Below are 72,089 nucleotides of genomic sequence, written 5' to 3' on the forward strand. Positions count from 1 at the left end.
TGTAAAGAAAATTTTAGAAGAAGTACTAAAGGGTGGAGATCGAATGAAGAGGCAATTCTTAAATGGTATAAGAAAGTGCTCCTAGAAGAATTTGACAAACTATATGGTAATTTAGAATATCTAACCCTTGTGGAAGCTGAATCCTCTAGAATGAATTTTGTTCGAACTGAGTTGAACAAGATTTGGCTCCAACAGGATGTCGAAGCCACACAAAGGTCTTGGGATAAGGACATTAAAGAAGTATACAAAAACACTTCCAATTTTCATGAAGTGGCAAACCAAAGAAGGAGAAAGACTACCATTCACTCCCTAGATGGCCCTAATGAGCTAGTCACAGATGAAAATGAGATGCTCGAAGTAGCTAGTAATTTCTACAACGACGTCTTTAAGTTTGAAGAGGTATTTTGTTTCCATCTGCAACCTACCTTATTCTCCGAAGATGAGAAGGTCTGGACTAAGTAAAATGAGATGCTGGAGGGCCCTTTTCATATGAGGAGATCAAAAAAGAAGCGTTTGGCTAATACTCTGATGGGGCCCCAAGGCCTGATGGCTTGCCTTTTTTCTTCTACGAACATTTTTGGGAGTTGATAAAAAAGGATGTGATTGCAATGTGTGCGAGGGTCTCGTAATATTTTTATACTTAATTTTGCCATGTTAAATTTGATTCCGAAGGAAGCTGATGCTAATGCCATGAAGAAATTCAGGCCCATCAACTTGCTAACTCTAGCTTTAAAATCTTCACTAAGGTGCTTACAAATAGACTTAATGTGAGTGCCGGCTTTTCTGGGATTTTAATTTCCCATCAAATGAACCTTGTGCATACCAGCCCCAGGAATACTGTTAGCTGGTATACAAATTGTTGATACAAATATCCAAGCAAGATTCAAATATGAGGTACAAGACCAAGATGGCCTATGGGGTACATCAAAAGGTTTCTATTGGTAGAAGGTGGAAGCGATACAATGATATCTAGCGTCTATGGGACTCCATTTCCCACAGGGACAGCTTACCTAGATAAATCCTATCTCACATGACTGTTGTCTTTGGTGCCAAGGTTTCGGGCCTATCATCCAGATCCACGTTTCCAAGCACGCAATCTGGCCAAGACAACAACCAGGGACAAGCCAGTGAGTGCTTTGAATGTACTCGCAAACATCATGAAAGCAGACATAAAACAACTAGGGCTGAATATGTTCTTGCAATAACACAACAATATTTCATCGATCATGAGTCAAATCCTCAAGTACTAGTAAACGTGTAATTTAACCATACTGAGAAATTAGTGGGCTATCAATGAGAGAAAAATTTATAGGCGAGATGTATGACATGCCTTAGTCGGGTGTCTGAGCAACACCACATAAATGGCTTATAATAACAAACATGCCACAGTCGGGCATCTGAGCAACACCACATCAGGGGCTTATAATAATGAACATGCCACAGTCGGGCGTCTTAGCGACACCACGTAAAGGGCTTATAATAATAAACATGCCATAGTCAGGCGTTTGAGCGACACCACAAAACGGGTTTATAATAATAAACATACCACAATCGGGCGTGTGAGCGACACCACAAAAAGGGATTATAATAATAAGCATGCCACAGTCGGGCATCTGAGAGACACCACATAAAGGGCTTATAATAATAAACATGCCATAGTCGAGCGTCTAAGCAACACCACAAAAATGGCTTATACTAATAAACAAGCCAAAGTCGGGCGTCTGAACGACACCACATAAAGGGCTTATAATAATAAACATGCCACCGTCGGGCATCTAAGCGACACCACATAAAGGGATTATAAGAAACAAATATAACAATGAATATCCATGAGGTAGGACCATCCAAGCGATATTCAACAATCATAAAGATGGGGGTTAGTCCATAGTAAAATAATAGTTATGATCATCCACCATATTTCATGCTTTCATTGACTTCCTCCAAAGAACGACACTTGACTAGTCAACCAGTCGTCCTTGACCATGGACGTGGCTACTCGAATAGTTTTGACTCTACAGAGGGTGTACTCTTTACCCACAGCCCACGGGTTCCAATAGTCACTCGTAGTAATCCCGTGTACAGTATTTTAGAGGTAAACACTCAGAACCAGCACACACTCATTTTTAACCCCGCGATTACCATTACCACCCGGACTATGCTGCCACGTCAAAAACATAAGACGGAGAGGCCAACACCCTCGAATAGCATGGGATCACATTTATACCGCGCCCTACAAGGGAAGAGCTCTTCCCTCTCGGTCCGGGACCGGAAACACCCATGCCACCTGACCAGATAACTCGATTTAGTCCAGGCCATGGACACCTTCATCTCGGCCCCTCTACTTGGTGTAAACCTGGTAATATGTTTACGACCTACTAAACCATATTTCCTTCCGGTAAGACCATGGTAGCACAAAAAAATAAGGTGACATACTGACAAGACTCGATCTACGGTCGACCTGGGAGGATTATATTGTTCCCTGCATAATTAGCTAAATAGAAATGTTTTAACATAGCAGATAGAGTGGCCACCTCTCGTACCCGAACATGCCATGCTCACTATTCTCGTCCAACGAGATGTCAGTCCCAAGCCGTATCTCCCCGAGACACGGACTTTCTTCAGATCCCATCCGGTAGGCATATATGGCAGAAAAGTGTGACAACTGTCTGATACATCTCAACATGCAACATATGAATGTACTCACGATGCATTCACATGCATGATTTCATCTTCACATAGAATATCATCACCTTTGTAACCTAACCACCATGTTTTCTAAAGCAAGAAAATAACACATAATCAATGTATATCCAAGTTCAGAATGCTTGCCTTCCAAGTGTGGAGAGGTAGGTTCCACTCCAAAACTTTTGAAGTTTTTGCACCTCTCTCCATAGCCTATTTTGAAAATATTCTAATTAACACACAATTTAATAATAATAAATAAAATTGTCTTAGAAATTTTTCAAATAAATACTAAAATAAACTAGATACAATTTGAAAGAAGTGAGAAAAAGAATTAGCTCATTTGGAGTTTTATTTTAGAAATTAGAGCTAGTGAAAGTTCTGTTTTTGAAATAAGTGAGAAAAAGAAAAATGGTTCGGCAGTAAATGCGTAAGCGCAAGGAGAAAACAGTTGACGAGGAGGGCCCGCTGGCAGGTTTGACTAGCGTCCAAACAGTCATCTCCCTCCTCTGGCCGAGGGGAGGTGATGCCTCTAGCGATGCCCGCCGACGATTGGGATCACCATTCGGGAACCCAAGGGCACCAACGTGCTCAGGGTCCCATGGTGACTCTAGGGAGGGGTGACTTGACCGCCGGGGAGCTTGGGAGCTCCGACGACTACAAAGCCGGTACACGGTGGTGCGGGCCAGCAAGGGGCTTCGCCCACAGTCTAACTTGAGCTAAAAAGAGAGAGTAAAAAGGGTCGCAACACTCGGGCTATTACATTCGGAGAAAGAACGGCGCCAGATAAGCTCGAGTGGCCGCGAATTTTGGTCGGAGGAGCGGCAGCCGAAGCTTGCTCGAGACGGGATGGACAGGGGCTACTGGCCAAATTGGACCAGGGGAGGATGGCTATGGCTTCATTGGGGCTCGTGGGCTACGATGTGGCTTCGGGTGGCAGTTGATGACTCCGGCGATAGTGGCAAGGGCGACGTGGCATCGATAATAGGGGACCGGGGACAAAACACACGAACATAATAGCCGTACTGGCGGCTAACTGGCGTGCTAGGCTGCCACGGGCGGCACTGCCATGGCGAAGGCCAACTGTGGCCAATGGCAAGCAGCCAAGGATGCACAGACGACACTGCTGTAGAGCTCCAGAAGGATGTCGCGTGACTCTGGTGTCACATCCCTAGATTCCATTTGGTGTTTAGCAAGATTGTGCTCATGTCTTATTCTTGCATGAAAATGAAATGAGGATTAAAGAAACCATAAGAAAAAGAGTGTGATTTCAATGAACCCAAAATGTCCTTCATAAAAGCCCATCCTTTTTTATAAATATTAGAAACAATATTTCAGGGGTGGAATTTGTTTTTAACATATTTTTGGCATTTTATTTTAACCACAAAAGCCACTGATAATATCCAAATAATGGGTTCTAAATATCTGACGATATTATAAAATGCTGAAACATTTTTGTGGACTTGGAAATAATTCGAATAACACCGACAATTATTTTCACTGTTTATAGGAATAGTTTGGAGCCAAAAATAAAGCAAACAAATGTCAGAAAGGTTAAACAGAAATCAGAAATGATTTTTTCTAGAAAAACTCTATCTAACACTGACGTGGCTGAGCCCATTACCCTCTCTGTCGTCTTCCTCCTCGCCAGTCGGCAGCAGGAGGTTGCCGCCGTCTCTCCTCGCCGCGGCACGCAGCTGTGTGGTTGTTTGCCTCCCGCGTCGCGCTGGGCGCGAGGAGATAACCCTCCTGAACCCATTCCGGCAGTGCTCATCTCCTCATTCCCCGTCCTTCTCTCCCTCCTCTCGGCCGCCATTGGAGCCGAGCTCGAGCTCGAGCTCGGTATCGTCTCCGGCCACAGCAAGCCTCACCGAGCTCTCCATCGTCTCCGCCTCATCAAGCATGTCCTCCACGCCAACGGAATCAAGCCCCCGAGCCCTACATCTCCCCATCGACGTTGTCTTCTTCCTCGAATTGCCGACGTTCGTCGTCGTCGTTCTCCCTCGCCAGGCCATCCGCAAGCCCACTCTCAACGCCTTTGCAACCCCCGTTAGCTCAGGGTGCCTTTCCCTCTCTTTTCCCCCTCTATCCCGAGTTCTAAGCCTCGATTTCACCGGAGCCCGACGAGATCCGCCGCGGAAGCTCATCGCCTGTGACGCTGCGATGATCGGTTGGTCATTCCGAGGCCACCATCGGCTCCGGCTCATCGAGTAGGAAGCGTAGATGCTCAGTCGCAGCTGTAGTTCGCCCTGCTTCAACGAGCTCAACGTTGCCCGAGCTCCGAGCCGCTGAGCTCGTCGCCGACGTCAACTCCGGTCACTTCAGCCCTTGAGACTAGCAAAAATAAACTCGCCGAAGGTTAGTTCCTCTGGTGCCTTCCGCCTTCCATTTGGTCGCCCGAGGAGCATTCTTGATGCCCTCCGTCGTCCCCGGAGCCACCAGCGGCTCATCGCCGGTGGGTTTTCCCCCAGCGCCGGTGGGTTGACTCCCCAGAGTCTATGACAAGTGGGGCCAGCCTCTGGTTAATTAGGATTAACCTAATCAGAACTAAAGAAATTATTAAATACTAAACAGTCACTGACATGTGGGCCAGCCACTGCTAACTAGCTAGTTAACTTAAAACTTAACTAAAAACTAACCAGAGTCACTCACCAGTGGGTCCCACTGGTCAGGTTTGACTTTCAACGGCCAAATTGACCTGTTGATGTCATGCTCATGCAGTAATTATATTTCTGAATTAAAACAATTCCAGAATAAGTTAAAAACATCAAAAGTTCATAGAAAATAATCTGTAAATCAAATTAAAATAATTTATCTTTGAAAAATTATCAGAAAATTCCAAAGAATCCAATGGTGCTATTTTCATGGATGACAAACTAAATTATGAAACAGCGTCATGTCAAATCAATTAAAGGAATTTAATAAATGTCCTACTTTAAATATTATTTGAACTTTGAATTCAAATCAGCAACAAACCAGGGTTTTGATAGCCACACTAGTTCATGCTACATTTCATTTCATGCCATGATCATGCATCATATTGTTGCATTTGTATGATATTGATTGTTGCTATTATTACAGTAGACTCTGCTCCACACGATACCCAGGAGTATCCGTCTAAAGGAGCGTATCCTTCGCTGATCGTCAAGGCAAGCACCATTTTTATCATCCCGATATAATCCCATGTTTCTGCCTCTGCTCTCACTTATTTCATTAGGACAAAATATTTCAAATGCTTCACTTCTGTAACTGAACCTATTCCTTTGCATGACCTGTCATTGTCACAGTATATATCTAAACCTTGCCACCTAGCATACCTGGTTGTTGCTTGAGCCATGATGTGTCTTATCCTGCTATGCTTGCTATGCCTAGAGTTGTGTCAGGTCTGTTTCATCTGGGTGATGAACAGGAATGGACGAATGTGTTCTAGTGAGAAAGAATAAGTGTGGAACCTCATTTGGTAAAGTTACCGATGAAAGGCTACGTAGGAGTACATGGTGGGTTGTTTCATTTCAGCCGTCCTTAGGAACCGAGTTCCATGTATGTAATCCAAGACTAGTTACTACCACATGCTGGGCCCTGAAATATGACCCCGCTCGACTTATTAATCGCCTAGTACTCGGTCCAGGAGTTGCAAGTAGTTTCTGGTGTTTATAGTCATGCTGGAGGCCGTGCATAGTGCTGACCTTAGAGGTGGGCTATGACGCGTTAGGCAGTGGCACGGTGTACCTAGTGGCACCCGGATGGTGGGCTTGGGAACCCTACGCACATCGTTTGGGGCCGTAGCGGAAACCTGGACCGGACTTCCGTGCGGGCTCGCTCTCAAATAGGCGATAAACATGGACTAGGTATTAGCGTGGTTAACGGTCGTGGCCGAATCCCTCACTGGCTTCCGCTTGAAGGTTGCCGAGGTGCATGACGTGCACATGGAGATATGTGGCGAGAGCGTGTGTGAAGAAGTACACCCCTGCAGGGTTATGATCTATTCTAATAGCTGTGTCCGCGGATATGGACTACTTGGAGACATATGTTGTTCATGGATAACTTTAATGGCTACTCATAAAAGTATCAAGATAAGTGTGAGTATCATGTATGGCATTTACGTAGGAAGACGGAAAGGAATCCATGATAGTGTATTGTTGTCGTGGTAGTGAACTCGTGTACGACTTATCAAAGTTGTTTAAAACTATTTAAAATTGTAGTATAGTCTAGCCAAGAGTCAAAGCTAGCTTGCTGCATGAAACCCCACAACCCCCTTTATTGATACATGTGCATGAGTACATAGACCTATTCTAAAGTCTTGCTGAGTACCTTTGTACTCATGTTTGTTTAATAAAAGTTGCAGAAGACACCCACGAGCAAACAGGTGGGTTCTACCTAGACCTCGATGATGACGAGTAGCTGGTGTCCCAGCTATGACCTGGCCCCTTTCAGAAGGGGTCTATAGATAGTCAGGTTTTATGTATTTTTCTTTCAACTGTTTGTACTCAGACAACTTTAATGCTTCCGCTTGGCTTGTATGACTTTGTTTGTATGACTTGAGTGTCGGGTCATGTGTCCCCTACCTGTATGCACTTATTATGAAAGACTCTTCCGATTCCTCTAAAGAAATGTTGTGATGTTGTATGGTTAAGTTGTGATGCCATTGTTGTATCTATTCATATCAAATATGTCATGCGTATGTGTGATGTACTGTGATATGTATGGGTTTCGACACCTAGTCGTATGCCCTTGGTAGCACTTTATACAGAGAAATGTCCCTTTGTGTTTCCACCGAGCCTTGGTAGTTCTCTACTGCTCCGGACACATTGGTTGACCGGCATGTATCCTTATTAGTTGTTGTGTCTGTCCCTACAGGGAAATGCTACGCGGTGTAATGGAGTCCTTGTAGCTTGCTACGACTCGTCTACACTGGCTGATGACCGACACCTTCTTTGCTGGGTTATGTATGCATGTCTCTGTACAATTGAGCCACTTGAGTTTACGACTAGTTATGTCGACCCAGGTTCTTTGACATTGGAATGCTAGCGACATAATTGCATACATGAGTCAATAGGCGCAAACGGGCCCGGCTAAGGTAAGGTGGCAGCCGTGGGGTTAACTGTGCGTGATACTGCAAAGGGATGCGATGTGTTACAGGATGTATTCCTATGGTTCAGGATTGAGGTCCCGACATCCGGTGAGCTGGAGGGGTCGGGGTGCGGCTTCTCGAGCGAGCAAGGGCCACAAGGGCGGGGTAGGTGTGATGCGGTAGCTCGGATGCGCAGGCTGCAATAGTCGCGCTGTAGAGCATGCTCTTGGCACGCCCGTGAGGTGCTCGGCGAAATTCCTTACCACTCGAGAGGGCTCCAAACTTGGTGCCACATAACAGGTTGGCTATAGTTTTTACTAGAGCTCTAATAGACATACTAGTTTGGTTCCTAGGGCAACTTCACAGTGCACCTTCAAAAGTATTCCAAAACTGAACAGGGACACCAGGTGTTTGATAGAATGGATTTTTATTAATGTGCCCCTCGTTTGTTAGATCTACTCATTCATCCCCACGCTCTTAACTTTTGCTCACTTTTCCCCACTCCCTGGCCGAAACCCTCAAAACTGGTCACAAATGGTGGATGCCGTCGGGTTAGTGCTCTGACCGTTAACTCTGACGAGTGGGGCCGCACTGACTTTGTCGCCCGTTGGACCTCATGAGTGTGGTCGCGGCGGATGGTGATGCGGTTAGCCCGTTAGGCCGTGGTTAGAATTGGGCCATGCGCGCGCCGCAACGACAAAAGCCTGTTATGCATGCACAACATGTCCACCTAGCCTACATGCATGCACGTAGCTAGCCTACCTGCATTCGCCGCCGCGTGCCGCCATGATACGCTGACCGGCATCTTTTTCACGCGAGCTGCCACGGACGCTGCCCGGCCTCTATTTCACGCGAGCCGCCACCGACGCTGACGAGGCCTCTTTTTCACGCGAGCCGCCACGGACGAAGGGACGGTTGCTACCGCTGGTTCGTATTATCTCCCACGCGTGTCTCCTCGATGTAGTGAGCATTGTTTCGCACTTTTCGATCCACTCGTATCTATTCAACGTGGAAATTAAAACATGTTGGCAATTAAAGTGGCATATGGATCGACGCGGCTCATTTCAACGTAGAAAATCCAAAGCGCGTCCGGTGCCACTCCCCTTCCCTTCCCCTTTCCCTATTTAAACCACCTCCCTCCACCTATTCTCCACACATCCATTTGCACCGCCCCCAAACCCAGAGCACTCTCAAAGCGAGGCGAGGATGCAGTACAATAGCCCCACCTTTGAGCTCCCACCGACCGTGCGGAGAGACTGTATTCGCCCGGCGTCGTCGTGGAGAGGACGCTCCGTGTGTGGTTGATCTCACGCTAGAGGGGTTCAATGGGGTTTGCCGAGTGGTTCCTCTGTGTGGGCTTCGCCCACCTCCCGACGGGCTCGCCGGTGATGTTTCGACTCGATGATGTGGGTCCAAACTCCAGGAGTCCGCCGATAGGGCTCACCGTCACCTTCACCAACAGTTTTGATGCGTCCTACCTCCTCGGCAAGATGTTTTGGTGTGTATGTGAATTCATTGCATTCACAACCCATAACATCTACATAAACTTCGACTGCATCTTCCACACCTGCGATGGTATGCATAGCCTCCCCTACTACATCGGCCAGGACAGCATGGAGAGGGAGCAGTGAAGAGAAGGTGTAGTGAAGATGGTGGTGAAGTCCCGGTCCCGGTCTTGCCCTAGGGTGTTAGGCCTCTTTATATTTTATATATTTTTAACTTAATTATGTCGTTGGTTGTATCATGAACTTGGTTATGCTTGCTATATATTTCTATCCCTATTTGATATGTCGTTGGTTATCAGTGTTTTTGCTTGCTATTTCTATCTTATTTAATGTGAGATAAATCGCTAGATGGATATGGTGTCGTACACGAGCCCTTCTGCATTCCTCAATGAAACCAGCAAGTTTTCGCCCATTTAGAGTAGGGTCAAGTTTTCGACCGCGTGGATAATGGAGTAGTTGAAGTGTCAAAAAGGAAACTAAAGCTAGAAAAATGAGCCATGTTGATGTTGAAAAGAAGAAGAAGAAAAGCTAATTTTTTTGAATTTTTGGTGGCCCTATTCTTTATATTGTATGAACAGAAACAAGCTAATTTTTGAATAGTTTAGGGTACCCTATGTTTTATGTAAGAAGTATGCTATGGTTGATACTTTTTATGTTATGGAGTATATGAGATATTGGTCGATGGATATGGTGCTGTAGCCGAGCCATAGCAAGCTCTCTAGATGGATATGGTGACATAGCCGAGCCTAGACATGCTCTCTAGATTGATATGCTGGCTAATGGTGCCACCGGACTTTATTTTACACGTGGTTTCAGAAGGATATGATGATCTACATAATTAAGTTTGACATGTTATTAATAAAAAAATAAAAAAAATCGTGTATACAATATTTTTCTTGCAACAAAAACTTGTTTATAATACCTGCAATCAAAAAATGAAAGAGTTGTGCCGTAGGAAATATACAGAAGGAAATTGCCATGATATGTGGAGTACAAATAAATTTGACATGTGCAAGTCCAAAAATAAGGCGATTTACCATCATGCACTATTTTTGGTCGGCATGGCAATAAATGGATTTACCATGGTAATAATCAAGCGAAAAAACAGAGCCAGCGCGTGGGCCTTCGACACTAAACGCAATGAGACGACCCAACCAGAGCTTAGTGTCAACGCAACGAGATGGCCCAACCAGACACAATGACACTCAACGCAATGAATTGAAGAAACTGAAAGTTTACAAAAGTGACGAAAGTGACGGGTACCCGAAACTGACATGATCCACAAATTAAGGAACATAGAGCATAGAGCACACGATCCACAAATTTAACCAAATCCTAGAGCACATGACACCACACTAATAACATCTCTTACGAGTGATGACCAGCAAGTAAGCAAATCCTAGAGCAATTACACGAAAATAGAAGGGATAAAATCCTAAAGCTATCAGATTCGCCTACTTGTTCAATTGAATCATCTGCTTCAAGTTCTTGTTCATCTTCTTTATTGCCCCCTTCAGATCTGCATCCCCAACTGTCAGAGCAGCACTTGCAGAGATCAAATTCGTTATTGCTGACGGCAGATTGAGCTCCCGGGTTGGGTCCCCATTGAATTGAATCATCTTAACGTAGTCATCCAGCCATTCAAAATGTGTGCATTACTTCACGATCTGAAACGAAAACATGAACCCTAAATCCCAGATCGAAAAAGAATTAAAAGCAAATAGAAAAAGAAATCGGAGAAAAATATTTCGCATTTTCACGAACTTGCGCCCATAGTTGCCATTCTTGACCTCCTTCGAAGTCAACCGTACCAGTGGCGCGCTGCGTGGGCAGTCAGGACATCGCTCGAAGGGAAGTGGACCATACTGGGTCCACTAGGGGCAGGTGGCTGATGTGGAGCTCGACATATCGCCGAAAGTCGCCGGAGAGGAAGAAGCAGAGGAGTGTCTCCTCTCGTTGTCGGAGAAGAAGAAGCGGAGGAGGGGGTACCCGAAGAAAGGGGAGGCACAACCAACAAGTCTCGCGGATCGCCCCACGATCCAACGATGCGGAGCCGTCCATATGATCCAACGGCGCAGAGCATGCTCGTAGACTGCCCTGGGAATTACTTCTAGAAGACCACATATGAGGGTTGTCGCTTGGCGCTAGGGTATGATCGGACGACTGACGTTGGGAGCTAGGGTTAGGCGAAATTCCGCGTGGTTTAGAGGGGTTTTGGGCTGGTCAACAGGGTTATGAAAGCTTTGACTATGCATAACTAATTTAAAAAAACCGAAAAAATATGAAACTTTCACTTTTCTTTGTTTTATAAGACACACTAACGAGGAAAAATACTAAACTTGGTATGTGGTCATTTTCATGAAAAAACCCTAACTGGCACGATCGAGGTAAAATGAGCACCATTAATTTAAAATAATCAAAAAAATTATGAAACATGCGCACAATGTTGTCTTGTGTGACATGTTCCCAACCAAAAATCATAAACTTTGTCTATCGACATTTTCATGAAAAATCTTCACACATATGAGCTATCATGTACAACGTTTCATAGAAACCAAGGAGAGGAGGTAGGGTTTCATAGAAACAAATTAAAAAAAATCAAAAAAAATCACCAAAGCTTAATTTCGAAGTGAATGAGGACCTGAACTTAGCTTTCCATTTTCATATTGTAAACGTGTTTTTAATGGTTTTTGTATTAAAGTATATTTTTGAAAAAAAATGTACAAATAGAAAGATTAATTCAATAAATAGTGATTCTTCGAATCTACACTATATAGATTGATTTGGTGTAAATAAAAAATATTTGGCTCATTTGGAGTAGGTCTAAAAAAATTGATTACAAATGGGGCTGTTTACCCTAGCTTGGGAGCTCATTTGGAGCACATTTCTCATGACTACAAATTTTGTAGATGCAAAAGAGATCAGATTGATCACCTAACGTTTATAATAGTTCAAAAAACTGTGCAACTCACACCACAGGGGCTGAAGTGTTGGTTCAATTTCAAAGTTTGCCTAAAATTCAAAGTTTGTCTCACTAGTTCAAATTCAAAGTTTACATATAGAATTATTACACCTTACAAGTTTTCACAGTAGTTCAACTTGACGACGGAATCCTTCTTACAAATTATTCAAAGTTTATGACTTGTATTCAATTTCAATCTTTACCTTGCTCCTTGTGTTCCGGGATGGGTTAACCGTCTTGATTCTGGTTTCCCTGGCTAGGTTATTTTGTGCTTTTGAAATCTTTGTCTTGTTGTTTCTGATCTTGACTTCTGGTGGTGGCGGTTTTTTGAGATTTGACTAACCGAGCAAGTAATGACCAGTTGACGGTCATCTGTGAGCTCAATAATCTTTAAAGGAACTTCATACAAAATAACTTCCTCCTCTCTTAAGCCATGGTTTCAAATTTCGCATCAGATGATGGTTCAACCGAAGTTTCTTCCTCTCTATGTCTTTTCTCTCTTATAGACAAAATAACTTCCTCCTCTCTAATAGCTACTTCAGTTGCTTCATTCTCTAAACTATCTGCATTCTCCTCTGCTGCTGCATTATCCTCAAAAATTGTTGCATTCTCCTCTGCTGCTGCATGCTCCTCTGCATTTGCTGCTGCCCATTGTTCCTCTTCTCCAAATGACGCATCAGGTGGATTTGTACAACGCCTAGGAATATGCCCTAAGATACCACATCTTTTGCACTTATGCTGTTTTTTTACACGACCCTCTTCACCAGCAATAGAGAAATATTCAGGGCAATACTGATCAACATCACCATCTTCAACTCCAATAACAGTCATGAGATATAGGGCATGTATGCACGGCTTCCCGAGGATCTGCCATTGCCTACACCTGTATTCATTGGTTGCAAAGTTCACTGGATATCTCCATTTACTATTTTTACTGTCAATGTATGTCTCCTCGGCCTCGTATGTCGACGGTCGAATGCATTTCATTCTTAGTTCTCTTGCCTTGGCATGCAATGCCTTAATCAGAGATGGGAGCATAAGATGGCCAACATATTGTGTTTCTGCAATTCTTTTATGAAGAGCCATCTTTACCATGATCATCTGCCTGATCTTATCAAATGCTTGCCAGAACAAAAGCCCTTTCACTTACTTGAACTTTGCATTGAAACACTCAGCGAGGTTATTAGTCACATAGTCTACTTTGCAGATTTCATTGAATTTGCTTCTTGACCACAACTTTCCATGATGTTCATCCATGTACTCCTTCACCAAAGGATTTTGAGCATACAACACTCTCAAATGGTTCTCATGCTTCCTCAAGCTGCAGGTGTATGATGCTGGCAATAGATTCTCATCATAAACTTCGCATTTGATTTTTTTTTTAAATTATGCGCTAGGTGTCGCATACATTCCCTATGTTCCCCTCTATGGAATACAATTTCTACCGCAGTTTCTAAACCCTTGCAAGCATCTATGTGTATAACTAAACCTGAGGGTTTACCAATAATGTTGCACAACTGCTGAAGAAACCAGACCCAACTCTCCTCACTCTCTACCTCCAACACACCAAATGCAACTAGGAATAGCCAGTTGTGTCCATCAACTGCAGAAGCTGCTACTAGCTGGACTCTCCATCTTCCATTCAAAGCAGTCGCATCGACAGCCAAATAGGGTCTACGACCATTCAGGATCCCCTTCAAGCAAGCCTTGAAACAAACAAAAGCCCTCCTGAAGCACTCCTTCTCCATTGTCTTCCCTTTTAATTTGTACTTAACTGTATGCTTGTCAATCTCTACAACACTACCTGGGCTAGCTGTCTCCACTTCAGCTTTGAAGGTGTAAAGCAACTGAAAACTCTCATTCCATGGACCATTAGTCCTATCAAGAGCCCTTTCCTTAGCATAGAAAATCTTCATGTATTATACATTAATCTTGTACTTCTCAACTAGCTTCCCATGGAGTGCTGTTGGACCAATTGTTGGTGTTTCCCTCACCCAATCCAAGATTGCATCTGCCACCCACCTAGTCTTTGCAAGCTTAGATTTGTCCTTTCCCCCTCCCTCTCCAGGTGGGCAAGTGTGCCCGTGTGGGTTGCTTTTTATCTGAAACAAAATGAAAAATGATGTCAAATACAATTAAGAAACAATACAAATAATATTGGGTTGTAATGCCTGAATCAATTTGCTCTTTCGCATAGTGTATGCATGCGTCCTCCACGTACACCTATCATAAGGGCAATGAACAGTGAATCTTCCTGGCTTACTCCTATCAACCTCATAAGAGTTTTCAGTGACAATGCAATATGTAGTCACTACATTATGACAGTCCACCATCCATTCGAATATGGTTCTTGGAGTAAGGTCAGGATTTTCCCTGTTCCACTCAATTGTTGGCATGTCCTCACCATCATATTCTTGTAAAACTAAGGAGTCGATGTTCTCCTCCCTCTCTTCATCAAGAGTTTCATCAAATCTAGCACGGCCGCTAGGCTCCTCTGCATATTCATCTTCCACTGCCTATTGACTGACTCTATCTAACAGTTCAGGGAATAGAATCTCATCCTCATCATCATGTCGGGGCACTTCCTCATCAGGATCCGCATCTACTTCTACATCAGCTGCATAAGGAAGAGGAGAAGTGGCAGAATCAGCGACAGCCGACATGTTGTGGCTCTCATAACCACTAGGTTTACTTGGTCTCGACCTACAAGGAGTGCGAGGACGCTCGCTATTAGCAGAGACAGATGATGTCTAAACACCCTTCGGATACGTTGTTTGCGTGCCTGAAGCACACCGATGTGGATTTTACCGAAACGGTTGTCAGCATTCAAACTAAATAGCAATCCCAGATGCTCATCACAAGTTAATGGGAGAAATATCTACTAGGTACTGTCGAAATATCTTAGTTCAACAGCATCGACAGGGCTCGATACTCACAACAGAGTGCCTCGCGGAAATCTGTGAAGGAAACTATGGTTTCTACCACTTTAGGATAGAAAAATCCAGAAATCGCATATGGTTTAGTTCCACGCAGCTCGCTAGTTTCCATTCTAACCGCTAGCCGAAAAGCAAGTGCAGGATCAACCCTATTCGCTCGAAATAAGATAAAGGGTACATTTAGGGCTAAAATTATCAAATAAATTGCGCTGATTCACACCAACGGTGGTCAAATACAGCCTAATTTATGGATCTCCTAATCAATTTGAGAGGGAAACGATGCTTACCAAGGTGGAATCCATGAATTATCAGTCTCCGATTTGACCCAGTCATCTCCACGGTCGATGGGCCGAATGGGGTGCCCCCGACATCGCTTCCTAATCCTAGATGTGGAGAGAGGGTAGATTCAGCAGAGGCGACATGACTGCGGTGGATGTAGCAAGAGTGCGGCGGAGACGGCACGACGGCGGCGGAGGGGGCAGCCCGGAAGCGACTGGATCTAATTGAAGTGAGTGTCAGTTTCGCGGCCCCATTGGTTACCAGGTAAAGGTTAAAGTGTGTACTCCTCCATATGCGGCCCCACTAGTCAGAGTTAACGGTCAAGCAATTGATCCTACGACAACGTCCGCTGTGACCAGTTCTGAGGGTTTCGGGCAAGGGAGTGGGGAAAAGTGAGCAAAAGTTAAGTGTGTGGGGATGAGTGAGTAGAACTAACGAACCAGGGGCACAGAAATAAAAATCCCTTGATAGAATGTCAGGTGCCTCTACACGGTCTTGCTGGCTACCAAACATCCCAGGTGGGGGTCTTCTTGGATGCTAACAAGGATGGATGGTTTGGCTCGGGCAAAATAGAAAGTCCCTAGTGCAAGTTTTGCAACAATACATTTCTCGACAAAAACAAAGTGGGCTATTGCAATGTATCAAACTATGCTAATGGAGCTGAAATCCAGAACTTTAGAGTTTCATAGGGTTCTCTATGAGCAGTAAAAATTTCAAAAGCTTTGGGCAAGAAAATAAAAGCGTTGCAGTGCAAACTGGAAAAGTAGTCCAGAAGAGAAAGTAGGATGTGGTGCTCAAAATTTTCAAAAGGCCAAAGTGGATTTTTCCATAAAAGTTATTTATATGAACTCCTTGAAAACTCCAAATTTTTGTAGAATTTTTGAAAGAGTATACCTAGGGGTTATATTTCAAAACACAAGACTGGACCAGCACACAAAATAATATAATGTGCTCAAATCTTTCAAACACTTGTCAATGTTTTTCCATAATATTGATCCGGAAACACCATAGGTCAGTTCCAAGTTTTTGTGGAATTTTTAAGAGGACTTACCAATTGACTGTAGTTCAATTCAGGCCCTTAAAAGTTTTAATAAATAATTTTGAATAAATGAAACATGGTCAAATAATTTATAAATGACCTTTGATGAATTTTCAAATTGAAAGGAAAAGCATTGAGTTGAGGACTTAAATCACACCCTCTTATCCTAAAAACTCAAATTCTAGGGGATACTTTTTTATACTCTAGAGAAAAGAAGTGGTCTAAAATCAACAGGAAACATAAAATTAAAATTCTAAACCTCATGGCCAAATTTTTAATGAATAAAATCATGGTACAAATTTTGGGGTTTTACACTTAAAAAGTCATGCAAAGGCTTATATGTTGGGTACTGTTGCATGGGAAACAAAAAATTTCCAATGCACATACAAGATCTATCCATGGTAATGACCATCTACGAGAGGAGAGATCGGATCCACATACCCTTGTAGATCGCTATGCGGGACATGTTAAGAAACCCGATTGATGTAGTCGAACTTCTTCACGTTCCAAATCGCAAGCCGTTCCACAATCCAATCACGATCTTGCGCCGAACGGACGGCACCTCCGTGTTCAGCACAAGTACATATCAATGACGATATCCACGTTCTTGATTCAGCAAGAGGGGGTGGAGAGCTAGATGCGTTCTCCAGCAGCATGACTACGTGGTGGCAGTGGTGGTGAACTAACCCGGCAGGGCTTTGCCGAGCTATACCGAACTAATCTAGACGAAGGAGACGATCTATGGAGGATAGGGAAGCACGTGGCTTTTCAGGTGGTGGCCACCCTCAAAAACCTCCACTATATATAGGAGGAAGGGGTAGGTGGACTGCCTTGGCCCCTCCTCCAAGGAGAAGGGGTTCGACCGAAGTGGAGGGAAAGTCCACCTCCCACAAGGGAGGTGGGACAACCTTGGGAGGAGTCCTCTCTCAACTTTGGTGCATGGGCCTGGCTGCCCAAGCCCACTAGGGGCTGGTGCACCACCTCGAAGCCCATGTGTCCCCCTCGGGGTGCGTGGGCTCCTCCCGATGGACCTCCGGAACCATTTGGGCACTCCTGGTACAATACCGGGAATCCCCAAAACTATTTCGGAACCCGAATACCACTTTGCTATATATAAATCTTTACCTTCCGACCATTCGGAGCTCCTCGTGACATCCGATATCTTATCCGGGACACCTAACAACCTTCAGTCACCAACACACATAACTCAATAATACCGAAATGTCACCGAAACTTAAGTGTGCAGACCCTACAGGTTCGAGAACTATGTAGACATGATCGAGACACTGTCCGGTCAATAACCACTAGCAGGACCTAGATGCCCATATTGGTTTCTACATATTCTACAAAGATTTTCATTGGTTGAACCTCTATGTCAAGGATTTAGTTAATCATGTATGTTGTTCCCTTTGTCCATCGGTATGTTACTTGCCCGAGATTCGACCGTTGGTATCTCCATAACTAGTTCAATATCGTTACCGGCAAGTCTCTTTACTCGTTCCGTAATACAAGATCCCGTGACTAATTCCTTAGCCATATTGCTTGCAAGGTTCTTGTGATGTTGTATTACCGAGTGGGCCCTAGAGATACCTTTCTGCCATACGGAGTGACAAATCTAAGTATCGATCCATGCCAACTCAACAGACACCCTCGAAGATACCTATAGAGCACCTTTATAGTCACCCAGTTACGATGTGACGTCTAATACATATACTTGACATGCAACAAGGCATTCCTCCGGTGTCTAGGAGTTGCATGATCTCATGGTCATTGGAACAGATACTTGACATGCAAAAAATAGTAGCAGCAAACTGACACAATCATATGCTACGTGTATAGTTTGGGTCTTGTCCATCACCTCATTCTCCTAATCATGTCTTCACGTTATCGAATGATAACTCATGTCTATGACCAGAAAACCTTGACCATCAATGATCAACGAGCTAGTCAATTGGAGGCTTACTAGGGACATTGTGTTGTCTATGTATCCACACATGTATTTGAGTTTCCAATCAACACAATTCTAGCATGGATAATAAACGATTATCTTGAACAAGGAAATACAATAATAACTATTATATTATTGCCTCTAGGGCATATTTCCAATAGTCTACCACTTGCACTAGAGTCAATAATCAAATCACATCACTATGTGATTTACATTGTATTGAATCTAACACTGATAACCCACAAGTGTAGGGGATCGCAACAGTTTTCGAGGGTAGATTATTCAACCCAAATTTATTGATTCGACTTAAAGGAAACAAAAGAATATTCTCAAGTATTAGCAGCTAAGTTTTCAATTCAACCACACCTGAAAGATTAGTGTCTGCAAGCAAAGTATCAGTAGCAAAGTGGTATGATATCAACGTTGCCAGAAAATGGTCTGTTGACGTCAGACTATTCCTGACTTGTTGTATCAATGGCGCCAGAAAAGTGTTGCAGCACGTAACAGCAAAGTAGCAAGTAACTGCAGTAGTGACAGCAGTAGCAAGGAACAGCAGTAGTGACAGCAGTAGCAAGTAACAGCAGTACTGACAGCAGCAGCAAGTAACATAGCAAGGACCAGTAGTAAAAGACTCATAGGCAGTGGATCGGTGATGTACGAATATGCCGGATGTGATTCATCATGTAACAACTATAACACGGAGAGATAAGTAACTAGCTCCCGTTCGTCAATCTAATGTAGGCATGTATTCCGTATGTAGTCATACATGCTTAGGGAAAATAACTTGCCTGACATCTATTGTCCATCCCTCCCGTGGCAGCGGGGTCCTTATGGAAACTACGGGATATTAAGGTTCTCCTTCTAATAAAGAACCGGACCAACGCATTAACACTTGGTGAAGACATGAAGTCCTCATACTATGGTCATCTCCGGGAGTGGTTCCGGCTATTGTCACTCCGGGGTTGCCGGGTCATAACACATAGTAGGTTACATAGGATCTAAAACACACATATATTGGCAACAACATAATAGGTTCAGATCTGAAATCATGGCACTCGGGCCCTAGTGACAAGCATTAAGCATGGCAAAGTAGTAGCAACATCAATCTCAGAACATAGTGGATACTATGGATCAATCCCCGTCGAAACTAACTCGATTACATGATAGATCTCATCCAACTCATCACCGTCGAGCAAGCCTACGATGAGATTACTCACGGACGATGAAGAGCATCATGGAATTGGCGATGGAGGAAGGTTAATGATGACGATGGCGACAATTTCCCCTCTCCGGAGCCCAGAACGGACTCCAGATCTGCCCTCTAGATGAAGAACAGGAGGTGGCGGCGCCTCCGTATCGTAAAACGCGATGAATACTTCTCTCAGATTTTTTTCCGGGTGAAACGGAATATATAGAGCTGAGTTTGGAGGCGGTGGAGCTAGGGGGGTGGCCGCGGCCCCTGGGCTTGTGGCCCACTGGCTCACCTCCTCTGGTTGATCTTTGCGCAGGTATTTTTCATTAATTCCAGAAAAATTCTTCATAAATTTTCAGCTAATTCCGAGAACTTCTATTTCTGCACAAAAACAACACCATGGCAATTCTGCTGAAAACAACGTTAGTTCCATTCAAATCATGCAAATTAGAGTCCAAAACAAGGGCAAAATAGTTCGGAAAAGTAGATACGACAGAGACGTATCAAGTCCCCCAAGATTAAAGCCTTGCTTGTCCTCAAGCAATTCAGTTGACAAACTGAAAGAGACAAAACAAAAAAACTTTGACGAACTCTGTTTGATCTTGTTGTTGCAACTATGTCTAACTCATAACCAGAATTTCAGCAAGATCACAAGCAACCCACATAAGCAAATGACATCTAGGTCTCACGGTAAGCTCATATCAATGGCATAATCAACTAGCAAACAAATAATAATAAGCCTCAAATGTCATCACTTCAATCAAAAGAACATGAAGCAGTAGGAATAGGTGGTATCTCGCTAGCTCTTTCTGAGACCGTAAAACATAAATGCAGAGCACCTTCAAAGACCAAGGGCTGACTAAACATTGTAATTCATGGCAAAGAAGATCCAGTCACAGTCATACTCAACACCGTTAAAATCAAAGCATAAAAATGACAGACGTTCTCTCTAATTGGTTCTTTTATAAGAGGAGGATGACTCAACAGGAGGATGACTCAACAGGAACACAGGGAAGCATTGATTTGCCAAGGTGCCAGAGCTCAAGCTTTTAAAACTCTACAAGGATACCCCTAATGAACCAACACAAATTCTACAACATTTTAACTATACATTGCAAAATTCACATTGGATGCACATATAATATGTGCCTTATATGCGTTGTAGTATTCCACCTCCTTGCCAAATCATGATATATATATATGAAAAAATATAAACAGAGGAAAAGGAGAGAAATATGCATGAGAAACAGAACCCTCGATTCCCCTCGTCTCTCCCAAATCGCCCCCAACAACCGCCTCATCTCCCTCCGACCCATCTCACCGCTGGCACTCCCCTTCCCTCCTCCCACCTCAAAGCTCCTGAGGCTGCCAGATCCTCAGCACCCCTGCCCTCCCATCCCTCTCGTGGCCCATCTCTCTCTCTCTCCTCGACGACCACTGCGGAGCATAGCTGCAGTCCCCTCGCACCATGGAGCCCACCCATCCGGCAAGATCTAGCGCTCGCGGCCACCAAATACCACCCGCGCGCATCCCTCCCATGGCTAGGTTTTCGTGCTTCTGCTCCGGCGTCTCTGGCGACGTCAGCCTCTTATCCACCTACATGCCATGGCGGTCATCTCTTGTTACCTAGGTTGGCTCTTCTAAGATATCAGTATTTTGTTTCTTTGGTTTGGATGTATAGTGGCTTATTCCCGATTGTAATTGTAGTTTTTTTATTTGTACAGAAATTGTTTGGAAGATGATGGAGGCAAAACCGCTTGCACGTGTTTGGGGCGGCGATGGTGAGGATGTTTGGTCTTGTCACTTTTCCTCTTCCCATTGAAGCCAACGCGGGTAAACATTGGGATAAAGTTCTAGACCTCCATTCTATTGACTGTTCTATCTTGTTATGCATGTTTTTTCATATACTTCCTAATCTTTTTTCTTTGATGGAACAGTGAGTTCATTTTTACCCTGTGAGAAGATCCGAGTAAGTCCAACGATCTATGTGGTTGGAATTCATGTTAAATTCACAGAAATATTCTATGATTTTTGCTTCTTTATCTCCTGTAGCAAGCAGTTCTCCAAGTGAGTATGAGAGTTGATTCCAGTTGTGGGATATTTGTGCCTAACTTGGACCATCTTCACATGTATTTTGTGTTGATCAAGTATTATGATGTGCTGATCTGTCGAGTTGAGATTTAGTTTTTTTCTTGACCATGCTGATATGTGTTGATCCTCAATAACTAGTCCTAACCTTGATTTATTCTAATATATTTGAAGTGCACGTAAGTGCGCTCTTTGTTTACACTTTTGTCTAAACCAAGGCTTGTTTACTAAGGTACTTTTAGTCCAGTTCTATGAATTACTTCTGAGGGTATTTATAACAATTTCTTCTGCAAATATATGCCCCTTTGTTGACTGCCTATATGCATAAGTAATTCCTGAAATTAGCTCTTCCATTGTTAAGTTCCAGCAAATCTTGTGTTTCATGTAGGTAAACTTGATTAATTATTCCCCCATTGTTTTAAACTTCAAAACATGTACCGACAAGTAAAATACAGTTGCATTGGGTTGTAGTGGTCTTGGATGAAGCATTTGAACTCGACAATCACATGGTGTTTCTTGCAATTAACTGAACACCTCACTTTAGTTGTGCCATTTTAGGTTTTAATCTATTGTCTGCATAAGATTTTTTATGGCTGAGATCGAGTTATCTACATGGCGTTGTATGCACCCTGATACCAGATGTCGATGACTTGCTGCATTTCGCAGTGCGCGTTTGATGTTATGTGCTTCGTATACTTACGACACTACAAGAATGTAATAGATCGACTATTGTTTTGTAAAGATTAGGGCAGTCTAAAGGCAATGAATACCATTTTCCATGCTGCATCTTTCCTTTTAAATTTTTTTCTAAAAGTATTAGGCGGTACTGGAACGCATGGGGAGTGCCCATGTTCTTATCAGTTTTGTTTTTATTTTTTCGAGATTTAGGATAATTTGGTTAAGATAGTTTGGCAAAAAAGAAACAATATTTTTTTATATATGTTTTTTTAAATATGTTTTTATTTGTTGTCAATACGGATGGGCGCGGCAAAGCGTGCCTTCATGTTCTAGTATATATATTTACTCTCTGGTTCGTTCATCCTGATGTATGTGCATAACTATCTAACTAATTCGGGGATAAATTCATTGAGCCACATGTAAAGTTTCCAAGATAGTAACCAGGACAAATAGAATAGAGGAATGAAGCTGGCTCTTATTTTGTTAAGTAGGAATGGAACTTGATGAACCTTTACTTGTGTTGCGTTGTTCTAAAGGTCCATGCAACACCTGTAACCTTTTCCCCTTGGTTTTGCAGCTGCACGCACCAACTAGATGCTGGGGGATGCCATAGAGCAAGTTGAGTTCATGGAGCAAGTCATGGACAATGCCATGGAAGGTATATTCTCTCTCCTCTCCCTATCGTGCTACTGCTCTTTGTGTCCATGGCCATTGAGCCATGATAGGTTCTATGATGTTGTCCATGAAAATTGATAGGATTTGGGGTTGTAGGTTTCAGTGAATTTTTTAGCAATAAATAAATCTGTTGGTTTGAATGTAGGTGTACACAATTAGCATTGGATCACTAGGGTGGTGATGATACTGTAAATTAGTTTCAGTGCATTTGGGGCTATAGGTTTATTCCAAATCATGGTTAGCACGATAGGTTTGTCTATTTCCCGTCGGATGACTAAGACCAACTAGAGCTAAATGTTTGGTTTAGTTTCACATGACTAAAACCGTTCTAGTTCAGTTATGCAAATTAACTGGTGATCCCATATTTAAACTTGATGATGCTGAAATTACAAATGAATTCAAGGGAGTGCATGTAGATAAGGCACATGTGAATACTGGAGATTTGGTATGGAGTCACAAAGATTGCAATACTCTTGGTAATGCATAAAAACAATGATTGCATGGCCTTCGACCTTTGGACGTGTCTAATATCCTGCCTCTATCACTACTTGCACCATATTAATGCATTGTGTGATAACAATTCATTTTTTATTTTGTTTGTAGATTCAAAAGATATACGGATGAATATATGGGTGCATGGCAAGTATACTGCAATGATGATGATGATGATGATGATGATGATGATGATGTTCCAGTCCGTGATGATGATGATGACGACGATGATGATGATGGATGCTTTCAGTTTTAGTTAGGTTGTAGGGATGTTGTTCTTGTTGGATGATGTACCTTGGTTAAGTTTGAGCTTAGTTGTAGGAATGTTGATGGATGCCTTTAGTTTATGTTTAGCTGCCAAGAAAATATTAGATTATGCATAACATGAGGATGATGTTCCCATTGTAATATCCACTATTGTAATCCAACAGTTTTATCCAATATATATTTTCCTCCTCACTTGATATACATATAATTATAATCATTATGTGGATCATTGATTTAATTGTTGGCAATGTATAAAATATTATTCACGTTATAAATGTACGAGCACCTGAAGCGTTGCAAATTCTCTCTTTCCAAGGAATGAGATTTGGATTCTTCTACATTGAGCACTAGCATATAGAAGTGTTGCAAAAGTTGGTTTTATGTGGTGTACTCTTGCAACAGTTCCTTTTACCAACGATAGTATAAGCGTTGTATTATGCGCTAGCAACACTGGATAAGGCTACGCATCTTAAACCGTTGGTAAAGACACTAACAACGCATATATGGACTTTTAGATACGGATAAAAGCGTTGCTAGAGGTGGGGTCATGTTGTAGTGAAACAGAGATAATAATTTTGGGTGGCATGCTTTCATTGTCAACGCAATGACTAAGAGTTCTCACCATCTTCCACGCTACACATGCTATAGGCGGTTCCCAAACAGAAAAGTAAAGTTTTGACTCCCCCACCACCAATCAATCACACTCCACGGCTAGCCGAATCCTCGGGTACCGTCCATACCAACATCAATCCTGGGGGAGTTTTGTTTGCAATTATCTTTTCGATTTGGGCATGGAACTGGGAATTCCAATTACCGACGCCTTTCTCGTGAATGATTGTGAATAAACACATATCTGGATAACATGCCTAGCATGGAAGATACCAATAGCCCCCTGTCACCACATGAGCGGTTCGGGCATGCAAACCATATTATTTCTTGAAGGTTTAGAGAGTGGCACATGCAAATTTACTTGGAACGGCAGGTAGATACCGCATATAGGTAGGTATGGTGGACTCGTATGGAACAACTTTGGGTTTATGGGAGTGGATGCACAAGCAGTATTCCCGCTTAGTACAAGTGAAGGCTAGCAAAAGACTGGGAAGCGACCAACTAGAGAGCGACAACAGTCATCAAAATGCATTGATATTAACCAACATTGAGTGCAAGCATGAGTAGGACGTAAATCACCATGAACATGAAAATCATAGAGGCTATGTTGATTTTGTTTCAACTACATGCGTAAAGATGCGCCAAGTCAAGGCACTTGAAACATTCAAAGGAGGATACCATCCTATCATACTACATCATAGTCATCTCAACATTCATGTGGGCATCCAAGACAAACCATTATAAGCTACTAGCTAAGTAAGCATGGCATAAGAAACTATGATCTCTAGGTTATCATTGCAAACATGTTTCTCTCACAACAAAGCTGAACTAGGAACAGTGAGCTAGTCATATTTACAAAAACAAAATAGATTGAGTTCATACTAGCTTTTCCAGGCTCAGTCACTTCATCATATATCGTCATTATTGCCTTTCACTTGCACGACCGAACGATGTGAACAATAATAAGCATGCTCGTGCATTGGACTACTGCTGGAATCTGCAGGCAAACACAAAGGAGAAGACAAAGTAATATGGCTCTTTGAAAGCTAAACAGGTATGCATGCAATAGCCAATAAACATTGTAACCAATATCTTCTACCTTGACCCAAAGAAAAAGAAAACTATTTAGACGGGAAAGCTCCCAACAAGCAAAAGAAGAAAAAGAAAATATTTTTGTTTTTTTTCAAACTAGACAGACACACTAAAAGAAAACGAGAAAAAGAAATAAACTAACATGGATGATATAGTGGCAAGTGTGAACACCGACGAACAAAGTGAAAGCATAAGCAAGAATGTAAAGTCGGTGAGAACACGTACTCCCCCAATCTTAGGCTTTTGGCCTAAGTTGGTCTACTCCCAAGGATGGTCCTCGCAAAACCCAAAATCATAATGGGGGTTATACGGGAGCGCTGCAGCCACTGCCTGGATAGCTGCCTCACGGAGACAAGCAGCCTTTGACTCCCTCTCATACTCCCCCGCCTCTCTTCTGGTTATGTAATATATCGGTTTTACCTGAAAGTCAAAGAAGGCAGGAGCAGGAAGGGTAATATGGAAAACACGCTGCCAGTTAAATATCAAACGGTATCGGAGGGATTCGTCATCCCTCTCAAGGAACTGGTAGCGTGTCAAAGCAACGCGGTCAAGGAAAGCTGTATCGAGCGGGGGATCTCCTTCGCGGATGGGTACTCCAAGAAAATTTGCTATGCGAGTGGCATAGATCCTACCAAAAAAATCCCCTTCATTAGCATTCTTATTCAGCCTTTCTTGCTATTATAGCTCCCATGTTGAAACTTTTATCACCCGATACTGCGCTCTTAAGGATACTAAGGTCGGATGCGTAGAGGTGACAATGATCAATCTTACCATTATTGCATCTGCCTATGAAGAGGGCAAAGTAATGCAAGGCAGGAAAATGAATACTCCCCATGGTAGCTTGTGTAATGTCTCTAGTTTCTCCAACAGTAATACCAGAGCAAAAATCTCTAACCAAAGATTTAGGAGGATCATTGAGACTACCCCAAATAGGTATCTTGCAAATTCTATTGAAATCCTCTAAATCCATGGTATACGATTTGTCATAGAGATCAAACAGTACCGATGTGTCACGGTCAACTGAAAATCTGAATCTATGAACAAAAGAGGCAGTGAGAGCAACATACTATTCACATTTATCGTAGATGAATTCTTCGAATACGACGTTGCGAACAAGTGCATCAAACTCATCTTTGAAACCTGCCTCAATCATAAATTCATCAGAAGGCCATTCACAAGGTTGTACCTGCGTGTCCCTTGGTTGGTAAGGATCACACTCCCGAATGGCAAGACGAGGGCCTCTCTTGCTTGTGGAGCCACCATGATAATTTCTCCTGAACATCTTCCTTTTCTGAAATTTTCAGTGACCCAAAAGGAAAAGTGAACAAGGCTCAACTAAACTAGTAGCAACTAGTTCCACAAGTGCCTAGAGGCCATATTATTTATCAAAACTACTTGGGACCAGCAAAAATCAGCATGCAAAGCTTAAGAACATGGTCACCAAGGCAGCAAAAATACGCGGAGTATAAGGCGCTAGAGCAAAAACTAATTGGACCCATGGAGGAGTCACTTACCTAGGAGTAATTTCCAGAAAACAGTTCAGAGAATGGTGATTTGAGCAAAGAGATCGAAAATCCCAGCAATACTAGCAAGAACACGGGTTTGAGCTATGAAACGATTTTTCTGGAGGTAGGAGAACCAGATGAGAGCAAGAATGAGTGGAGGGGGTGCCTTTGAGCCCCACAAGCCTGGGTGGCGCGGCCAGGGGGTGCCCGCGCCCCAAGGGCTTGTGGCCCACTCGTGCAGCCCCCAGACAAGCTCTTTGTCTCAGAATTTTTCAAAAATTCCAGAAAAAATCATACTTGATTTTCAGGATGTTCGGAGAACTTTTATTTTTGGGGTACTTTTCTACCAGACGCTAAAACAGAAAACAGGGAAAACAAAACTAAATCTATCATTTTTCTTCCAAGCAACCAAAGGTGAAAGCTTGGAACAGAGGTTTGTGACTCCTCGATTCATCTATCTCATGGTCATTGAAAGAAATATGTCAGTGAGGTTGATCAAGTCTCTTTGACAAAAAATTTAGAATCGCAAAATGATACGTCTCCGTCGTATCTACTTTTCCGAACACTTTTGCCCTTGTTTTGGACTCTAATTTGCATGATTTGAATGGAACTAACCTGGACTGACGCTATTTTCAGCAGAATTGCCATGGTGTTGTTTTTCTGCAGAAATGGAAGTTCTCGGAACGTCCTGAAAATTTACGGAGATTTTTCCGGAATAAAAGAAAAATATGTGTGCAAAGATCCACGTGAGGGGGCGTGCCAGTGGGCCACAAGCCCGTCGGCCGCGGCCACCCCCTATGGCCGCGCCATGAGGGCTTGTGGGGCCCACGTGGCACCACCGCCCCCAATCTCAGTTCTATATCTTCCGTTTCGCCTGGAAAAATCATAGAGAAGGTTTCATCGCGTTCTGCGATGCGGAGGCGCCGCCACATCCTGTTCTTCATCTGGAGGGCAGATCTGGAGTTAGTTTCGGGCTCAGGAGAGGGGAAATCGTCGCCATCGTCATTGTCAACCTTTCTCCATCGACAATTCCATGATGCTCTTCATCGTTCATGAGTAATCTCATCATAGGCTTGATGGACGGTGATGAGTTGGATGATATCTATTATGTAATTGAGTTAGTTTTTGACGGGGATTGATCCCTAGTATCCACTATGTTCTAGATTGATGTTGCTACTACTTGGCTATGCTTAATGCTTGTCACTAGGGCCCGAGTGCCATGATTTGAGATCTGAACCTATTATGTTGTCGCCAATATATGTGTGTTTTAGATCCTATCTTGCAACTTGTAGTCACCTACTATGTGTTATGACCCGGCAACCCCGGAGTGACTATAGCCGGAACCACTCCCGGAGATGACCATAGTATGAGGAGTTCATGTATTCACCAAGTGTTAATGCGTTGGTCCAGTTCTTTATTAAAAGGGGAACCTTAATATCCCGTAGTTTCCATTAGGACCCCGCTGCCACGGGAAGGATGGACAATAGATGTCATGCAAGTTCTTTTCCCTAAGCACGTATGACTACATACGGAATACATGGCTACATTAGATCGATGAACGGGAACTAGCCAGATATCTCTCCGTGTTATAGTTGTTACATGATGAATCACATCCGGATCACTCATCCATCACCGATCCACTGCCTACGAGTCTTTTACTACTGGTCCTTGCTATGTTACTTTGCCTAGGCTTGTCCCTTGCTACAAGAGGGATTGGGCCACTTCATTGCTGCTGTCACTTTGCTGTTGTTACTTGTCACTTTGCTGCTGCTAGTACTAGTGTTCGTTGCTACTCCGCTGTTACTTGTTGCAAGACTTTGTTGGCGCTAACATCCCGTCAACAAGGTTTTTTCTAGCGCCGTTGCCAGGGATTGTCAAAGCTTTTTCTGGTGTCGTTGCTATCATACTACCTTGCTACTCATAGTTTGCTTGAAGACACTAATCTTTCAGGTGTGGTTAAATTGACAACTCAGCTGCTAATACTTGAGAATATCCTTTAGCTTCCCCTTGTGAGCGAATCAATAAATTTTGGTTGAATAATCTACCCTCGAAAACTTTTGCAATCCCATACGCTTGTGGGACATCAAGGCTTTTTCTGGCGCTGTTGCCGGGGAAGCATAGCTATATTATCTAAGTCACTTGGGATTGACGTCTACTGGTCACTATGAGGAATCCGAAAGATCCAAGAACAAAAATCCTGCCTTCCACTACGAGGAGAGGTAAGGAACTGCCATCTAGCTCTGCACTTGATTCACCTTCGATTTTGAGTAAGTTTGCGACTTCGCCTCCTGCTAGAAATCTTGATATCTCGCATGTGCCTGATGATGTTATGCTTGATACTACTTTGCTTGATGATGCTACTTCTGCTGCTTATGATGCTATGCTTGATACTATGCGTGATGATGCTATGCTACATACTATGCGTGATGATGCTATGCTTGATACTATGCCTGCTATGCCTGATACTGCTTTACCACTAGGTGCATTCCTTGATGCACAACTTGCTAGAGCTGCTGCTAGACGTGATGATACTTCTAAAACTGCTGATACTGTTGAAGTAGAACCTGCTACTATGCTTGAATTGCCTGTTATGCCTAATACGTGCTATGTTATGGAGGGAGAGATAGCTGAGGATTTTCTTACGTGTCAGGATAACTATGACGTTGAGAAACTTCTGCGCAAGTGGAAAGAAAAATATCTGAACGCTAGGATGAAATACGACCCGAAGTTTACCACTTCGCCTATCTTTGTGACCGATAAGGATTATGAATTCTCTATCGACCCTGAGTTAATCACTCTAGTCGAATCTGATCCTTTTCACGGTTATGATTCTGAAACGGTTGTAGCCCATCTTACCAAACTACACGATATAGCCACCCTATTCACTAGTGAGGAAAAGATCCGCCACTACTATATGCTCCAGCTGTTTCCTTTCTTGCTAAAGGATGATGCTAAGACTTGGTTCACTTCTCTTGCTCCTGGATGTGTGTGTAGCTCCCGGGATATGGTCTACTACTTCTGTGAAAAATATTTCCTTGCGCATAAGAAGCAAGCTGCCTTGCAGGAAATATAGAACTTTGTTCAAGCTAAAGAAGAGAGTCACCCACAAGCTTGGGGAAGGCTTAACCAGCTACTGAATGGTTTGCCTGATCACCCTCTTGAGAAGAACGAAATACTTCGTATCTTCTATAATGGACTTACCGATGATTCTATAGTGCCCGTAGTGTTTTTAGTGAACGATCTGTACAACAAGCTGAGATTCTACAGAACAACATCTTGTGCAATGAGAATGCTTGGACTATTCCTGAACCACCGCCTAAGCCAACTCCAAAGAAAGGAGGTATTCTATTCCTCAGTCCTGAAGATATGCAAGAATCCAAGAAATCTATGCGAGAGAAAGGCATTAAATGTGAAGATGTCAAAAATCTACCACCTATCGAACAGATCCATGGTCTCGATAACCAGATACAGCTAGTAGAAGTAAATTCTCTACGTAGGTTTGATGAGAGTGATATTCCATTTGATAAACCTGCTAGCTTATGCATGGATGAATTTGATAACTTTGTTGCCAAACAACAGAGTTTCAATGATTATGTTAGCAGACAATTGGAAAAGAATGCTCGTATGCTTAGTCATTTAAGTGCTTGTGTGGACAAAAATGTCAATGATCTAAAGCTTCTGAGTAAACATGCTTCCATGGTTACTACTCAGGTAGAACAAGTACTTAAAGATTAGAATGACTTGCTCAACGAATTGAATGACAATGCAATCAGAGTCGTCACTAGAGGCGGTAGAATGACCCAGGAACCTCTATATCCTGAGGGTCATCCGAAGAGAGTTGAACAAGAGTCTCAAGGAGTTAGCACTGATGCACCTAGTCATCCTATAAAGAAGAAGAAAGATGATAGGAACCTGCACGCTAGCAACACTGTTGCTGCTACACCTGAGTCCACACGATGCCTCTATCTCTGATGCTGAGACACAATCTGGTGATGAACATGAGCCTAATGATAATATCATAAGTGATGTTCATGTTGATGCTCAACCTAGCAACGATAAGGATGCGGAGATTGAACCTGTTTATCTTGATAACCCACAGCCTAAGAATGAGAGATACGATAAAAATGACTTCGCTGCTAGGAAGCATGGTAAAGAAAGGGAGCCATGGGTTCAGAAACCCATGCCCTTTCCTCCCGAACCATCCAACAAAAAGGATGATGAGGATTTTGAGCGCTTCGTTGAAATGATCAGACCTGTCTTTCTGCAGATGTGTTTGACAGATATGCTCAAGATGTCTCTATATGCTAAGTACATGAAAGATATTGTGACAAATAAGAGGAGGATACCAGATCTTGAGATCTCCGCCATGCTTGCTAATTACACTTGCAAGGGTGGAACTCCTAAGAAACTAGGTGATCCCGGTGTGCCCACTATACCTTGCTCCATGAAAGGTAACTATGTTAGAACTGCTTTATGCGACCATGGAGCCGGTGTTAGTGTTATGCATCTCTCTCTTTATCGTAGACATGAGTTGGATAAGTTGACACCTACTGAAATCTCTTTGCAAATGGCAGACAAATCAACCGCTTTCCCTATCGGCATTTGCTAGGATGTGCCTGTTGTGGTTGCTAACACCACTATCTTCACAAACTTTGTTATCTTGTATATTCCAAAGGACGATGCCATGGTTATCATCCTCGGAAGACCCTTTTTAAACACTACAGGGGCTGTTATAGATTGCAACAAAGTCAATGTCACTTTCCATGTCAACGGTAATGAGCATACGGTGCACTTTCCGAAGAAACAATACCGAGTACATTGCATCAATGCTATCGAAAAAACTTCATCGATTCTTATTGGGAGCTTTGAATGCCCTATTCCTTGTGTCAAGATGAAGTATGATTTGCTTATTGGGGAGATACATATCCCCATTGAGGTGACCTAGTGACTATTCAAAAAATTCTCCGTTCTCTTTTGCGATTCTAGAAAGTTTTGTCGAGGGGATTTGATCAACCTCATTGATGGATCTCTTTCGATGACGATGAGACGGATGAATCGAGGAGTCAGAAACCTCTGTTCCCAGCTTTCACTTTAGGTTGCTCAGAAGAAAAATGATAGGTTTATATTAGTTTCCCCTGTTTTCTGTTTTAGCATCCGGTAGAAAAAAACCCCGAAAATAAAAGTTCTCAGAACGCTATGAAAATCTAGTATGATTTTTTCTGGAATATTTGAAAAATACTGGGACAAAGAGTGTGTCTGGGGGCCACACCAGTGGGCCACAAGCCCTAGGGGCGCGGGCACCCCCTAGCCGCGCCACCCAGTCTTGTGGGGCCCACAGGCACCCCCTCCACTCATTCTTGCTCCCATCTGCTTCTCCTACCTCCAGAAAAATCGTTTCACGGCTCAAACCCGTGTTCTTGCTCCTCTTGCTGGGATTTTCGATCTCTTTGCTCAAATCACCGTTCTCCGAACTGTTGTGGGGAAATTACTCCTTGGTATGTGACTCCTCCATTGGTCCAATTAGTTTTTGCTCTAGTGCCTTATACTCCGCATATTTTTACTGCCTTGGTGACCATGTTCTTGAGCTTTGCATGCTGATTCTAGATGGTCCCAAGTAGTTTTGATGTGTAATATGGTCTCTAGGCACTTGAGGGAGTAGTTGCTACAAGTTTAGTTGAACCTTGTTCACCTTTCCTTTGGGTCACTGAGAATTTCAGAAAAGGAAGATGTTCAGGAGAAACTATCATGGTGATTCCTCAAGCAAGAGAGGTCCCCACCTTGCGATTCGGGAGCCTGATCCTCACCAACCTAGGGACGCGCAGGTACAACCATGTGAATGGCCTTCTGATGAATTTATGATTGAGGCAGGCTTCAAAGATGAGTTTGATGGATTTGTTCGCAACGTTGGACTCGAAGAATTCATCTCCGATAAATGTGAACAGTATGTTGCTCTCACTGCTTCATTTGTTCGTAGATTCAAATTTTTTGCTGGCCGTGAGCCATCGGTACTATTTGATCTCTATGATAAATCGTATACCATGGATTTAGAGGATTTCAGTAGAATTTGCAAAATACCTATTTGGGGTAACCTCAATGATCCTCTTAAATCTTCGGTTAGAGATTTTTGCGCTGGTATTACGGTTGGAGAAACAAGAGACATTACACAAGCTAGCATGGGGAGTATTCATTTCCCTGCCTTGCATTACTTTGCCCTCTTCATAGGCAGATGCATTAATGGCAAGATTGAGCAGTGTCACCTCTACGCACCTGACCTTAGTATCCTTAAGAGCGCAGTGACGGGTGACAAAAGCTTCAACATGGGAGCTATTATAGCAAGGAGGCAGAATAAGAATGCTATTGATGGGGATTTCTTTGGTGGGATCTATGCCACCCGCATAGCAAATTTTGTTGTAGTACCTGTTGGGGATATTATCTGCTACATGACCCGCCAGTAGTTGGGCTGGGTCACCAAGTGGGCGACTCATCCTTTGGCGATTCAAGCTTTGGCCCAATAAGCCCAGGAGCTGGATGGCGGTTCAAGAACCTCGTGGAGAATCAGTCATTGTGAAGATTTCCATGTCTTGGAAAGCACGGCGACTTAGAGATAGAAAGGATCATGACTTACGTAATGGCAAGGACTCTTGTAAACCCTGAGGGCTCGACCTGTATATACAGGCGAGTCCCAGGGAAGGAGATGACAGGTTAGAAATCATCAAGAGCTAGGTCGGGCGAGTTACGCCCTCCTTGTAATCAAAACATCATAAATACAACACAAAGCAGGACGTAGGCTTTTACCTCCTCACGAGGGGCCGAACCTGGGTAAATCGTTGTCACGGTCCCGTTCAACCCCTTTGAGTCGCCAGCAAGGTGCGATGGCTCCAACACTAAGTCCTTTCACGAGGACATCTACCGTGATAAAACCACGACAGTTGGCGCCCACCGTGCGGCCTACGCATGGTGGAGTTGAGTTCTCAAAGGGAGCCCTACCAGGGTCAGGGAGCTACGCGGCAGGGCTCATGACCCGGAGCCGCCGCAGAAAGTACTACATCGACAACTCGCTGTGGGGGCCCGAGGCCGATTCAATCGAAACCGGCTTCAGAGTCCCCTTTGGCAAGATCAACATCTTGGTCGGCCTCGTTGGATCACCCGTGCCTGAGCCGTACACCTCCACCGACATCGTCGAGCCGGCCATGTATGTCCGTCCTGTCGCGATGCCAAGCCTAACGTGCCCGATCTTCGTTGGCTTCACGCAGGGATCGGATGAACCAGAGCGATCGGCGACTCAGGAAACTACGCCGGTCAACACTGATGATGAGTCATCCATGGGCGACAAAGATTCAATTCAGTCTCTGCACGAGGGCCGCCTCGATGATGTGTCACTGGTAATGGACCCCGAAGTCCTCGACCGGACCCGCCGTCAGATCGCCGTATACATGGCCGGGGCGACTCAGTCCCAGCAAAACCCTGCAGGCGACAAGGGGGCTGACGAAACATCCAAGAGCCGAGCTGCGATCTTGGTGGACTTGTCGGCAGAGATAACAAGGATCATGGCGACCCCTGTAACGGCCAAAAACCAGGCCACGATAAATGCCGAGTTGGAAAAACTACGAGATGAGATGGCGAAGGCTCGGCGAGATGCTGAGGCAGAAGCCACCAGGATTGAGACCCGGCAAGCTCAGATCACTGCTGAGACATCCCACTTGAACACCGAAAACTGGCGACTCAAAAGGCATCAGCGCGCGTTCGACGCCGTTCATCAGAGGAGGCACCAGGGACGTTTACCCCCTGATGTGAACCCTACCCACCTTTTCGACACTCCGCGCACCCGCGGGGTAGGAACCGTTCCAGGAGGAGGGCCGGCTCAGCCACCAAACCCGCCGCTTCAGCGAGCAATGGATCACGTTCCCCGTTTCCAGACGCCTCAGGGCCACTTTGCCAACCCCGTGAACAACGTGCTCGCCGCAACTCGCCACTTAGAATCCCTTCCAATTTATGGCAATACTCCGACTGAAATAGAAGCAAGAAACGCCATTGTGATGTTGAAAACGGCGGTGGTTCAAAACGCGCAATTCTCGCACAGCCTCGACCGGCTACACTCCACCCCCAGGCGAGCCGCACCAGAAGCCGGCCAGAGGACCAACCCGCCATAACCAGCAGAGCGCGACACCAACCTGAGGTCAACCCGCCTGACCATCGGGACCCTCCTGGCGGGGACCACCAGGACATTCAAACCAGCCCAGCGCCGCTTATCGAGGGTGGAAGGCAAGTAGGGTTGCCATGCATGGCCCCCGCCCTTCGCAATGAGAGGATGCTGAAAGATTTTAAAGGACCAAGGAAGGTGCCCAATTACACCCCTCACCTTTAGCCGGCGTCATGGGTTGAGAGTTATGAAATCACAATGGACATGCTCGATGTAAGTGAAGCGGTCTGTGCCAGGTATTTTACAATGATGCACGAAGGGACGGCGCACACTTGGCTGACAAACCAGCCACCCAACTCCATCCAGACTTGCGCTGAACTGAAAGAACATTTGATGTATTTTTTATCCCAACAGGTTGATGATCACAAACCATACTGACATGGCAGGTCAAGCGTCATAAGGCGTACTAAGGGCGACACAAGGTTTTTAAAGATCACAGAAAGGGATTGTTTTCTACAATAAAGCTATTACATGGCTCGGATGGCCAATTCAGTAAACATCTATTCTGCTGGTGCCTCCGGGTCAGCTTGCCCTGAGCTCTGGCCGACTTCAAGTTGCAAGTCGCCCAGCACCCAATGGCACTTGGATAGAGCAGCAAATTCGTCTTCATCATTCAAGAATGCCGATGGATCCGCCTCCAAATCAAAAGGGTTCCTCGGCCAACGAGGAGTCAAGCTGGTTGTCAGAAAGGTTGGCTGGTTTAGTTTCTTTTTCTTGTCGTCATAAGCAGTATGGTACTTTGACAAAACCAAGCTTGCTGCCAGTTGAGTCGCCGCCGAGCGTGATTCTTCGACAACACGCTAATAATCGTCTTGAGTAAATTTTGACTCATCGTCCTTGAGCTGTGGAAAGCCTGCTGCTACTTCTTCGGGTTTCAGTTCGGGAGCATATGCTAAACACCGACTCAGCGTAGTCAGCACCCCTTTCCGAGCAGCGGATCGGGTTAGCTAACCTATCCGAGGCGGAAGGGTAGATAAGTAGCCTAGCATCTTTATAATTGATGTTATGGGTTCCTTGGCGCCCGTCACTGCCTTCACGTTCAGCATGCTTCCAGTATACAGTTGCTCCGTCAAAGTGTAAATCGCCTTTAACGTCAAGATACAATTTTCCTGAAGATTGGCGGCTCTCGGACCTGTATGAAGTATAATAATGGTCAGTACTTTCTACACGCTAAGTTTTTCTTTTTCAAAGTACAAGATCAGAGATTCCTTCTTACCAAAGATAGCTTGTGCCATGTTGGAGATATTTTGCTTTAAGCCGGCCAGCTCCTGCTGCATGGTTTCCAGTTTTGTTTCAGCTTTTTCCGCTCGCTTTAGCGCGGCGGCTTGATCAGCTTGAGTCTTCTTGTTGGCGGCATTCAGTTTTTCCATCTCAGCTAAGATCATCTGATATTTTTCTTCCGCTTTAGCACGCGCGTCTTGCTGGTCGGTTAAATTTTTCTTTAAATTGCCCAATCTCGATTCAGCTTGGGCAAGAGATTCCTGTCAAACATATTATCAAGGGACAAGTCTCAGAATTATTGCAAGAAATACCCCTGACACTTGGGGGCTAATGTATAATTTTGTAGACAAAATTATACCACATCAAGACCCGGCTCATCTTTCAAAAGATGACCCGGCCCTTGGGGTTACAGGTCGAAAGTTTTTCTAACATCAAGACCCGGCTCATCTTTCAAAAGATGACCCGGCCCTTGGGGGTTACATGTCGAAAGTTTTTCTAACATCAAGACTCGGCTCATCTTTCAAAAGATGACCCATCCCTTGTGGATTACGGGTCGAAAGTTTTTCTAACATCAAGACCCGGGTCATCTTTTCAAAAGATGAACCGGCCCTTGGGGGTTACAGGTCGAATGTTTTTCTAACATCAAGACCTGGCTCATCTTTCAAAAGATGACCCGGCCCTTGGGGGTTACAGGTCGAAAGTTTTTCTAACATCAAGACCCGACTCATCTTTCAAAAGATGACTCGGCCCTTGGGGGTTACAGGTCGAATGTTTTTCTAACATCAAGACCCGGCTCATCTTTCAAAAGATGACCCGGCCCTTGGGGGTTACAGGTCGAAAGTTTTTCTAACATCAAGACCCAGCTCTTCTTTCAAAAGATGACCCGCCCCTTGGGGGTTAATGAGGAGGATATGCATTAAGGCGTACCTCATGTTTATTCTTCATCATAAAGAGGAGATTCTTCTCCATCTCAGAACTTGACTCCAGGCGACTTGCGAAGCCGGAGCAGAGCTCTTTAAATTCAAGATTCTCATACAGAGAAAGTTTGGCCTTGGAAATTTCATGTCCAGTAGATGGCTGGGATGATGTTGATACATGCTTCGATAAGACAACCGAAGCCGACATGGAGAAGCCAGTGCGAGTGATGATTACAACATCCGGATCTTCAGGCATTTTCAATGGACTTGGCAGGTTGGTCGTTTTCGTGCCTTCCTTGGGAGAACTTGGGAGGTCCGCCTGGTCATGAGGTTTATCTTTTGTCGGGTTAGCATGGGCCGGCACCGGTTTTTCTTTAGGCTTTGGAGCCGGAGTGGAAGTTGATCCGCTAGTTTTCCTCTAAAAAGAGAAGGGGTTATGCTTTAAGGCAAGCATCATCATCATCAGGACAAATGTAAGTACTATAAGGACCTACCCTTGAACGCGAATTATTTGCGGAAGGGCTGACATCACTGAGTCGCCCGACGAAGGGGGAGAATTCTGCAAAAGTAATATCTCAAAATATGAGCAAGTTATAAGTATGATCCAAAAGAAAGGAAAGGGGGACGTTGCTAAAGGATACCTCATTCTGCCGCTTCTTGGTAGGATTTTTCGCTGGTAAACCGGACACCAAATCTCCAAAGTGGCTCCGAGTCTTCCGATAGGAAGCATGTTGCGCCTTCTTCAAAAGGAAATTAGGGTCCATACAATTATTTGGGTGAGACACGGGAAATTTCCCACAAACCCGCCTGGCCGGCTTAGGCGGAGGAGAAGATGACTCGGGAGAAATGGAAATTACCTCTATGGTGTCATCTTGGCTTTCGTTACCATCATTCTGTACATAAGAGATGCAGAGATGTAAGCACAAATTATAGCAACGGATGTCAAGACAAAGAAGATAGAATTTTACCTCTGAAGATACGTCGCCGATTTGGAATTCGTCCACATCGGACGATTCAGTGATGGCGGCTTTGCTTTTACTCTTGGTTTTCTTTTTTGGAGGCGGCCCATCTTTTTCGGCCTCTTGGACCAGAATCGGTCGCCTTTCAGAAGTGGAATTTTTATTATGCGAGTCAGAATCCACGTAAGTCGGAAAGAATGATTCAAAGGCGTGTTAGGTTATTTACCTTAGGAGCCGGGTTAATCTTGCAGAATGGCTTAAGCCCTATTTGGATACACTTGGCCATAGGCTCGCCGGTTAACTTCTTGATAATGGTCACAATATCATCCTCTATGAGTGCTGTGCGGAACTAGCATTGTGGGTGGTCCAAAGTGCCATCAAACTCACACATCAAGCCATCTCGGCGACTCAAGGGAAGGATGCGCCATTCCACCCAGTAGCGGATCAGATCAACCCCAGTGAGACCATTGTTCGTTAGAGAACGCAACTCGGATAGCACCGGAATAAAATCCGACTCCTCTTCTTCGGTGAGCTTGTCTAGAAGTTTAAAGTTTGTAGGTAGGCGTTCCTTCCTATAGCCGAGGAGTTTGTTTTCACCCGGAGGAGAAGTTTCTTGGCAATAAAACCAAAACTCGCCCCAGCCTTTGTGATGGCTTGGCATGGCGAGTGATGGGAATGAGCTGTCCCTGCGACGTTGAACGTTGACACCTCCAAGTTCTAAGCTAGGGCCATTGGCAAACTCGGTCTGGCGATTCAAATGAAAAAATTACCAGACCAAAGGGACTGAAGGTTCCGTCCGCAAGTAGGCTTCAGAGAATACTTGGAACTGACGTATGTTGCTAATCGAGTTGGGGCCCAGGTCTTGGAGGCGGACGTTCATGAAGGTCATAGCATCTCTGAGGTATTTTGACCCTCGCGGCTTAAACCCCCGTTCGAGGTGCTCAGCAAAAACAACGATTTCCCCTTCCTTCGGGTTGGGGATTTCTTCGCCTAACCCGGATCGCCATCCGATAACTTCTTTCGGGTCAAGATTCCTCGTCTTCACGCAGTCGTTGAGGAAAGCGTCGTCAACTTTTGTCGAGAGCCAATCGGCCTTGAAAACGGTACCCATAGCTACAAAGGAAAAGGTCAAGGATAAATTAACTCGCCAAACGCTTGCTGTGTGGCTAAGAGGATCTATTAACTCGCCAAACGCTTGCTGAATGGCTAAGAGGATATATTAAATCGCCAAACGCTTGCTGAGTGGCTAAGACGATCTATTAACTTGCCGAACATTTGTCAAGTGACTAAGGGAATTTGTTGACTCACCAATAAGGGATCAGGTCTGGACAGAAAGGCGACTTAGGAATTTCCTATTATTTAGGACAGACAACTCAGAGCCTCAGAGATGTTCACTAAAATGGTAAAGTGCGGATCTGTAAACAGGTTTTTACACGGAAGGCAGTAAAATATAGATCTACGAGCAGGTAAAAATAGGAAAGAGCGTGGATAAGGTGAAACAGCCTATGGCTAGGGTAAAAACAGTGAGGTTGATTTGACAGAAGCCTTTCTTAGTTCCTTGACAGGAGCTAATCGATTGAGATGGTTGATATTACGGCGCCTATCACTAGTGAGAATAAATCAACATATATGGAGGTATTCGAGGTGCGCTAAGGAACCGGCGGACGATGAACACCGAAGAGCTTAGATCTGTTTCTAATGGAGAAGGGCTGACCTGATGAGGCGACCGAGAGAGATCTACGGCGAGTGATGCGTCCTTGGTCGGCCTGGAGACGCGTCGAACGCGGTGGCCGGAGATGGAGTTTTCCTCGGGCGGCGACTGAGCTCTTGGTGCGGTTGCGAGGAAGAAGAGGCCAACGAAATGGGTAGGTGGGGATGTGCCCTGCCCCTTTCCCCGAGCCTATTTATTGGGTCAGGCGCTGGAATCAAGGCGCCTCACGCGGGAACTGAAGACGGGATAAAGATTCGCCATAATAGCGCCAAGATTTTCGGGATATCTGTGCCGAAAGATCCTTTGGGGATTGCGTCATCATTTCTTCCGAGAATAAAGGGATAAGATGGTGTCAACAAGAAACGGCTCGACGACTTGGATATTTCTAAAAAAGGGTGGCGGATTGAGTGTATGATGTGTAAAAAGAGCAGAGTGAGTCGCCCCTAACTAAGTAAGAGTTGGCGTGAACAGGTTCAAGTCAATCTGGGGCCTAATGTTGGGGATATTATGTGCTATGTGAGCCGCCACTAGTTGGACCGGGACACCAACTGGGTGACTCATCATTTGGTGATTCAAGATTTGGAACAATAAGCCCAGGAGCTGGATGGCGGTTCAAGACACTCGTGGAGAATCAGTCATTGGGAAGATTTCCATGTCTTGGAAAGCCCGCGACTTAGAGATAGAAAGGATCATGACTTGCGTAATGGCAAGGACTCTTGTAAACCTTGAGGGCTGGACCTGTATATAAAGGTGAGTCCCAGGGAAGGAGAGGACATGTTAGAAATCATCAAGAGGTAGGTCGGGCGAGTTATGCCCTCCTTGTAATCAATACATAATCAATACAACACAAAGCAGGACGTAGGCTTTTACCTCCTCACGAGGGGCCGAACCTGGGTAAATCGATGTCCCGCTCCCGTTCAACCCCTTTGAGTCACCACCAAGGTGCGATGGCTCCAACACTAAGTGCTTTCACGAGGATATCTGCCGTGACAAAACCACAACAGTACCCATCCGCGCAGGAGATCCCCCGCTCCATACAGCTTTCCTAGACCGCGTCGCTATGACACGCTACCAGTTCCTTGAGAGGGATGATGAATCCCTCCTATACCGATTGATATTTAACCGACAGCGTGTTTTCCATATTACCGTTCCTGCTCCTGCTCTCTTTGACTTTCAGGTAAAACAGAGATATTACATAACCACAGGAGAGGGAGGGGAGTTTGAGAGGGAGGCAAAGGCTGCTCATCTCCGTAAGGCAGCTACCAAGGCAGTGGCTGCAGCACTCCCGTATAACACCGGTTATGATTTTGGGTTTCTCCAGGACTATCCTTGAGAGTAGACCAAGTTAGGCCAAAATCCTAAGCTTGGGGGAGTACGTGTTCTCACCGACTTTACATTCTTGCTTATGGTTTCACTTTGTTCGCCGGTGTTCACACTTTGCCACTCTATCATCCATGTTAGTTTTTTTTTCTCGTTTTCTTTTCGTGTCTCTGTTTAGTTTGAGAAAAACACCCAAAATATTTTCTTTTTCCTCTTTTGCTTGTTGGGAGCTTTCCCGTGTAGATAGTTTTATTTTTCTCTGGGTCAGGGTAGAAGATATTGGTTACAATGTTTAGTGGCTCTTGCATGCATACATGTTTAGCTTTCATAGAGCCATATTACTTTGTCTTCTCCTTTGTGTTTGCCTGCAGATTCCAGTGTAGTCCAATGCACGAGCACACTTATTATTGTTCACATCGTTCGGTCGTGCAAGTGAAAGGCAATAATGACGATATATGATGAAGTCACTCAGCCTGGAAAAGCTGGTATGAACTCGATCTATTTTGTTTTTGTAAATATGACTAGCTCATCCTGCCTGATTCATCTTTGTTGTGGGAGAACCATGTTTGCAATGATAACTTAGAGATCATAGTTGCTTATGCCATGCTTATTTAGCTAGGAGCTTATAATGGTTTGTCTTGGTTGCCAACATGAATGTTGAGATGACTATGACGTAGTATTATAGGATGGTATCCTCCTTTGAATGTTTCAAGTGGCTTGACTTGGCACATGTTCATGCATGTAGTTGAAACAAAATCAACATAGCCTCTATGATGTTCATGTTCATGGTGATTTATGTCCTACTCATGCTTGCACTCAATGTTAGTTACTCTCAATGCATTTTGATGACTGTTGTCTCTCTCTAGTTGGTTGCTTCCTAGTCTTTTGCTAGCCTTCACTTATACTAAGCGGGAATACTGCTTGTGCATCCACTCCCATAAACCCAAAGTTGTGCCATATGAGTCCACCATACCTACCTATGTGCGGTATCTACCTGCCGTTCCAAGTAAATTTGCATGTGCCACTCTCTAAATCTTCAAGAAATAATTTGTTTTGCATGCCCGAACCGCTCATGTGGTGAAAGGGGGATATTGGTATCTTTCATGCTAGGCGTGTTATCCTCGATATGTGTTTATTCACTATCATTCACGAGAAAGGGGCCGGTAATTGGAATTCCCAGTTCCATGCTCAAATCGAAAAGATAATTGCAAACAAAACTCCCCCAGGATTGATGCTGGTTTGGACGGTACCCGAGGATTCGGCTAGCTGTGGAGTGTGATTGATTGGTGGTGGGGGAGTCAAAACTTTACTTTTCTGTTTGGGCACCGCCTATAGCATGTGTAGCGTGGAAGATGTTGAGAACTCTCAGTCATTGCATTGACAATGAAACCATGCCTCCTAAAATTATTATCTCTATTTTCAAAGCTTCAGCTCTGGCACCTTTGCAAATCACTGCTTCCCTCTGCGAAGGGCCTGTCTATTTATGTTCCTGTTGAGTCATCCTCATCTTACAAAAGCACCAATTAGAGAGCACCTCTGTCATTTTTATGCTTTTCTTTTAACTCTGTTGAGTATGACTATGACTGGATCTTCATTGCCTTGAATTACAATGTTTAGTCAACCCTTGGTCTTTTAAGGTGCTCTGCATTTATGTTTTGCGGTCTCAGAAAGAGCTAGCGAATTACCATCTATTCATACAGTTCATGTTGTTTTGATTGAAGTGTTGACATTTGAGGCCTGTTATTATTTGCTCGCTAGTTGATTATGCCATTGATATGAGTTTATGATGAGACCTAGATGTCATTTGCTTATGTGGTTTCCTTGTGATGTTGGTGAAATTCTGGTTGTGAGTTTGACATAGTTGCAACAACAAGATCAAACAGAGTTCGTCAAAGTTTTTCTTTTGTCAATCTCAGTTTGTCAACTGAGTTGCTTGAGGACAAGCAATGCTTTAAGCTTGGGGGACTTGATACGTCTCCATCGTGTCTACTTTTCCGAACTCTTTTGCCCTTGTTTTGGACTCTAATTTGCATGATTTGAATGGAACTAACCTCGACTGACGCTGTTTTCAGCAGAATTGCCATGGTGTTGTTTTTGTGCAGAAATGAAAGTTCTCAGGACGTCCTGAAAACTTATGGAGATTTTTTCTGGAATAAAAAAAATACCTACGCAAAGATCCACGTGAGGGGGCTTGCCAGTGGGCCACAAGCCACTGGGCCGCGGCCACCCCCTATGGCCGCGCCATGAGGGCTTGTGGGGCCCACATGGCACCACCGCCCCCAATCTCAGTTCTATATCTTCCGTTCCGCCTAGAAAAAAATCAGAGAGAAGGTTTCATCGAGTTTTGCGATACGGAGGCGCCGCCACATCCTGTTCTTCATCTGGAGGGCAGATCTGGAGTCCGTTTCGGGCTCCAGATCTGTTCGCCATCGTCATCATCAACCTTTCTCCATCGACAATTCCATGATGCTCTTCATCGTTCGTGAGTAATCTCAATGTAGGCTTGCTGGACGGTGATGAGCTGGATGATATCTATCATGTAATCGAGTTAGTTTTTGACGGGGATTGATCCCTAGTATCCACTATGTTCTATATTGATGTTGCTACTACTTGGCTATGCTTAATGCTTTTCACTAGGGCCCGAGTGCCATGATTTCAGATGTGAACCTATTATGTGGTCACCAATATATGTGTGTTTTAGATCCTATCTTGCAAGTTGTAGTCACCTACTATGTGTATGAGGAGTTCATGTATTCACCAAGTGTTAATGCGTTGGTCCAGTTCTTTATTTAAAGGAGAACCTTAATATCCCGTAGTTTCCATTAGGACCCCGCTGCCACGGGAGGGATGGACAATAGATGTCATGCAAGTTCTTTTCCCTAAGCACGTATGACTACATACGGAATACATGCCTACATTAGATCGATGAACGGGAGCTAGCCACATATCTCTCCGTATTATAGCTGTTACATGATGAGTCACATCCGTCACACTCATCCATCACCGATCCACTGCCTACGAGTCTTTTACTACTGGTCCTCGCTACATTACTTTGCCTAGCCTTGTCCCTTGCTACAAGAGGAATTGCGCCACTTTGCTGCTGCTGTCACTTCGGTGCTATTACTTGTCACTTCGCTGCTGCTGCTACCACTGTTCCTTGATACTCCACTGTTACTTGTTGCAAGACTTTGTTGGCGTTAACATCCCGTGAACAAGGCTTTTTCTAGCGCCGTTGCCAGGGATTGACAAAGCTTTTTCTGGTGCCGTTGCTATCGTACTACCTTGCTACTGATACTTTGATTGCAGACACTAATCTTTCAGGTGTGGTTGAATTTACAACTCAGCTGCTCATACTTGAGAATATCCTTTAGCTTCCCCTTGTGAGCGAATCAATAAATTTGGGTTCAATACTCTACCCTCGAAAACTATTGCGATCCTATACGCTTGTGGGACATCACAAAAGAAGACGGAGAATTTTCGAATAGTCACTAGGTCACCTCAATGGGGATATGTATCTCCCCAACAAGCAAATCATACTTCATCTTGACACGAGGTATAGGGCATTTGAAGCTCCCAATAAGAATCGATGAAGTCTTCTCGATAGCATTGATGCAATGTACTCGATATTGTTTCTTCAGAAAGTGCACCGTATGCTCATTACCATTGACATGGAAATTGACATTGCCTTTGTTGCAATCTATAACAGCCCCTGCAGTGTTTAAAAAAGTTCTTCCGAGGATGACCACCATGGCATCGTCCTCAAGAATATCCAAAATAATAAAGTTTATTAAGATGGTGATGTTGGCAACCACAACAGGAACATCCTTGCAAATGCTGATAGGGAAAGCAGTTGATTTGTCGGCCATTTGCACAGATGTTTCAGTGGGTGTTAACTTATCCAGTTCAAGTCTACGATAAAGAGAGAGAGGCGTAACACTAACACCGGCTCCAAGGACGCATAACGCAGTTCCAACGTAGTTGCCTTTAATTGAGCGAGGTATAGTGGGCACACCGGGATCACCTAGTTTCTTAGGAGTTCCACCCTTGAAAGTATAATTAGCAAGCATGGTGGAAATCTCAACCTCACGTATCCTCCTCTTATTAGTCACAATATCTTTCATGTACTTAGCATACGGAGACATTTTGAGCATATATGTCAAACGCATTTGCAGAAAGACAGGTCTGATCATTTCAACAAATCGCTCAAAATCCTCATCATCCTTTTTCTTGGATGGTTTGGGAGGAAAGGGCATGGGTTTCTGAACCCATGGTTCCCTTTCTTGACCATGCTTCCTAGCTGCGAAGTCATTCTTATCGTATCTCTTAGTCTTAGGTTGTGGGTTATCAAGATCAACAGGTTCAATCTCCACATCCTTAACATTGCTAGGTTGAGCATCTTCATGAACATCACTATTGATATTATCAGTAAGCTCATGTTCATCACCAGATTGTGTTTCAGGATCAGAAACAAAGGCATCGTTTAGACTCTCAGGGGTAGCAGCAACAGCGTTGCTAGCGTGCAGGTTCCTATCATCTTTCTTCTTCTTTCTAGGATGACTAGGTGCATCAGTGCTAACTCCTTGAGAATCTTGTTCAATTCTCTTCGGATGACCCTCAGGATACAAAGGTTCCTGGGTCATTCTACCGCCTCTAGTAACGACTCTGACATAATTGTCATTCAACTCATTGATCAAGTCATTGAGAGCTTTAAGTACTTGTTCTACTTGAGTAGTAACCATAGAGGCATGTTTACTCAGAAGCTTAAGATCATTGAAAAACCATACGCGCATTCTATTCCAATTGTCTGCTAACATAATCATTCAAACTCTGTTGTTTGGCAACAAAGGTATCAAATTCATCCAGGTATAAGCTAGCAAGTTTATCAAAAGGAATATCACTCTCATCAAACCAACACACAGAATTTACTTCTACTACCTCTATCGGGTTATCGAGACCATGGATCTCTTCGATAGGTGGTAGATTTTTGACATCCTCGGATTTAATGCCTTTCTCTCGCATAGATTTCTTGGCTTCTTGCATATCTTCACGACTGAGGAATAGAATACCTCTTTTCTTCGGAGTTACCTTAGGAGGTGGTTCGGGTATAGTCCAACCATTCTCATTGCACAAGATGTTATTCAGTAGAATCTCAGCTTGTTCTACAATTCGTTCCCTAAAAACACAACCGGCACAACTATCTAGGTGGTCTTTGGAAGCATTGGTAAGTCCATTATAGAAGATATCAAGTATTTCATTCTTCTCAAGAGGGTGATCAGGCAAAGCATTCAGTAGCTGGATGAGCCTCCCCCAAGCTTGTGGGAGACTCTCTTCCTCAACTTGAGCAAAGTTGTATATTTCCTGCAAGGCAGCTTGCTTCTTATGGGCAGGAAAATATTTTTCAGAGAAGTAGTAGACTATATCCTGGGGGCTACGCACACAACCAGGAGCAAGAGAAGTGAACCCGGTCTTAGCATCATCCATTAGCGAGAAAGGAAACAGCTTGAGGATATCGTAGTGCCGGATCTTTTCCTCACTAGTGAATAGGGTGGCTATATCGTGCAGTTTCGTAAGATGGGCTACAACCGTTTCAGACACATAATCGTGAAAAGGATCAGATTTGACCAGAGTGATTAGCTTAGGGTCGACAGAGAATTCATAATTCTTATCGGTCACAAAGATAGGCGAAGTAGCAAACTTCGGGTCGTATTTCATCCTAGCATTCAGAGATTTTTCTTTCCACTTGCGCAGTAGTTTCTCAACATCATAGGTATCCTTACACGCAAGAAAGTCCTCAGCTATCTCTCCCTCCATAACATAACGTTCAGGCATAACAGACAATTCAGCCATATTAGGAAAGCTAGTTCTAGCATGCAAAATAGCAGGTTCAACTTCAATAGCATCAGCAGTTTCAGAAGTATCATCACGTCTAGCAGCAACTCTAGCAATTTGTGCATCAACGAATGCACCTAGTGGCAAAGCAGTATCAGGCATAGCATCATCAGGCAAAGCAGTAGTAGCATCATAAGGCAAGGCAGTATCAGGCATAGTATCAAGCATAGCATCATCAGGCAAAGCAGTATCAGGCATAGCATCATCATAAGCATCATGGGCAGCAGAAGTATCATCATCAAGCACATGCGACATATCAAGATTTCTAGGAGGAGGCAATGTCGCAAACTTACTCATAACTGAAGTGCAGAGCTAGATGGCAGTTCCTTACCTGTCCTCGTAGTTGAGGGCAAGACTTCAGTTCTTGGATCTTTCGGATTCCTCGTAGCGACCAGCAGACGAAAATCCCAAGTGACTCAGAGACTATAGTTGTGCCTCCCCGACAACGGCGCCAGAAAATAGTCTTCATAACACATAAGTGTAGGGGATCGCAACAGTTTTTGAGGGTAGAGTATTCAACCCAAATTTATTGATTCGACTCAAAGGGAAGGGAAAGAATATTCTGAAGTATTAGCAGCTGAGTTGTCAATTCAACCACACCTGAAAGATTAGTGTCTGCAAGCAAAGTATCAGTAGCAAAGTGGTATGATAGCAACGGTGCTAGAAAATGGTCTGTTGACGGCAGACTATTCCTGATTTGTTGTATCAATGGCGCTAGAAAAGTGTTGTAGCAAGTAAAAACAAAGTAGCAAGTAACAACGGTAGTGACATCATTAGGAAGTAACAGTAGTAGTGACTGCAGTAACAAGTAACAGCAGTAGTGTCAGCAGCAGCAAGTAACAGCAGTAGCAACAAAGTAACGTAGCAAGGACCAGTAGTAAAAGACTCGTAGGCAGTGGATCGGTGATGGATGATTATGCCGGATGTGATTCATCATGTAACAACTATAACATGGAGAGATGAGTAACTAGCTCCTGTTCGTCAATCTAATGTAGGCATGTATTCCGTATGTACTCATACGTGCTTAGGGAAAAGAACTTGCATGACATCTATTGTCCATCCCTCCCATGGCAGCGGGGTCCTAATGGAAACTACGGGATATTAAGGTTCTCCTTTTAATAAAGAACCAGACCAACGCATTAACCCTTGGTGAATAAATGAACTCCTCATACTATGGTCATCTCCGAGAGTGGTTCCGACTATTGTCACTCTGGGGTTGCCGGGTCATAACACATAGTAGGTGACTACAACTTGCAAGATAGGATCTAAAACAAACATATATTGACGACAACATAATAGGTTTAGATCTGAAAGCATGGCACTCGGGCCCTAGTGACAAACATTAAGCATGGCAAAGTAGTACCAACATTAATCTCAGAACATAGTGGATACTAGGGATCAATCCCCGTCAAAACTAACTCGATTACACGATAGATCTCATCCAACTCATCACCGTCCAGCAAGCCTATGATGAGATTACTCACGAACGGTGAAGAGCATCATGGAATTGGTGATGGAGGAAGGTTGATGATGACGATGGCGACGATTTCCCCTTTCCGCAACCCAGAACAGACTCTAGATCTGCCTTCCACATGAAGAACGGGAGGTGGCGGCTCCTCCGTATCGTAAAACGCGATGAATCCTTCTCTCTGATTTTTTCCGGGCGAAATGGAATATATAGAACTGAGTTTGGATGCGGTGGAGCCTCGTGGGCCCCACAATCCCTCACGACGCGACCAGGGGGTGGCCGTGGCCCTTGGGCTTGTGGCCCACCTCCTCCGGTGGATCTTTGCGTAGGTATTTTTCGTTAATTCTAGAAAAATTCTGCGTAAATTTTCAGGTCATTCCGAGAATTTTTATTTCTGCACAAAAACAACACCATGGCAATTCTTTTGAAAAAAACGTTAGTCCGGGTTAGTTCCATTCAAATCATGCAAATTAGAGTCCAAAACAAGGGCAAAAGAGTTTGGAAAAGTAGATACGACGGAGACGTATCAAACACCCATACATTTTTGGTGTTGATCATGTTTTGCTCGTGGTAAAGGCTTGGTCAACGGGTCTTCAACATTCACATCTGTGTGCACTTTCAAATACTTATGTCCTCCTCCTTGATATAATCGCCGATAGAATTTAAACGTCGCTTTATATGTCTGGTCATCTTGTGAAACCTTGGTGCCTTGGCCAGAGCAATGGCGCTAGTGTTTTCATAGAACAAAGTCATTAGATCTAGTGCACTGAGCACAACTCCAAGATCTGTCATGAACTCCTTCATACAAACACCTTCTTTAGCCGCCTCTGAGGCAGATATGTACTCCATTTCACATGTAGAATCACCTACCATGCTTTGCTTGGAACTGCACCAGCTTACTACACCTCTATTAAAAATAAATATGTATCCAGTTTGAGACTTAGAGTCATCCGGATAAGTGTTAAAGCTTGCATCGACATAACCCTTTATGATTTGCTCTTGATCACCTCCATATATGAGAAATATTTCTTTAGTCCTTTTCAGGTACTTCAGGATATTCTTGACTGTTGTCCAGTGTTCCTTTCGTGGATCACTTTAAAACCTTCCCGCCATATGGCAAAGCTAACATCGGGTCTTGTGCACAACATTGGATGCATGATTGAGCCTATGGATGAAGCATAGGGGACAACACTCATCCTTTCTTTATCTTCAGCAGTCAGTAGGCATTGAGTCTTAATCAACTTCACACCTTGCAATACATGCAAGAACCCTTTCTTGGACTATTCCATTTTGAACGTCTTCAAAACTTTGTCAAGGTATGTGCATTGTGAAAGTCCTATTAGGCGTCTCGATCTATCTCTATAGACATTGATGCCTAATATGTAAGCAACTTCTCGTAGGTCCTTCATTGAAAAACTCTTATTCAAATAATCCTTTACGCTTCCCAAAAAATCTATATTGTTTCCAATCAGCAATATGTCATCCACATATATTATTAGAAATGATACATAGCTCCCACTCACTTTCTTCTAAATACAAGCTTCTCAATTAAGTTGTATAAACCCAAATGCCTTGATCACCTCATCAAAACGTTGATTCCAACTTCGAGACGCTTGCACCAGTCCATAAATTGGTCGCTTGAGCTTGCACACCTTGTTAGCATTCTTTGGATCGACAAAACCTTCCGGTTGCATCATATACAACTCCTCCTTAAGGAAACTCTTAAGGAATGCTGTTTTGACATCTATGTGCCAAATTTCATAATCGAAAAATGCAGCTATTGCTAACATGATTTTGACAGACTTAAGCATCGCTACGGGTGAGAAAGTCTCATCGTAGTCAACTCCTTGAACTTGTGAAAAACCCTTTTCCACTAGTCGAGCTTTATAGACGGTGACATTGCCAACTGCATCCATCTTCTATAACATCCATTTATTCTGAATGGCTTTTAGCCCTTCAGGTAATACTCCCAAAGTCCATACTTTGTTTTCATACTTGGATCGTATCTTGGATTCCATAGCCTCTAACCATTTGTTGGAATCCAGGACCACCATCGCTTCTCCATAGCTCATATGTTCATCATTGTACAACAACATGCTTGATAAGATAGGGTTACTGTACCACTCAGGAGTAGTACGTGTCCTTGTCGACCTACGAGGTTTGATAGCTTCACGATCGTCATCATTGGATTCCTCTTCAATTGATGTAGGCTCCGCAAAAATGACTTTCCCTGTTGCGCTACTCTCCGGTTGAAGTAAAGGTTCAATAACCTCATGAAGTTCTATCTTCCTCCCACTCAATTCTTTCGAGAGAAACTCTTTCTCAAGAAATGGTCTATTTTTAGTGACAAGCACTTTGCCTACGGATATGAGATAGAAGGTGCACCCAACTCTCTCTTTTGGCTATTCTATGAAGATGCATTTCTCCGCTTTGGGTTCCAGCTTTTCTGCCTGAAGCTTTTCGACATAAGCATCACATCCCCAAATTTTACAAAATGACAACTTTGCTTTCTTGCCAAACCATAGTTCATATGGCGTCGTCTCAATGGATTTTGATGGTGCCCTAGTTAAAGTGAATGCAGCTGTCTCTATTGCATAACCCAAAATGATAACGGCAAAACCGCAAGAAACATCATAGAACACTCCATATCCAATAAAGTACGATTACGACATTTAGATACACCATTACGCTGTGTTGTTCAAGGCGGAGTTAAGTGTGAAACAATTCCACATTTTCTTAAGTGAGTGCGGAACTCATAACTCAGATATTCTCCTCCTAGATCAGATCGTAGGAATTTGATCTTCTAGTTGTGATGATTCTCCACTTCACTATGAAATTGCTTGAACCTTTCAAATATTTCAGACTTTTGTTTCATTAAGTAAATATAATCATATCTACTAAGTCATCGCTGAATGTGATAAAATACCGATATCCACCACACGCCTCAATTCTCATCGGGCCGCACACATCAGTATGTATAATTTCCAAAAGGTCACTTGCTTGCTTCATTGTTCTGGAGAACGGAGTTTTGGTCATCTTGCCCATGACGCATGGTTCACATTTGTCAAGTGATTCAAAATCATATTACTCCAAAAGTCAATCAACATGCATTTTCTTCATGCGTTTTACACCAATATGACCTAAGCAGCAGTGCCACAAGAAAGTTGTACTATCATTTTCAACTCTACATCTTTTGGCATCAATATTATGAACATGTGTGTTATTACTATCGAGATTCAATAAGAATAAACCCATCACACTGGGTGCATGACCATAAAAGATATTACTCATATAAATAGAACAGCCATTATTCTCTGATTTAAATGAGTAACCGTCTCTCAATAAACAAGATCCAGATATAATGTTCATGCTTAATTCAAGCGCTAAATAACAATTATTCAGGTTCATCACTAATCCTGATGGTAATTGAAGTGAGAGCGTGCCGACGGTGATTGCAGCAACCTTGGAACCAATTCCCACATGCATCGTCACTTCGTCCTTCGTCAACCTCCATCTATTCTGTAGTCCTTGCATTGAGTTGCAAATGTGAGCAACCATACCGGTATCAAATACCCAGGAACTACAATGATAGTTGGTGAGGTGCACATAAATAACATATATATCATATATACCTTGTTTGGCATTGGCCGCCTTCTTGTCGTCCAGATACATGGGGCAGTTTTGCTTCCAGTGACCAGTCCCCTTGCAATGATAGCACTTAGTTTCTAGCATGGGTCTAGCCTTGGGTTTCTTCAAGGAAGGGGAAAATCTTTGCCACTATTCTTCAAGTTACCTTTCTTGCCCTTGCCATTTTTCTGGAAACTCGTGGTTTTATTGACCATCAACACTTGATGTTCCTTCTGAATTTCTAACTCAGTGACTTTCAGCATCGCAAACAGCTCAACGACTGATTTATTCATCCCATGCATGTTGTAGTTCATCACAAAGCTTTTGTAGCTAGGTGGCAGGGATTGAAGAACTTTGTGAGTGATTGCCTTTTGTGGAAGAATGATTCCCAACTCAGCCAGATGGTTGGAATACCCAAATATTCTGAGTACATGCTCACTGGCAAAACCGTTTTCCTCCATCTTGCAAACATAGAACTTATCGGAGGTCTCATACCTCTCGATCCGCACATTCTTCTCAAAGAAAAACATCAATTCCTAGAACATCTCATATGCACCATGACTTTCTAAACGTCTTTGAAGTCCCGGTTCTAAGCCATACAAAACTGCACACTCAATCACTGAGTAGTTGTCCAGACGCGATTGCCAGACGTTCATAACGACATCAACTATCGGGAAGGAGTGCTTCACCAATCGGTGCATCAAAGACATAACTCTTTTGGGAAACCATGAGCACAAGCCTTAGATTATGTGCCAAGTCTACAAAGTTGCTCCCATCATCACTCAACTTGGCTTTCTCTAGGAATGCATTAAAATTCAGGGGTGCTACTGCGCAAGCCATTGATCTACAATTTGCAAAGATTACTTAGAGTATTATTCAAGATAATGAGTTTAGTTAAACATATTACTAAAAACTCCCACTCAAATTGACATCCCTCTAGTCATTTGAGTGACACATGATCCAAATCCACCAACCCAAGTCCCATCATCACGTGAGATGAGCTGGTTCCAATGGTGAACATCTTCATGTTGATCATATATACTATATGACTCATGTTCGACCTCCTAGTCTCTTGTGTTCTGAGGCCATGTCTGTACATGCTAGGCTCGTCAAGTTTAACCCGAGTGTTCCGCGTGTGCAAAACTGTCTTGCACCCATTATATGTGAACGTAGAGTCAATCAGACCCGATCATCACGTGGTGTCTCAAAACAACGAACTATTACAATGGTGCACACTTGGGGAGAACACAATTTTATCTTGAAATTTTAGTGAGGGATCATCTTATAATGCTACGATCGTCCTAAGCAAAACAAGGTGCGTAAAAAGGATTAACATCTCATGCAAATCATAAGTGACATGATATGGCCGTGATCTTTTGCTTTTGATCTCTATGTCCAAAGCACCGGCATGATCTACATCATCACCGGCACCACACCATGATCTCCATCATTGTGTTGGCATCGAGGTTGTCGCGCCAACAATGCTTGTACTCTATCGCTACTGTTTAGCGATAATGTAAAGCATTACATAGATCTTAGTGAGTGACATGTAGGTCATACAATAATTAAATACAATCCTATGGCTCCTGCCGATTGCCGTAGCATCGACATGCAAGTCGATATTAACTATTACAACATGATCATCTCATACATCAAATATATATCATCATGTCTTTGTTCATATCATATCACAACATACCATGTAACAACAAGTTTGACAGCCTCAATATTTTTTTGCATGTTTTACGTGGCTATTATGGGTATCTAGCAAGAATTCTTCTTACCTATGAAAAAACCACAACGGTAATATGCAAGTTTCAATTTAATCTTCTACAAGGACCGCCTCTGTGGATTCCGATTCAACTAAAGTAGGAGAGACACACACTTGCCAACCATCTTTATGCAACAAGTTGCATGTCATTCGATTGAACCGGTCTCTCGTACGTGGACGAGTAAGGTTGTCCGGGCCGCTTCATCCAACAATACTGCCGAATCAAGAAAAGACTAAGGAAGTAAGCAATCTGAATATCAACACCCACAAACTCCTTTGTGTCCTACTCAAGATGTCATCTGCTCATAGACCTAGATCTGGTACCACTTTTGAGGAACGTTGCGTGGGAAACAAAAAAAATCCTAAACACATACAAGATCTATCCATGGTGATGACCATCTACGAGAGGAGAGATCGTATCCACATACCCTTGTAGACCACTAAGCAGGAAGCGTTAAGAAAGCGGTTGATGTAGTCGAACATCCTCGCAATCCAAATCGCAAGCCGTCCCACGATGCAATCACGATCTAGCGCCGAATGGATGACACCTCCGTGTTCGGCACGCGTACATGTAACACCCCGGACACACCCGCCGGCGGTCGTTACTCCTTGCGGGATCTAGACTGGCCCCACATATCAATACTAGTCTTTTCCTTGGACTTTGTCCTCACTGATGCAGACCCGAGATCAACTTCACGGTCGGTCACCCATCCTAGAACTACTCCATGCCGAGCACGCTTAACCTGGGAGTAGGGATGATATCAATAAGGGATTCCTTCTTTTCTAGGAGCCCACTCGAACATAACTCCCAGGTTAAGCGCACTCAGCTTGGAGTAGTTCTAGGATGGGTGACCGACCGGGAAGTTGATCCCGGTGCGCATGAGTGAGGACAAAGTGATCACATAGACTAGTATTGATATGTGGGGCCAGTATAAATCTCGTCAAGAGTAACAACTACCGGTGGGTGTGTCCGGGACGTTACAGTACAACTCGATGATGATCTCCACCTTCTTGATCCAGCAAGAGTGGGTGCCGAGGTAGATGAGTTCTCCCGCAGCACGACGGCGTGGTGGCGATGGTGGTGAACTAATCCAGAAGGGCTTCGTCGAGTTCTACCGAACTAATCTGGACGAAGGAGATGTTCTATGGAGGATAGGGCAGCATGTGGCTTTTCAGGTGGTGGCTGCCCTAAAAAGCCTGCACTATATAAAGGAGGAAGGGGTAGGTGGGCTGCCTTGGCCCCTCCTCCAAGGAGAAGGGGTTCGCCCAAAGTGGAGGGAGAGTCCAACTCCCACAAGGGAGGTGGGACACCCTTGGGAGGACTCCTACTCCACCTCATCTCTCAAGTTTGGTGCGTTGGCCTCTTTGGGATGGCTTCCCTAAACCACGAGGAACTGTTGCTCCACTTCCTCGGCCCATTTGGCTCCCGGGGTGAGTTGGCCCCTCCTGGTGGACCCCGGGAACCCTTTCAACACTCCCGGTACAATACTAGAAATCCATGAAACTATTCCGGAACCCGAATACCACTTTCCTATATATAAATCTTTACCTCTAGACCATTCTGGAGCTCTTTGTAACGTCCGGGATCTCATACGGGACTTGGAACAACCCTCGGTCACTAACACACATAAATAGATAATACCGGAATGTCACTGAACCTTAAGTGTGCAGACCGTGAGGGTTTGAGAACTATGTAGACATGACGGAGACAATCTCCGGTGAATAACCAATAGGGGAGCGCGATGCCCATATTGGTTCCTATATATTCTACAAAGATCTTCATCGGTTGAACCTCTATGTCTAGGATTCAATTAATCTCGTATGTTGTTTCCTTTGTCCATCGGTATACTTTCCCGATATTCAACCGTCGGTATCTCCATACCAAGTTCAATCTGGTTATCGGCAAGTCTCTTTATTCGTTCCGTAATACAAGATCTCGTGAATAACTCCTTAGTATCATTGTTTGCAAGCTTCTTGTGATGTTGTATTACCGAGTGGGCCCTAGAGATACCTCTCTATCATACGGAGTGACAAATTCCAGTCCCGATCCATGCCAACCCAACAGACACCATCGAAGATACCGGTAGAGCACCTTTATAGTGACCTAGTTACGTTGTGACGTTTTATACATATAGGGCATTCCTCCAGTTTCCCGGAGTTGCATGATCTCATGGTCATAGGAACATATACTTGACATGTAGAAAATAGTAGTAGTAAACTAACACGATCATATGCTACGTTTATTGTTTGGGTCTTGTCCATCACATCATTATCCTAATGATGTGATCCCGTTATCAAATGATAACTCATGTCTATGGCCAGGAAACCTTGACCATCTTTGATCAACGAGCTACTCCAATAGAGGCTTACTAGGGATAGTGTGTTGTCTATGTATCCATACATGTATTTGAGTTTCCAATCAATACAATTCTAGCATGGATAATAAACGATTATCTTGAACAAGGAAATATAATAATATCTATTTTATTATTGCCTCTAGGGCATATTTCCAACATTATAGCTAGTAACCAGTCTACCTTCCTTAAGGGAATGTACAAGATGGGAAGTGTGGTCACACCTCCTGAGGCTGTACACTCTATCCATTCTAGCAAAAGGCAAGGACTAGTGCAAAAGCTGGACTATGAGAAAGCATTTTATAAGGTTAATTTGTAATTCCATAATGAACTCCTCACAAATAGAGAGTTAGGAGGGAAATGGTTGGGTTGGGTGCAACAGATCACTATAGGATGCTCTCTTTCGGTCAATTTGAATGGTAATGAAAGTGACTTTTTCATCACTAGCAATGGCCTGAGACAAGGTGGACCATTTCCCCTTTCATTTTTAACCTAGTAGTAGATGTCCTCATGAGCATGCTGATGAATGCTTCTAATCATAAACTGATTGAAGGCATGTGCACCGAGGTTTGCCCGGGTGGAATCGCTTGCATCCAATATGCTGATGATACCATTTTTTTAATAGCAAAAAATCTAGACCATGCCACTAACTTGAAAATATATCTCAATTCCTTTGAGCAAATCTGTCGGATGAAGATTAACTTTAGTAAAAGTGCGTTGATCCCCATTAACATGGAGCTTGCTGAGCTTGCATGTTTTTTAGGAATATTAGAATGTGATGAAGGATGTTTTCCCACTAAGTATATAGGAGTTCCCCTTCATTATGACATACTTAGAAGGGAGGAAATTCAACCACTCTTTAATGATAATGAAAAGAATTGCAGGCTGGACGTGAAGCTCCTCTCTTATAAGGGGAGGCTTGTCATGTTCCAAGCCTGCCTTGCTAATATTCCAGTCTATTTTCTCTCCTTTATCAAATTCCCTAAATAGGCAATTAATATGATAAATTCCCAAAGGTCTATCTTCTTGTGGAATGATTTTGAGGGGCATAGGAAATTCCAATTAGCCAATTGGAATTTAGGTTGTATGAAGAAAGATTTGGGGGGTCTAGGCATCCCTAACCTCCAAGATGTAAATCTCTGCCTACTAGGCTCATGGATCAGGAGATACTATGAGGGGGAGGGGAAACCTTGTATGAACTTTATAGACCAAAAATACATAAGAGATTGCCCCAACCTGTTTGCCAAAGAACACAACCTAAACACTTCTAGGTTCTAGAAAGGAGTCAAATCCATCACCCAGGCCCTAAAATTTGTTTATAGATGGAAGATAGGAAGGGGTGATAATATAAGATTTTGGGAAGACACTTGGTTTGGAACATCCCCTCTAACAATCTAGTTTTGGAATGTGTATGAGATTGCCCCAACCTGTTTGCCCAAAAACATATTATACTCAGTTTTCTCTGGCTTATCTAATGAGCCCCATAGTGGAAGTTTGCAAGCCTAGCTGAATTCTTCTAGAGATAAAATATATGCTTTATCATAGAGGTTGAACGGTACTCTGGAATTATGAGGGTGATATTGAAATCCTTGCGTGAATGTACGGTTAAGATTGTAACGCTGGGCACACTTATCTGCGAGGAAGTCAGCGAGGTCAGTATTTTAAATGTATCGATCAAACTCTTCCTTGATTCCTGCACCTCTCATGAATTCTTTGCATGGCCAAAAGCTCGATTTGGCATCAGCCATGACTATTAAACTTCACCGAGGTTCGACATAGGCTTGTCGTGCCGAGCCCTCACTCGATGATTCTCCCAAAGAGTTCCTTCGCAAAGGATTCCTTCTAAAGAAATTCATATTTCCAAGAATACATTCATGAAAATAATTGGAGCCACAAATTTACGTCAATGAAACTTTGTAGATTGGTAGCAACTACTCTCAGGGATGCCTAGAGTGCATCTCAAGCATTCATACTACTTGGAACTCAAAGAATTGAACATGCAAGCTCATTTTCTATAGAACCAAGTGCATAAAAATATATCTAATATAAACCACTAAAACAAAAACTAATTGGAGGAGTGGAGGAGTTACATACCAAGGAACAATTCCTCAAAACAGTTTCACAAATGGAGTTTCAAACAAAGAGATCGAAAATTTCAGTTTTTGGAGGAAGAACACGGGAAGGAGAGAGCTAGGTAATTCTTGCTGGAGCTAACAGATGAAGTGAGCTAAAAAGATAAGGCAGGGGGGCGTGTGGGCCCCACCAGCCATCAGGGCGCGGCCAAGGCCTAGGTCGCACCATGTTGGCTTGTGGACCACAGGTGCACCTCCCTGCTATAATTTTTATTCGAAAAATTCTTTATTATTCCATAAAAGTTCATGCTAAACTTTTGTGGCATTGTGAGACTTTTTATTTTTTGGCTATTTTCTAATGCACTTTAAATCAGAAAACAGGATAATCATGGTATTTTATTTTGTACTACTAAGAAAAGCAGAAAGTAAACTAATGATACACAGAAAGGTGCTGACTAAATTCATCACCCTCATGTCTTTCAAAAAGGATTTGTTAATAAGGTTGATCAAGTCTTATTAATAACCGTTTTTGGTTGACATGAAAACAAAGAATTCACGTAACACACTAAGTTACCTTAATGGGGATTTGCATCTCCCCAATAATAATATTATAATAATTTTGCTTCAAAATAGGAAGAGGTAATGCAAACCTTCCAATGATAACCATAGCACTACGCTCAATGACATTAACATTATTAACCAGAATTTGCTTCCTCGGGAAATGCAAGGTATGTTGTTTGTCATTGACATGAAATGTGACTTTGCTTTTGTTGCAATAAATAAAAGCCCCTGAAGTGTTTAAAAAGGGTCTACCAAGGATATTTGACATGTTGTCATCCTCGGGCATATCAAGAATAACAAAGTCTGTTAGGATAGTAACATTTGCAACCACAACAGGAACGTCCTCACAAATTGCAATAGGTAATGAAGTGGTTTTATCAGCCATTGCAAACATATCTCAGTAGGTGTAAGCTTATTCAATTCAAGTCTTTTATATAGCGAGAAAGGCATAACACTAACACCTTCTCCTAAATTACATAAAGTTGTTTTTACATAGTTTCGTTTAATGGAGCATGGTATTGTGGATATACCGGGATCTCCCAATTTCTTAGGCACTCCTCCATCAACAGAACAATTAGCAAGCATAGTAGCAATTTTAGTTTCAGGTATTTTTCCTTTGTTGGTAATAATATCCTTCATATACTAAGCATACAGAGGAATTTTCAAAATATCAATCAAGCGAGTGCGCAAAGTGAGACGCCTAATCATATCAGCAAAGTGCTCCAAATCCTCCTCGTCCTTACTCTCGGAAGGCTTACGAGGGAATGGCATGGGTTTATGAACCCATGGTTCTCTTTCCTTGCCATGTTTTTAGCAATAGAGTCTTTATTTTCATAACGCTCATTTTTAGGTGTGGGTTATCAATATCTTCAGTAGGTTCTGTTTTCACATAGTTATGTTGCTCTTTATTGTGTGGTTGAGCATCTACGTGATTATGTTCCTTATTATTATCATCATTTTCATTATCACTAGGTTCATGATCACTACCAGACTGTGTCTCAGCATAAAAAATAGAAACATCATTTTGTTTTTTAGTGGTTTTTTCAATGACAGGTTCATCGGAAGCATCCAAAGTCCTATCCTTTTTCTTGTTCTTTTTCTTAGTAGGTGCACTAGGTGCATCGTTATTAATTCTTTGACAGTCTTGTTAAATTATCTTAGGATGACCTTCAGGAATGAGAGGTTCCTGAGTCATTGGACCTCCCCTAGTCATTACTCTAACAACATGATCATTCATATTATTATTTATTTCAGCAAGCAAATCATTTTGTGACTTGGCAACCTAGTCTAGTTGTGTATGAACCATTGAAGAATGTCTACCTAGACCTTTAACATCATTAGCAATTCTAAACATCAAGTCACTCAAGCGATCTATCATCATAGCATTACGTCTTAAATGAGCTTTGACATAATTATTGAAATTTTGTTGCTTAACAACATAATTATCAAATTCATCCATGCATTGACTAGGAGTCTTTGTATAAGTATATCACTTTTATTAAAGGTATCGAGAGAGTTTACCTTTACTACCTGTGCCTGGTTGTCAAGTCCATGTATTTCTTCAATAGGTGGTAATTTCTTGACATCTTCAGTTTGAATACCTTTCTCCTTCATGGATTTCATAGCTTCTTCAATATCTTCAGGGCTGAGGAATGGAATACCTCTCTTCATTGGAATGGGTTCTGGCGGTGGTTCAGGAAGTGTCCAATTATCAGAATTCAGTAATTCTTCAGCTTGCCCAACAGTTCTTTTCCTGAAAACACAACTAGCACAACTATCTAGGAAATCCCTAGAAGCATCCATTAGTCCATTCTAAAAGATATCAAGTATTTCTTTTTTCTTAAGATGATGATCAAGCAAAGCTCTAAGTAAGTTGTGAAGCCTCCCCCAAGCTTCAGGGAGATTCTCTTCTTTAGTTTGCACAAAGGTAAATATTTCCTATAAAGCAACTTGTTGCTTATGAGTAGGAAAATATTTTTTAGAGAAGTAATGAAGCATATCCTGGGGGCTAAGCAAACAACCAGGAGCAAGACAAAGAAACCAATCTTTAGCCTCGCCTTTTAGCGAGAAAGGAAAAAGCTTAAGGATATAGTAGTTGCGTATTTTTCTTCATTAGTAAACAAAGGAGCAATATCATTCATTTTGATGAGGTGTCCAATAACAGTTTTATTTTGATAACAATGAAATGAATCAGATTCAACTATAGCGATTAACTCACGGTATACAGAGAATTGATAATCCTTATTAGTAAGAAATATAGGAGAAGAAGCAAATTTAGGTTCACATTTAATTTTCTCCATCAAAGATTTTTCTTTCAGTTTGGACACTAGTTTCTTCAAGTCATCTCTATTCTCACAAGCAAGAAGTTCCCTAGATATTTCCTCATCCACTACATAACCTTCACGTATATAAGGCAATTCATAATCAATAGGATATCTAGGTGTAGTAGGTGATTCGAAATCTTCATCAGTTTCAACATTTTCATGTTCTCTAACTTAAGCAATATGAGCATCAAGTAATTCACTTAATGGCACAGTTTCAATTTCATCAAATGTAGCAATAGTAGCATCATTAATTTTAGAGGTACCATCATCAAGTTCATGTGACATATGAGGACGATCAAGAGGTGGTGGTGTAACAAGATGACTCAAAACAGTAGGTGAATCAAAAGTAGAGCTAGATACCAGTTCCTTACCTCCTCTCGTGCGAGAGGGGACGATCTTAGTTCGAGTATCTTTTAGATTCTTCATGGTGGCAACTGGATACCCTCAAGTTAACACAATAAATATTGCTACACTCCCCAGCAACGGCGCCAGAAATAGGTCTTGATAACCCACAACTGTAGGGGATCACGATAGTCTTCACGGGTAGTATTTTACCTTAATTTATTCATTTGAACCCCAAATAGTATCTATTGGCCTTGATAGTTGAGTTGTCAATTCAACCGCACCTCGGATATCTCTCTGCAGCAAGGTTTAGTACTACAGCAAATAGTATTAGTGACAGTAGCAGTTTAGTAGCAAAAGTAAGAGTAGCAATTTAGAAGCAAGTGTGACAGTAGCAGCAACAGTAGTAACTTAGCAAGATTTAGTATATGAAAATCGTAGGCATGTGGACTGGTGATGGATAATGATTTAGATGACATTGACCATGTAACAGTTACACACTAGATCTTCACAGAACTAGCTCTAGTTCATCAATATAATGTAGGCTTGTATTTCGTATGTAGTCATACGTGCTTGCGATAAGAACTTGCATGACATCTTTTCTCCTACCCTCCCGTGGCATCGGGGTCCTATTGGAAACTATGGGATATTAAGGCCTCCTTTTAATAGAGAACTGTAACAAAGCATTAACACATGGTGAATACATGAACTCCTCAAACTACGACAATCACCGGAAAGAGTCCCAATTTCTATCACCTTGGGGATGCGGATCATGAGACGTCATAGGTGACTACGACATGCAAGATAGGATCCAAAACACTCTTATATTCATGAAAACATAATAGGTTCGGCACTGAAATCATGGCACTTGGGCCCTAGTGACAAGCATTAAGAATAGCAAAGTCATAGCAACTTCAATCTCCTAACATAGTGGACACTAGGGATCAAGCCCTATTAAAGTTAACTCGATTACATGATCAATCTCATCTAATATCACCACCGTCCAACAAGCCTATAGAGGAATTACTCACTCCCGATGGTGAGCATCATGGTGGTGTTGATGGAGCAGGGTTGGTGATGACGACGGCGACGAATCCCCCTCTCCCGAGCCCAAAACAGACTCCAGATCAGCCCTCCGGAGGAAGAACATGAGGTGGTGGCGGCTCCATCTCGTGAAACACGATGGAATCTTCTCTCCTTTTTTTCCTCCACGAGTAGGAATATATAGGACTAGAAATAGGGTCGGAGGATCCACGGGTGCCCCACAAGCCTTTAGGGCGCGGCCAGGGCCTGGGTCGCACCATGGTGGCTTGTGCCCCCCGGGCACACCTCCTCTAGCAGGTCTTCGCTCCATAGTTCATTATAATTCCGAGAAAAAATTCACAAAAAGTTTCATCCAACTCCGAGAACTTTCATTTCTGCAAAAAATAAATCCAAAGTAGTTCTGCTAAAAACAACATCAGACCAGATTAGTTTCATTCAAATCATGCAAATTACAGCCCAAAACAAGAGAAAAAGTGCTTGGAAAAGTAGATACGTTGGAGATGTATCATCCAACCTCGAGACATGGGCGCCTCTAGGGGGTCCTTCCATAGCGTGTTCTTCTTTGACGCTTCCCGCCCCTCGGTGAGGACATGCATACGGTAGCTCAGCTTTCCCATGGCCCAAGTGCGAGGGCCATCACGCCCAACACGGCTCGAAGAGTCTGGTCGCAAGGTGGAAGCTTAACAATAAACTTAGAATGAAGGCAAACAACACCATCTCAAGTGAAAGTTAATCAAGTTCAATACTTATTCAGGAAACATCCGCTCCGTGCACTACAAAACACTAGGAACCATTTAACTCAAATAGTCAAAAAAGCCACCTGACGCCCCGATCGTTATGGGCGCATCAGGACATGTGTCGTCACGTACCGTGGGGGTTCATCCCCCTGGCGGCAGACAGGTGGGTCCTGAGGCTGCTGGCCCTTGAAGCTTGACGATCCCATGGGATCTCAACACCTCACGAGGTGCACACAGCCTACGCTCCTTGCAGGTTGTCGCCCTCATAAATGGTGAAATCCAATGACCATGGCGATTGACGAAACTCTCCTGGCATGTGGGGTGTGTGTTAGGGCACGCCTTCGTGGGCCCCCATGAGCCTTCTTGTCACATCGGCCATACCCGTCGGCCCTATGCTGGAGCACCCGAGCTTGATCTGATGGGGGCGCCTTGCATACTGCTACGGCGACAGAAATCTTCTGTCGCCTCTTGAGCTTGCGTTGGTTTTTCCCTTGAAGTGGAAAGGGCGATGCAGCATAGGAGCAGTAAGTATTTCCCTCAGTTTGAGAACCAAGGTATCAATCCAGTAGGAGAATCTCGTCAAGTCCAAAGTAACTGCACAAACACAAACGAGCTTGCACCCAACGCTATAAAGGGGTTGTCAATCCATTCAAGATTGATTGCAAAGTGAGATCTGAAGGCGGAAAGTGCAACCAAGAAAAAGTATAAGGCTGAAAATATGATGTGAAGTAGACCCGGGGGCCATAGTGTTCACTAGAGGCTTCTCTCAAAATAGCAAATATTACGGTGGGTGAACAAATTACTGTCGAGCAATTGATAGAACCGCGCAAAGTCATGACAATATCTAAGGCAATGATCATACATATAGGCATCATGTCCGAGACAAGTAGACCGATACTTTCTACATCTACTACTATTACTCCACACATCTACCGCTATCCAGCATGCATCTAGTGTCTTGAGTTCATGACGAACAGAGTAACGCCTTAACCAAGATGACATGATGTAGTGGGATAAACTCAAACCAATGATGAAAACCGCATCTTTTTACCCTTGATGGCAACAATACGATGCGTGCCTCGCAACCCCTTCTGTCACTGGGTGAGGTCACCGCACGGTATGAACCGAAAACCAAGCACTGATGTCTACAACGCAACCTTCTCCTTGTAGACGTTGTTGGGCCTCCAAGTGCAGAGGGTTGTAGGACAGTAGCAATTTTCCCTCAAGTGGGTGACCTAAGGTTTATCAATCCGCGGGAGGCGTAGGATGAAGATGGTCTCTCTCAAGCAACCCTGCAACCAAATAACAAAGAGTCTCTTTTGTCCCCAACACACCTAATACAATGGTAAGTTGTATAGGTGCACTAGTTCGGCGAAGAGATGGTGATACAAGTGCAATATGGATGGTAGATATAGGTTTTTGTAATGTGAAATTACAGAAACAGCAAGGTAACAAATGGTAAAAGTGAGCACGAATGGTATTGCAATGCGTGGAAACAAGGACTAGGGTTCATACTTTCACTAGTGAAGTTCTCTCAACAATGATAACATAATTGGATCATATAACTAGCCCTCAGCATGCAAAAAAGAGTCACTCCAAAGTCACTAATAGCGGGGAACAAACGAAGAGATTATTGTTGGGTACGAAACCACCACAATGTTATTCTTTCTGATCGATCTATTCAAGAGTCCGTAGTTAAATAACACGAACTATTCTTTCCATTCGATCGATCATAGAGTTCGTACTAGAATAACACCTTAAGAACATATCAACCAAGACCCTAGTTTCACCTAGATACACCATTGTCACCTCAAGTATTCGTGGGCATGATTATACGATATGCATCACATAATCTCAGAATCATGTATTCAACCAATACATAGAACTTCAAAGAGTGCCCCAAAGTTTCTACCGGAGAGTCAAAACGTGTGCCAACCCCTATGCATAGGTTCCCAATGTCACGAACCCGCAAGTTGATCACCAAAACATACATCGAGTACTCACATGAATCCAGGTGTGCCAACCCATATGCATAGGTTCCCAATGTCACAAACCCGCAAGTTGATCACAGCAGATAGACACGTGCAAGACATACATCAATTGTTCTCAAAGACTCAATCCGATAAGATAACTCCAAAGGGGAAACTCAATTCATTACAAGAGGGATAGGGGGAAGAACATCATAAGATCCAACTATAGTAGCAAAGCCCATGGTACATCGAGATCAAGACATCTCAAGAACACGAGAGAGAGAGATCAAACACATAGCTACTTGTACATACCCTCAGCCCCGAGGGAGAACTACTCCCTCCCCGTCATGGAGATCGCCTGGATGATGAAGATGGCCACTGGAGATGGATTCCCCCTCCGAAAGGGTGCCGGAACGGGCTCCAGATTGGTTTTTGGTGGCTATAGGGGCTTGCGGCGGCGGAACTCCCGATCTAGGTTTCTTTTTGGGGGTTTATGAATTTATAGGAATTTATGGCGGTGGAATTACGTCGGTTGGGCCCATGAGGAGGTCACAAGCCTGCCCTACGCCACCTATGAGGGTGGTGGCGACGTCACGGATTGTGACTCCCTTGTGGCTCTTCTGGCCTTCTTCCAAAGCTTCGGGGGTCTCTTTTGGTCCAAAAAAATCATCGTAAAGTTTCATTCCATTTGGACTCCGTCTGAAAATGGGTCAAAAACACGGAAAAAACAGGAACTGGCACTTGTCACTGATTTAATAAGTTAGTCTCAAAAAAGATATAAAAGGCATACAAAACATCCAAAGTTTGACAAGATAATAGCATGAAACCATCAAAAATTATAGATACATTGGAGATGTATCAAGCATCCCCAAGCTTAACTCCTGCTCGTTCTCGAGTAGGGAAGTGATAAATACTGAAATTTTGATGTGGAATGCCACCTAGCATATTTGCCCTTTGCAACTTCTTTCGTGTGACATGAATGTTCAGATCCGTAAGATTCAAAAAAATAGTTTGCTATTGACATGAAAACAATAATACTTGAAGAAAACTAGCAAGGTAATCATGAACTTTCGAAATAACAAGGCCAAAGAAAGTTATCCCTACAAAATCATATAGTGTGGCTATGCTGCATCATCCCCACACAACTAATTTAAATCATGCACAACCCCGGTATTGTCCAAGTAATTGTTTTCGCACTCTTACTTTCTCAAACCTTTTACAACTATCACACAATACATGAGCGTGAGCCATGGATATAGCACTATAGGTGGAATAGAGTGTGGTGGTGGTTGTGAGACCAAAAAGGAGGAGATGGTCACATTGACCCGGCGTATCAAAGGGTTATGAAGATGCCCATTAATAGATATCAATGTGAATGAGTAGGGATTTCCATACAAAGGATGCACTAGAGCTATAAGTATGTGAAAGCTCAAAAGGAGAACTAGTGGGTGTGCATCCAACTTGCTTACTCACGAAGACCTAGGGCAATTTGAGGAAGCCCATCATTGGAATATACAAGCCAAGTTATATATAAATACTTCCACTAGTATATGGTGGTGACAAAGCAAGAAGCTCTCAATCATGAAGAACATGGTGCTATTATGAAGCACAAGTGTGCAAAAAGATAGTAGCATTGTCCCTTCTATCTTTTTCTCTGTTTTTTTTATTTAGGCTCTTTGGCCTCTCTTTTTTCTCTCTTCTCTTTTTTTTGTTTGGGCTCTTTGGGTTTTTTTTATTTCCTCACATGGGACAATGCTCTAATAATGACAATCATCACACTTTTATTTACTCAAAGCTCAAAGCTTAGAATGATGATGACTCACTACAGGAATCAGCTTCTTTGCCGTCTGCCATCACAGACGGCAAAGACAATATCCCGGATGGCAAAGACAATATCACAGACGGCAAAGATTCTCACGGCCGGCAAAATTTCTGCGTTAGCCTACGACGGCATAGGACCTTCTTTGCCGTCTCCCCCCCCACCAAAGCGGACGACAAAGCTCTATCCCGTCAGCTTACCTTAGGAGCAGTCGGCAAAGTGCTCGAGACGGCAGCCGACAAGCATTGCCTCCGTTAGGGGTTAACGGAGGCTTTGCCGTCTCCCTCCCCCTCCATCTTTGCCGTCTCCCCTCTCCTCCCCTCCCCTCCCCCTCCATCTTTCCCGTCTGCCTCCCCGTCCATCTTTGCCGTCTGCCTGCTCCTCCACTCCCCCCTCTCTCCACTCTTTGCCATTTGCCTCCTCCTCCCCCCTCGTCTGTTCCCTCTTCTTTGCCGTCTGCCCACCCTGGAGGCTGACGGCAAATAAACTACATAGACACCCCAGGATGCACAGCTGGGTGCCATGTGGCACCTTTGCCGTCTGCCAGCTGATGGCACAGGTCTTTGCCATCAACTGGCAGACGGCAAAGAGACCATATAGTTCCTGTTTTTTTGTTTTATATTATTTCACAGCACATATATATATATACATATATATATTTGACAGCACATTTATATAATTCACCACACATATATGATATATAGTTCACCACACATATACTTGCCAACACATATATATAATTCACCACACATATATGATTCACCAATGTACATCCCCATATATCCAAAGAACCAACATACCAAGTATTGCACTATTTATCCATATATACATATACATATAGTTCGACATTGTTCATCAACTCAAATGAAAACTAGATGATATACATATAAAGTTCATCCATCGACATTGTTCAACTCCATGAATGCCAGCTTCCATGCATGTAGTATATCCAATCTGCAAAAATGTGAATAAGAAAGTTAGAAGAAGAACAAAATATGATGTTTTTCAGCTAAGTATGTCATTTTTAGTGGAAAACAAGCACAAAATATGATGTTTTTCAGCTAAGTATATGTGTGGTGAACTATATATCATTTGTTGGAGCAAAATTACCTAATTATGTCTTTTTTGAGCTAAATGGGCTAATTATCCCAGTTTAGAGGAAAACAAGCTAAATATGTAATATTAATGAGCTAACCAAGGTTCTTATGCCATTTTGAGCTTATTATGGTATTTTGGAGCTAAATGGGCTAATTATGTCATTGTTGGGTTAATTAAAGCAAGGATAATATGAAAGAGGAGAAGAAATAGGAGGAGGAGGAGAAGAAGAAGAAATCAAGAACAAGGAGGATAAGGAGGAGAATGAGGAGGAAGAGAGGTACTAGAAGGTCCTTGGCCTTCTCCTCCTCCTCCTCCTCCTCCTCCTCCTCCTCCTTCTCCTTCTTCTCTTCTTCTTATTCGCTTCTTCCTCTTCTTATTTCTTTTCATTTTGCCTATTTCTTCTCCTCTTCTCCTCTTGTTGGAGCTAAATTACCTAATTATGTCTTTTTGAGCTAAATGGGCTAATTATCCCATTTTAGAGCAAAACAAGCTAAGTATATAATATTCATGAGCTAACCAAGGTTCTTATGCCATTTTGAGGTTATTATGGCATTTTGGACCTAAATGGGCTAATTATGTCATTGTTGCAGAAATTCAAGCAAGGATAATATGAAAGAGGAGAAGAAAGAGGAGGAGGAGGAGGAGAAGAAGAAATCAAGAATAAGGAGGAGCAGGAGGAGAAGGAGGAGGAGGAGAAGGACTAGAAGGTCCTTGGCCTTCTCCTCCTCGTCCTCCTCGTCCTCGTCCTCGTCCTGCTTCTTCTCTTCTTCTTCTTCTCTTCTTCTTTTTCTTCTTTCTTTTCATTTTGCCTATTTCTTCTCCTCTTCTCCTCTTGTTCGAGCTAAATTACCTAATTATGTCTTTTTTGAGCTAAATGGGCTAATTATCCCATTTTAGAGGAAAACAAGCTAAGTATATAATATTCATGAGCTAACCAAGGTTCTTATGCCATTTTGAGGTTATTATGGCATTTCGGACCTAAATGGGCTAATTATGTCATTGTTGCGGAAATTCAAGCAAGGATAATATGAAAGAGGAGAAGAAAGAGGAGGAGGAGGAGGAGAAGAAGAAATCAAGAAGAAGGAGGAGAAGGAGGAGAAGGAGGAGGAGGAGAAGGACTAGAAGGTCCTTGGCCTTCTCCTCCTCCTCCTCCTCCTCCTTCTCCTTCTTCTCTTCTTCTTCTTCTCTTCTTCTTTTTCTTCTTTCTTTTCATTTTGCCTATTTCTTCTCCTCTTCTCCTCTTGTTGGAGCTAAATTACCTAATTATGTCTTTTTTGAGCTAAATGGGCTAATTATACCATTTTAGAGGAAAACAAGCTAAGTATATAATATTAATGAGGTAACCAAGCTTCTTATGCCATTTTGAGCTTATTATGGTATTTTGGAGCTAAATGGGCTAATTATGTCATTGTTGGGTTAATTAAAGCAAGGATAATATGAAAGAGGAGAAGAAATAGGAGGAGGAGGAGAAGAAGAAGAAATCAAGAACAAGGAGGATAAGGAGGAGAATGAGGAGGAAGAGAGGTACTAGAAGGTCCTTGGCCTTCTCCTCCTCCTCCTCCTCCTCCTCCTCCTCCTCCTTCTCCTTCTTCTCTTCTTCTTATTCGCTTCTTCCTCTTCTTATTTCTTTTCATTTTGCCTATTTCTTCTCCTCTTCTCCTCTTGTTGGAGCTAAATTACCTAATTATGTCTTTTTGAGCTAAATGGGCTAATTATCCCATTTTAGAGCAAAACAAGCTAAGTATATAATATTCATGAGCTAACCAAGGTTCTTATGCCATTTTGAGGTTATTATGGCATTTTGGACCTAAATGGGCTAATTATGTCATTGTTGCAGAAATTCAAGCAAGGATAATATGAAAGAGGAGAAGAAAGAGGAGGAGGAGGAGGAGAAGAAGAAATCAAGAATAAGGAGGAGCAGGAGGAGAAGGAGGAGGAGGAGAAGGACTAGAAGGTCCTTGGCCTTCTCCTCCTCGTCCTCCTCGTCCTCGTCCTCGTCCTGCTTCTTCTCTTCTTCTTCTTCTCTTCTTCTTTTTCTTCTTTCTTTTCATTTTGCCTATTTCTTCTCCTCTTCTCCTCTTGTTCGAGCTAAATTACCTAATTATGTCTTTTTTGAGCTAAATGGGCTAATTATCCCATTTTAGAGGAAAACAAGCTAAGTATATAATATTCATGAGCTAACCAAGGTTCTTATGCCATTTTGAGGTTATTATGGCATTTCGGACCTAAATGGGCTAATTATGTCATTGTTGCGGAAATTCAAGCAAGGATAATATGAAAGAGGAGAAGAAAGAGGAGGAGGAGGAGGAGAAGAAGAAATCAAGAAGAAGGAGGAGAAGGAGGAGAAGGAGGAGGAGGAGAAGGACTAGAAGGTCCTTGGCCTTCTCCTCCTCCTCCTCCTCCTCCTTCTCCTTCTTCTCTTCTTCTTCTTCTCTTCTTCTTTTTCTTCTTTCTTTTCATTTTGCCTATTTCTTCTCCTCTTCTCCTCTTGTTGGAGCTAAATTACCTAATTATGTCTTTTTTGAGCTAAATGGGCTAATTATACCATTTTAGAGGAAAACAAGCTAAGTATATAATATTAATGAGGTAACCAAGCTTCTTATGCCATTTTGAGCTTATTATGGTATTTTGGAGCTAAATGGGCTAATTATGTCATTGTTGGGTTAATTAAAGCAAGGATAATATGAAAGAGGAGAATAAGTAGGAGGAGGAGGAGAAGAAGAATAAATCAAGAAGAAGGAGGAGGAGGAGGAGAAGGACTAGAAGGTCCTTCGCCTTCTCCTCCTCCTCCTCCTCCTCCTTCTCCTTCTTCTCTTCTTCTTCTTCGCTTCGTCCTCTTCTTATTTCTTTTCATTTTGCCTATTTCTTCTCCTCTTCTCCTCTTGTTGGAGCTAAATTACCTAATTATGTCTTTTTTGAGCTAAATGGGCTAATTATCCCATTTTAGAGGAAAACAAGCTAAGTATATAATATTCATGAGCTAACCAAGGTTCTTATGCCATTTTGTGGTTATTATGGCATTTTGGACCTAAATGGGCTAATTATGTCATTGTTGCAGAAATTCAAGCAAGGATAATATGAAAGAGGAGAAGAAAGAGGAGGAGGAGGAGGAGAAGAAGAAATCAAGAAGAAGGAGGAGAAGGACTAGAAGGTCCTTGGCCTTCTCCTCCTCATCCTCCTCGTCCTCGTCCTCCTTCTGCTTCTTCTCTTCTTCTTCTTCTCTTCTTCTTTTTCTTCTTTCTTTTCATTTTGCCTATTTCTTCTCCTCTTCTCCTCTTGTTGGAGCTAAATTACCTAATTATGTCTTTTTTGAGCTAAATGGGCTAATTATCCCATTTTAGAGGAAAACAAGCTAAGTATATAATATTCCTGAGCTAACCAAGGTTCTTATGCCATTTTGAGGTTATTATGGCATTTTGGACCTAAATGGGCTAATTATGTCATTGTTGAGGAAATTCAAGCAAGGATAATATGAAAGAGGAGAAGAAAGAGGAGGAGGAGGAGGAGAAGAAGAAATCAAGAAGAAGGAGGAGAAGGAGGAGGAGGAGGAGGAGGAGAAGGACTAGAAGGTCCTTGGCCTTCTCCTCCTCCTCCTCCTCCTCCTCCTCCTTCTCCTTCTTCTCTTCTTCTTCTTCTCTTCTTCTTTTTCTTCTTTCTTTTCATTT

Source organism: Hordeum vulgare, chromosome 1H (genome assembly GCF_904849725.1).
Source record: "Hordeum vulgare subsp. vulgare chromosome 1H, MorexV3_pseudomolecules_assembly, whole genome shotgun sequence".
Taxonomy (NCBI): Eukaryota; Viridiplantae; Streptophyta; class Magnoliopsida; order Poales; family Poaceae; genus Hordeum; species Hordeum vulgare.